Here is a 72,089-nt window from a genome sequence, read left to right on the forward strand (position 1 = left end):
ATGACCATATAGACTGCATGGCCACATGAAATCTGAGATCCACATAGAACGGTGCAGTCTATGGTATGACTGGATACACCAAGAAAGACAGAACTTAGAACAGACAGACAGTCAAAATATATATTTGGAAAATATAATGTATGCTTGTTGATGTGATGTATTTAGTCAATAATTTACGACTATGAATTGAAAATGGTGGACCCCTATGTATGTATGTATGTATGTATGTATGTATTAAGTCTTAATTCAAAGTCTTGTGCTTTTCATGGTTTTGTCCACAAAGTATAGCAGTTTTTGTATTGTCTTACGTGCTTTCGTTTGAAATGTACCCATTCTACATTCGGTGAAATTCAAATGTTCAATGTTCAATTGATGTTCAATCAATCAATTTGTGTGCGTGTGTGTGTGTGTGTGTGTGTTTGTCAATATGGAGCTGACCTGTTCTGACATTCCATATGTTGATCCTTCCCCATCCATCCTTCCTATTCCATGTCTCCCTTTTGACTGATCTGATACCTGTCCATTTAAACTCTAGACGGGCCTGTTGACTGATACCTGTCCATTTAAACTCTAGACGGGCCTGTTGACTGATACCTGTCCATTTAAACTCTAGACGGGCCTGTTGACTGATACCTGTCCATTTAAACTCTAGACGGGCCTGTTGACTGATACCTGTCCATTTAAACTCTAGACGGGCCTGTTGACTGATAGGCTACCTGTCCATTTAAACTCTAGACGGGCCTGTTGACTGATAGGCTACCTGTCCATTTAAACTCTAGACGGGCCTGTTGACTGATAGGCTACCTGTCCATTTAAACTCTAGATGGGCCTGTTGACTGATAGGCTACCTGTCCATTTAAACTCTAGACGGGCCTATGTTGACCGGCCGAATAATCTCTGGACTGATTTTTACGAATACGTCCTGTTTACCGCAGACGTCATCACCAATTACCAGGGAAACACAAAAGTTTGGGTCACACAATTGGCAGGTGGTGTGATTAACTACCCAGCACCTATCACAAGGCAAAAAGTAAGTACGACCGTTCTATATGGCTCTTGGTAAATGGTGCATTTATATAGCGCCTTTATCCAAGGCGCTTTACATAGATTGTGTATTACATTCACCCATTCATACACCGATTGCGGCAGAAGCCATGCAAGGTACCAACCAGCACATCGGGAGCAATTTGGGGTTCAGTGCCGGGATTCGAACCGCCGACCCATGGATCATTGGACGACCTGCTCTACCTCCTGAGCCACAGTCGCCCCATGTATGCTCTTGTATGTGAAATACTGTACATACTGTATATGAAACAACAAGAGCCGTTCTAGGGCTAGTAGTTAGTAGGCTTATAATTGGCTTGTTTAATCTGAATCCACCATATATAAAACATATATTTAAAAAATAATATTTTTTGTTGAATTTCAGAAAACAGAAATTTGCAAAGATTTTTATTTTTATTTGTATTAATGTTTTGGTTTGTGAACTGAAAACGCATGAGAAGAATCACAAACATGGTAGGCTATAGGCACAATTAGTATAATTATGTTGGTTTAATTTGAAACCAGCAAAAACATAAATGTATGCCTATAGATACATATCACTATAACATTTTAAAACTATTATAAACAATATCAAATGTTAAAAGTTGAGTCATATAGGCCTATACTTCAATGCGGCCAGATAACATCAGTCAGTCAATACAAAAAAATATGAAAAAAATAAATAGACTGTGTGTGTGTGTGTGTGTCACAATACGTTTCCATACGTGTCGTATACAACTCCCATTGAATCTAGGCTTCTTACTTATATCTCAATGTCATCATACTGTTTGTGTAATGCAATCACATCTGTGGCCCTTTTAACTGGAGTCAGATTTAACAGTTTGTTCATGTATAGCCTACTATTAGATATTTGCGCCCAAAACGACTGGTCAGCATTGTAATGGCATTGTCATAATTCTGGTCTGATAAAGCCAAAAAACGACTTATAAATCCTAAAGCCTTGTTTATACTTCACTGTGCAAAATGAAAAGTGCCCTTATCTGGGCACAGCTAAGGTCTCCACCAGGAGGATAGGAGAGTGTGTGATGTTTGGCAAAATGTTTAGGAGTAATTTTGTTTGTGTGTGTGTGTGTGTGTGTGTGTGTGTGTGTGTGTGTGTGTGTGTGTGTGTGTGTGTGTGTGTGTGTGTGTGTGTGTGTGTGTGTGTGTGTGTGTGAGACGCAACTTGGCCTGTTGTAGCGCCACCATGAGGCTGATTTGAAAACTGTCAAGTGGCATTTCTTCCTCAGCCTATAGTGGGAATAGGCATGCACGGCTTGCAGGGATACACTGCCATGTCTTCCTTCTCAGAAGAATTCATTTCTTTCATGTGGATTCCAAGGGATTCGATTTCCCAAAAGTTGCGTAACTGATCTGACATTGCCTGTTTAATTCCTCTCCGACGCTGATGTGCATCACTTCAATGTCCACAACTTCAGTTATGATATTTAGCGTGGTGACTTGCAGCAGCCATCCTTCATTCAGTCTCTCCATTTTTCCTGTGTGCGTGCGTGCGTGCGCGCCTTTGCAGTGGGGCTGGGGCCTGGAGGTGGGGCTGGGAGCAGTCAGTGGGAGGGGAGGTTGAGCTGCGGTGGGATCCATAATAACGCACGTGCATCGGTGCATGTATTTAAGTCATCAGGTCGTGCGCGGCGCACGCCACCTCTTGGTCACACACCACCGCACCGCCACACACACGCACACGCACACGCAGAGTCACTGATGCACTGACGCTCAACAAGCTACGCTGCTAGTGTTTGTTACAACAAACAACAAGTCGTTTGTTTTTTACCAGGCTGTGAAAAACTAAACGAAAAACAGCTTCTACAACAAGCTGATCAAACTCAGGTGAGTGTTTGCAGGTGTAGCTCATAGAGTATATATATATACTCTAAAGGCCTAGGCCTATTCATAGTCTGGATTTTCGGTGATGAGGTGACCACCACTCCGGTGGTGAGCTGACCACCGGAGCTGAAATAACATTGAGCGGTGGTGAGTAAAAACAGAGAGAAGGGCTGGAGCGGTGGCGGTGGTTTGCTCTTCACCGTGGCTTGTGACGTCATGTTGTAGTTCGGCGGTCACCTCACCACCGAAAATCCAGACTATGTATGAGCCTTATAGCCGAGTAAATCTATGAAACTGTTTTTTTGTAGTATTAGGTGTCCCTAATAACATACTAAAAGTTTACCAAAGTTTGATCACCCGAAAGGTGTTATTTTCAAGATGGCGTCCAAGATCGCCAAAAAATCATTAAAATAGCTTAACTCCTTCATTATTTATCGTAGACAAATATGTTTTGTGTCTAACCCTATGTTTTTGGGGCCTGTGAATCCAGTGGACTTGTCCAAATGGCAGAGATACAATTAGATCATTGTGAAATCCAATATCATGTGTGTGACTCTATTAAAACCCTCTGAAATGGACACCCGTTTTCAGGTAGTCCCCCAAATGTGATGTTGTAGGGGAGTGGCATGAACCACATTCAATATATTTTTAGGAAGGCTTTCTTTCTTTCTTTCTTTTTCTTTCTTTTTCTTTCTCACCTTTATTCATACTCGGAATACAGGCTAGCAGTGCCAGTGTGCTCACAGGGGCTGACAGTCATTTCAGCTAGTGGCAAAGCATACTAAAATGGTAGCCTGACCATGAGTGCTGGAGAAACTTGCAAAATTTGCCATGAAGCATTAAGAGATGCTTCTGATGTGGTTGAAGTCCGTCAGAAGGGAGCTGATGGAATCAACAGTGCAAGTGTGCGAAGAGGGGATGACATAGTCATTTCAGCTGGTGAAAAAGTACACTCAAAATGTCGACAGCAGTACATAAATCCCAAAAACATTATACTCCAACAAAAAACTAAAGTTGATGAGCCACCAAAGAGAAGTGCCAGATCAGCAGATAGTCCTTTCAACAGCAAAACAGACTGTCTATTCTGTGGGACTACAGTACTTACTCAGTACTCACATGATCATCAAAGTGCAGCCTTTAGATATGTACATATGTAAATATGATACATTTGTGGAGTCCATTCTTGAGTGTTGTGACAATCACTCAGATGAATTGGCCTTCACCGTCAAAGGCAGAATTGAATATTATGGTCGTGATCTACATGCTGCGGACGGTATTTACCATCAAACTTGTAGTGTAAATTTCCGTACTGGGCGTCCCTTACCAATACAATTCCAGAATGCTCCAGAGGCAAAATGTTGAAAGTCTGGCCGGCCCAAAAATGAAGATCAGGAGCAGGCATTCATGAAGGTTTGCTCCTACCTTGAGAATAATGACGAGGAACAGTTGACAGTTACACATTTGTATGATAAAATGAAGGAATTTCTGACAAATACAGATTCCGAACCAATTGTAAAGGCCTACCTTAAGACAAAGCTAAAATAAAAGTATGGGGACAGTGTACATTTTTCTGAAGGGGAAGGCCTCAAAGACATAGTGACAATGAGGGAAAGGACTTCACAAATACTGAGATCTTATTTTAACGCACAAGCAAAGGATGAAGAAACACAAAGACAAGTGATCATTGAAACAGCAGCAAGATTGATTAAAAGTGATATCAAGTCCAATGTCCCCAATGTTACCAATCAGTATCCAAGTGCAAAGTCACTTGAGCTTGATTCTGCCCTTTCATTTGTTCCTGGCACTTTGCAGACATTGTTAAATTGTCTTTTTGTGGGTAAGGAGACAAGCCGGAAGGTTGCAGCAATTGGACAGGCAATTGTCCAAGCAGTACGACCACGTGCCGTTGTAGCTCCCTTACAAGTTGGTCTTGCAGTGCAGGCACATCATTTCTATCGATCACGATTCCTTGTGGACACTCTTAATGGGATGGGATTTAGTTCATCGTATGCAGAAGTCTTGCGTTTTGAAAAGAATGCAGCTTCAATTGCCCCAGATATGTTAGCGGATGACATAGATTTGCCAGACATAGCTCTTCTTTTTGCTGGTGACAATGTTGACCACAATATTCTTACTATCGATGGCCGGGGGACCTTCCACGGAATGGGTATCATAGCAGCACTCACACCAGGGCGAAAGAAGGATTGTGTAATTCCAAGGAAACAGATTACCACCCTGAATTTTTCAATGCAGAGTAAAATCCCAATCATCGAACATCGCTTTGCAAAACATGTGCGTCAAAACATTGTGTTCAAAGAACTCCCGGCATTGATCAACTGTGATAGGACAGTTGATGTACTGTGGGAGCTCTCACTAAATTTCAAGCAAGAAACCCCTGGGTTGCAGGGAATGATGCATACCATTCACCAAGGATTAGAACATCCAGGGCAATCATCTGTTGTGTTCTTACCTATGATTGACTTGTATTCTGGAGACAAGACATGCATTCTGTCTACACTGAATTTCATTTGTGATCTTGCCATCAAACATAATGTTCCACCTATTATTACGTTTGATCAGCCACTGTATTGGAAAGCTGCAGAGATCATCATGGATGCGCCACAGAGTAGCCAGCTGAAAAGCATTGTGTTGATGCTTGGAGGTTTCCATACATTTATGAACCTACTTGGTGCCATAGGAACACTGATGGAAGGCTCAGGACTCAGGAACATTCTTGAAGGTGTATATGGCTCAAATGCCGTCCAACATATGATGACTGGAAAATCTGTACAAAGAGCTTTCCGTGGACATCTGCTGGTGGACAGATGTATCAATCACCTAGTAGTGTCAGATCTGTTGGAGGATAACCCACAGTTTGAGTCATTGATGGGTGAGGCAGAAGAAATGTACTCATCCTTGGTAGCAAAAGAGACAACTTTGGAGAGTGCAGTAGCATCGGAATGTGTTGAGAGAAGTCAAAGACAAAATGGACACTAAGAAGGCAGAACTCAGCACAAGGTCAAAAACCAGTCGGCTGTGGTTGAACTATCAGAAAATGTTGCAGTCGGCAAGAGCACTGTTCAAAGCAGATCGCACAGGATCCTGGACGATGCACTTGCGTGCAATGTTGGACTGCCTGCCAGTATTTGCTGCTGCTGGGCACTACAATTACCTAAAATCAGTTTTTTTCTATGTCCAAGAAATGTGCCAACTAGAAGCCAGACATCCAGATGTCTATGTCAAATTTGCCAGGGGTTTCCATGTGATCCGCCGTAGCAACCACTACTGGGCAGGCCTTAGCTCTGACCTTGTCATTGAGCAGACCTTGATGCGGTCCTTGAAGAGTAGTGGAAGTTTGACTCATGGAAGTGGAATGACCGAAGAAATGCGTGCGTTGTGGACCATGTCCATACCCATCACATCCGAGTACAATAACGCCATGCAGGAATTCAATGATCTCATCTACACGACCAGTGAGCAACACAGAGAATCAACAGTTCCCAGGATGAAACGAGATCATGCTGACCTGGAAAAGATCAAAGAAAAACTTAGCACTTTCAAACCATTCTCTCTAGATCCATCTCTGAGAAACATTGTGACTGGTGTAGTCGCCAAAGAAGACGTGAATGTTCATGAGTTTGAGACTGTTGGCAATGAGATCATTGAAAAAATGGTTGGAAACCCCGTTTTTGGGATCTCATTCAAACGAAAAGACCGGGTAAAAACCCTTGCAGATGAGTCTAGCGTCAAAGTTCCCCATGACCGAACGATAGATCCTGCCCTGTTGTTCCAGCGATTTATCATTATGTCACAAACCGGAGACCTTTCACTGGAAGATGTAATGACCTATGAGCTCAGCCCATTCCCTGCAGCCCTGTTTGAAGCCAAAGGAATATTGCGTAAGGCTGATAAACCCCAATTAGCACAGGCAGTAGCTGAACTGTCAAGCAAGAAATCAAACAAAACTATACTGGATTCGATCCCACCAACTGAACAGTATGTCCTTGACGGTGGCTCCCTGATTCATCGCTTGCCATGGAAAAGCAGTGACAGTTATGGTGCTATTGCGCAGTCCTATGCTGACTTTACCATATACCATTATGGTAAAGCAGCTGTGGTTTTTGATGGTTATAGTGACACTCCTTCCATCAAAGACAATACGCATCAGCGACGTGGGCAAAGCACCCACCCAGTCGTTAGCTTCACTGCACAAACTGAGTTTGTGGGAAGAAAGGATGACTTCCTCTCCAGATCTTCTAACAAACAAGGACTTATTAAGCTTGTCACTGAGGAACTGCAGAAGAAGGGCTGCACTGTTATCAATGCACCAGGGGATGCAGACGTGGACATTGTCATGGTTGCAATCAAGGCGTCACAACATCAGTCCACAACCTTGATAGGGGAAGATACAGATTTGCTCGTTCTTCTTCTCTATCATGCTGAGACGAACAATAGAGGCCTCTATTTCCGTTCGGACAAATCCAAGGTTCCAAAAGTGTATGACATCAGCGAGATGAAACAAGTCCTGGGTAGAGACTTGTGTTCTCAGATGCTGTTTGTTCATGCTTACACAGGATGTGAATCAACCATTCAGACCTGTGCGAATGGGTTTCTGCTCCCAAATCAAGCAAACAATGTCATAGAAGACCTTGGGAGAAAGGCAATGGCAGTTATGTTTGGTGGCAAGAATACAGATTCTCTTGCGTCTTTGCGCTACAAACTTCTAAACAAGAAAATTGTGTCTGCCAAATCATTTGTCAAACCAGAACATCTCCCTCCTACAGAGTCCTCGACTAAATATCACTGCCAAAGAGTTTATTACCAGATCATGGTGTGGACTCAAATGGAGATTGGCCTGAATCCGGTGGATTGGGGATGGAAATTGGAGGACAATCAATTTGTGCCAGTTATGACCAATATAACTGCTGCCCCAGAAAGCCTACTGCATATGGTCCACTGTAATTGCAAAACCGCCTGCCGAACACAACGGTGTAGTTGCAGACGATACGGATTGCCATGCATGCCTGCTTGTGGACCATGTCAAGTCGATAATTGTGAGAATCCGCATAATCAACCTTTATGGGAGGAAGAGTGTGATGACTAATTGTCAATCTGGTGTGGATAAAAAAATATATATAAAAAAAATAAAATAAAATAAAAAATACTATAGGGGTTAGCGGTACTGAGCCTTCGCGTGGCGGCCCTGTTTTGACTAATTTCACAGTACCACATGGTAATAATGCATGTATTCCCAAAATAAATCGTTGAAAACTTCAACAACAACAAAATCACCAATGCTGGGCATTATGGCACATGGAAAAAGGAAAAAAATCAATTTATATTGGAAAACGTTAATAATTGTTAACACAAATACACGTATAACCCTATTATATAGACAACTGTTATTATAATCACTTCACTATAATTTTATTTATAATTTATATAAGCTAATTGGATTATTAGATAACCAAAATATAGGTTTAGACACCAAAATTACTTGTCTAGGATGAATAATCGATGAGTAATGGTATATTTAAGAACTGGCGGCGGCCATCTTGAAAATAACACCTTTCGGGTAATCAAACTTTGGTAAACTTTTAGTATGTTATTAAGGACACCTAATACTACAAAAAAAAGTTGAGAAACCTTTTGTTGCAATTTTTTTAGGGTCAAACCATATTTTTACCCGCCTATTAAGGTGTAGCTCAGCTCAGTGGTTTTCAACCTTTTTTTTATATCAAGGCCCATTTATTTATTTATTGGGCATTTGAGCCCACGGACCACCATTTGATGACATTTAGCCTCTCAGACCCATTTGAGCCACATTTAACCTCATTGACAATTATTTTACCGGCCCGGCGCCAGGATGAAATGACTGAGGGGGCAAAAAAACTTTTATTTTTTAATGTCAATAATAAAATATAAAACGACGAAAAATCATATTGCGTTGTTAAATCAAGCAGGCAGTATCAGTTGTATGACTCAGGCGGTCCTATGCAAGATTAGAATGATAGCCCCCCTGGGCTCCAGAGATTATTTTTTTTGCAATGAAAATGCTTAAATCTGGTGCACTTTGAGATAAAAATGAAGAGGCTAGATCTCTAAAGAACTACACACATCAAATGCTGCAACTTATCAATCAATGGCACTGCCAAAATTGCCAAATATAAAACCAATCCAGAACACAAAGTAAAATTATATTTTGTTATTGACATTTGTACAAACAAATAAATAGGCTAGTTACAATAGCTAAGCTGCCCACTTTTTCTTTTTTTTTCTTTTTTTTTTTTTTTTTGCGGCTTACGCCTTTTATTGATTTTTGAAGGGACAGACAGTAGGCTGACAGGAAACGGGAGAGAGATGGTGGGATGACATGCAGTAAAGGCCGTGTCGGGTCCGGGAGTCGAACCCGCGGCACACTGCGACTGGATTACCAGTCCGGTGCCCAGACCGTTACGCCACGGCCTGGGCCTAAGCTGCCCACTTAATAAGAACCCTGACCACACCCAGCACAATGACATTAGCACCCCTCCCCATCATCATTGACATTTTTACAAACAAATAAATAGGCTAGTTACAGTAGCTGCCCACTTAAGCACCCTGACCACTGCAACAATGACATTGACATTAGCACCCATCCCCACCCCAAGCATGGCCTATAGGTGAGGAATGTTGTTTTTCCAGATCTAGATGGGAGATCATTAAGATGCTGCTGCATCCTGTATTAAGATGCTCCTTACTTCCCTCCTTTCAAGCAATGGCATTTAATTGAATGCCTGGAAATGTACCATTGTTTTGTCTGTAACTGCCTGTGATCTAATGGGGCAAAGAGGTTGATTTAAGGGGGCAAACAGCCCCTTTGCCCCCCCCCCCCCCCCCCGTGGCGCCAGGCCTGGAGCCTCCAGCCCTTCTCTCTGTTTTTACTCACCACCGCTCAACGTTATTTCAGCTCCGGTGGTCAGCTCACCACCGCTCAACGTTATTTCAGCTCCGGTGGTCAGCTCACCACCGCTCAACGTTATTTCAGCTCCGGTGGTCAGCTTACCACCGAAAATCCAGACTATGAATAGAACTATGAACATTACACCTAGCTACATGTTTAAGCATTTATTTCATATTTACATGTCTTCTGTGGTCTCTAACATTACACACATAGCTACATGTTTAACCCATTTAGACCTGAGGACAATTCTACAAATGTCTTCTAAATCCTGGCAGTTTTCTGAAAAACCCTATGTTTCTAATTCTATGTCAGTCATTCTCAAACATTTTCATGTCAAAGACCCCCAAAAATATATGTAATTGCCTACCGACCCCTAGCCCCTTTCGGGACCCTACATAAAGCTTTTCTGAAATTTTGTTGAGTTTTATGTTGGGTCCCTGGTCACTACTATATTTTCGTATGTGAATTCCAGAACGCGGAAGTAGACATTCTCTCTAAAATATAATTGCGCCATGTGACGGCATTTTTTTGATTGAGTTATTCTGAATTCGGTAACTTTAAGTACCTATACATCCCGCTGCGAATATCTCCTGTGGCGCGGAAGCCGTTAAGTATTTTTAATCTTTGTTTGACCGATTTGGTCGCTTTATTTCTTCTTGTTTGTTTACCGTTTATTGTACCGCCTCCCGGTGTGCGGTTGGCTTGTGCGGCTACGTCCCTGCCTCTGATCTGCTGTGTCATAGCTATAGCGCCACTAGCTAGCCAGATAGGCGGTACAATGAGGTGTCAATAAACAAGGAAGGAAGAGAAGAATCCAAGCGTCCAAATCGGGCAAACATATATTAAAAATACTTAACGGCTTCCGCGCCACAGGAGATATTCGCAGAGGGATGTATGGGTACTTATACTTTACATATTCAGAAAGCCTCACACTGAAAAATATCGTCACAGAGCGCGGAGAGGCGCTAAACATGTTGTTTATGTTTAAGAATGGGTGCGTAGTAGTGCAACAGGACCCAATGCTATCTGGGTCGTCAAAATGTCAGAAACTTCAGTAGCATTTGGGTTCTGCTTGGAGGGCTAACCGACCCCCAACTAAAAATATGTTGTTTCAGGGAAGATTTGAGTTGAAAGCGTTCATCCTGGAATATTATATTCAAAGATTTGCGCCACATTTTCACGATAAAAAATAATAATAGCAGACCCACAAGTTCGTATGAGCTTGTAGATCTGCGATTTTTCAACAGCTAAAGTATAAAATATATGCTTAAATCACCAAAAGGGTTCCCACTTCCCGCCCAAAATGGGTTCATGGACAATAGAATATTTTGTCTCAAGTATTTTCAATCTGGAAATTGTAGGCAAGACACACAGGCAACTGTGATTTGGACCTGTTCATTATAAAACAAAACCTATGGCACTGGTTGTGGTACTTCTGGTTTACCAGAACGGGGTTCAACTCTCTGCGGTGCCCTGCTCAATTTGTTGTTACATGGTTCATTTTCAGCTCATTGTGCCTTTTTTTTTTTTTTTTGCGGCTTACGCCTTTTATTGATTTTTTTTTTTTTAAGGGACAGACAGTAGGCTGACAGGAAACGGGAGAGAGATGGGGGGATGACATGCAGTAAAGGCCGTGTCGGGTTCGGGAGTCGAACCCGCGGCACACTGCGACTGGATTACCAGTCCGGTGCCCAGACCGTTACGCCACGGCCTGGGCCCCATTGTGCCTTTTCATAGATGATAACCCCCAGTTATTTTTCAGGATTCCAATAAAAAAAACATTTCCAATTTTTTTCAGGATTTCAATTCAAATATAGCAAATAGCTGATCTACAAGATCGGCTATTTTTGCTACGACAGTAATACATGCAATATGGCCCTCTGGAGTGAGTGTGGAAATATAATATAGTGGTCCTCTGGAGTGAGTGTGGAAATATAGTGGCCCTCTGGAGTGAGTGTGGAAATATAGTGTCCCTCTGGAGTGAGTGTGGAACTATAGTGGCCCTCTGGAGTGAGTGTGGAAATATAGTGTCGCTCTGGAGTGAGTGTGGAAATATAGTAGCCCTCTGGAGTGAGTGTGGAACTATAGTGGTCCTCTGGAGTGAGTGTGGAACTATAGTGGCCCTCTGGAGTGAGAATCACACCGCATACCTCAAAAGAAAGCTTAACTTATCCTACTCCAATTTTTTTAAAGTATTTTGATTTTACCATCTTCCATTCTGGAGATATTTACCTTTTTGTAACACCTGCTTTTGTTTGAAAGTGATGTTCTTGAACAGAAAGCTAGCTATGGACCGTTTATGGTCACAGACATTGACAGGCAGATATAAAAATGAACACACACAATATCCTATACATACTATACACCGAATGAAAGGAACTGTATCGCTTCCCAGTTCACTTAGCACTTTGCAGCACTTTATGAGAACGAAAAAAATAAAAGCTATTTTCTTAGTTTATGTCTGAGGAGATTTCCTTAACCCATTCAGACCTGAGGACGATTCTATAAAAGTCGTCTAAATCGTGACAGTTTGTCTGAAAAACCTGTTTCTATATCGGTTGTTCTCAAACATTTTCATGTCAAGGACCCCCAAACATATTTGTATTTCGCTCGCCGACCCCCATCTGAAAATATGTTGTTCCAGGGACCCCCCAGAAGCAAAGATTTGAGTTAAAAACGTTCGCTCTGAAAGAATGTATATTCAAAGATTTGCGCCACATTTACACGATTTTTCAAAAATAGCAGACCTACAAGCTCGTAGCGCGGCACTCGGTGCCGCATTATGAGCTTGTAGATCTATAAGAAAGAATGCTTAAAATACCAAAAGATTTTCCCACCCAGAATGGGTTAAGGTATTTGTGGAGTGAATATTCCGGTTTTCAATTGTATAAAGACAAATTGAGTGTCTAGGCTATTAAGGACTTTTTCATCAAATGATCGTGCCGTGGGAGGTCGGCAAGACACACAGGCAACTGTGATTTGGACCTGTAGGCCTACATTATAAAACGAAACCTATGGCACTGGTTGTGGTACTTCTGGTTTACCAGAACGGGGTTCAACTCTCTGCGGTGCCCTGCTCAATTTGCTGTTACATGGTTCATTTTCTGCTCATTGTGTTGCCTTTTCATAGATGATATATCTATTCTTCTTTACTGATTGTACCCTATAGTATGTATTAATAGAGACGGCACCCGGAGGAAACCCTGAGGCCAAATGGACATGGTGGCCGAATTTGTTTTGGGGCCAGAGCTGGTCCGTTGACTATCATTGCTCATGTTCATGATGACACGTGAACGCTGTTTCATACGTGAACGCGTGCAACGATAGTCAGTTATATATATATATATATATATTTATATATATATATATATTACAATGATAGTCAACGGCAGCGCGTTCACGATGTGGCCCAATCCATCCCAGAATGCACTCTGTTCCTACCCGGAAAGAGGAGTGAAATCACCTCGTGCTTTTGAGCAACTTAATGCTGAAGTGGATGGGAGGAGAAACCCGGTGCCGTCTCTATTCATATATATACTCTAAGCCAAAGGTTTGTAAGCTACTCCCTACAGTTGGGTTACAAGTCTATTTAGGGACCAAGCCCGAAGGGACTCTTGGTCGCTTTTTCGCTTCTCCTTCGCGAAACTTGGCAATATAGTAGCCCTCTACTTTTTTCTTGAAATAAACGATGGGTTATAGCCCATCAGACCGTTTTTCATCATTTTTGAGGATTTGAAAAAAAAAAAACATGGGTTATAGCCCATCGTTTTTTGAAATGTTGAAAAAAAAATTAACCTCGTTTTTCATCATTTTTTAACATGGGCTATAGCCCCTACCGTACGGCATACTATAGCACGCAGTTTTTCATCATTTTTGAGGATTTGAAAAAATATCTAAATTTCAAAAAACATGGGTTATAGCCCATCGTTTTTTGAAATTTTGAAAAAAAAGAATTAACCTCATTTTTCATCATTTGTGAACATGGGCTATAGCCCCTACCGTACGGCATACTATAGCACGCCGTTTTTCATCATTTTTGAGGATTTGAAAAAAAAAAAAAAAAATCAAAAACATGGGTTATAGCCCATCGTTTTTTTAAATTTTGAAAAAAATCTTTAACCTCGTTTTTCAGCATTTTTGAACATGGGCTATAGCCCCTACCGTACGGCATACCATAGCACGCCGTTTTTCATCATTTTTGAGGATTTGAAAAAAATTAAAAATTTCAAAAAACATGGGTTATAGCCCATCGTTTTTTGAAATTTTGAAAAAAAAAAATTACCTCATTTTTCATCATTTTTGAACATGGGCTATAGCCCCTACCGTACGGCATACTATAGCACGCAGTTTTTCATCATTTTTGAGGATTTGAAAAAAATTCAAAATTTCAAAAAACATGGGTTATAGCCCATCGTTTTTTGAAATTTTGAAAAAAAAAAATAACCTCGTTTTTCATCATTTTTGAACATGGGCTATAGCCCCTACCGTACGGCATACTATAGCACGCCGTTTTTCATCATTTTTGAGGATTTGAAAAAAATTCAAAATTTCAAAAAACATGGGTTATAGCCCATCGTTTTTTGAAATTTTGAAATTTTGTTTTAACCTCGTTTTTCATCATTTTTGAACATGGGCTATAGCCCCTACCGTATGGCATACTATAGCACGCCGTTTTTCATCATTTTTGAGGATTTGAAAAAAAATCACAATTTAAAAAAACATGGGTTATAGCCTATCGTTTTTTGAAATTTTGAAATGTCTTTAACCTCGTTTTTCATCATCTTTGAACATGGGCTATAGCCCCTACCGTACGGCATACTATAGCACGCCGTTTTTCATCATTTTTGAGGATTTGAAAAAAATTCAAAATTTCAAAAAACATGGGTTATAGCCCATCGTTTTTTGAAAATTTGAAAAAAAAAATTAACCTCGTTTTTCATCATTTTTGAACATGGGCTATAGCCCCTACTGTAAGGCATACTATAGCACGCCGTTTTTCATCATTTTTGAGGATTTGAAAAAAATTCAAAATTTCAAAAAACATGGGTTATAGCCCATCGTTTTTTGAAAATTTGAAAAAAAAGATTAACCTAGTTTTTCATCATTTTTGAACATGGGCTATAGCCCCTACCGTACGGCATACTATAGCACGCAGTTTTTCATCATTTTTGAGGATTTGAAAAAAATTCAAAATTTCAAAAAACATGGGTTATAGCCCATCGTTTTTAGAAATTTTGATTTTTTTTTTAACCTCGTTTTTCATCATTTTTGAACATGGGCTATAGCCCCTACCGTACGGCTTACTATAGCACGCAGTTTTTCATCATTTTTGAGGATTTGAAAAAAAATCAAAATTTCAAAAAACATGGGTTATAGCCCATCGTTTTTTGAATTTTTGAATTTTTTTTTAACCTCGTTTTTCATCATTTTTGAACATGGGCTAGAGCCCCTACCGTACGGCATACTATAGCACGCCGTTTTTCATCATTTTTGAGGATTTGAACAAAATTCAACATTTCAAAAAACATGGGTTATAGCCCATCGTTTTTTGATTTTTTTTTTTTTTTTTTAACCTCTATTTTTCATCATTTTTGAACATGGGCTATATAGCCCCTACCGTACGGCATACTATAGCACGCCGTTTTTCATCATTTTTGAGGATTTGAAAAAAATTCAAAATTTCAAAAAACATGGGTTATAGCCCATCGTTTTTTGAAATTTTGAAAAAAAAAAATAACCTCGTTTTTCATCATTTTTGAACATGGGCTATAGCCCCTACCGTACGGCATACTATAGCACGCAGTTTTTCATCATTTTTGAGGATTTGAAAAAAAATCAAAATTTCAAAAAACATGGGTTATAGCCCATCGTTTTTTGAAATTTTGAAAGAAAAATTAACCTCATTTTTCATCATTTTTGAACATGGGCTATAGCCCCTACCTTACGGCATACTATAGCACGCCGTTTTTCATCATTTTTGAGGATTTGAAAAAAATTCAAAATTTCAAAAAACATGGGTTATAGCCCATCGTTTTTTGAAATTTTGAAATTTTGTTTTAACCTCGTTTTTCATCATTTTTGAACATGGGCTATAGCCCCTACCGTATGGCATACTATAGCACGCCGTTTTTCATCATTTTTGAGGATTTGAAAAAAAATCACAATTTAAAAAAACATGGGTTATAGCCCATCGTTTTTTGAAATTTTGAAATGTCTTTAACCTCGTTTTTCATCATCTTTGAACATGGGCTATAGCCCCTACCGTACGGCATACTATAGCACGCCGTTTTTCATCATTTTTGAGGATTTGAAAAAAATTCAAAATTTCAAAAAACATGGGTTATAGCCCATCGTTTTTTGAAAATTTGAAAAAAAAAATTAACCTCGTTTTTCATCATTTTTGAACATGGGCTATAGCCCCTACTGTAAGGCATACTATAGCACGCCGTTTTTCATCATTTTTGAGGATTTGAAAAAAATTCAAAATTTCAAAAAACATGGGTTATAGCCCATCGTTTTTTGAAAATTTGAAAAAAAAGATTAACCTAGTTTTTCATCATTTTTGAACATGGGCTATAGCCCCTACCGTACGGCATACTATAGCACGCAGTTTTTCATCATTTTTGAGGATTTGAAAAAAATTCAAAATTTCAAAAAACATGGGTTATAGCCCATCGTTTTTAGAAATTTTGATTTTTTTTTTAACCTCGTTTTTCATCATTTTTGAACATGGGCTATAGCCCCTACCGTACGGCTTACTATAGCACGCAGTTTTTCATCATTTTTGAGGATTTGAAAAAAAATCAAAATTTCAAAAAACATGGGTTATAGCCCATCGTTTTTTGAATTTTTGAATTTTTTTTTAACCTCGTTTTTCATCATTTTTGAACATGGGCTAGAGCCCCTACCGTACGGCATACTATAGCACGCCGTTTTTCATCATTTTTGAGGATTTGAACAAAATTCAACATTTCAAAAAACATGGGTTATAGCCCATCGTTTTTTGAATTTTTTTTTTTTTTTTTAACCTCTATTTTTCATCATTTTTGAACATGGGCTATATAGCCCCTACCGTACGGCATACTATAGCACGCCGTTTTTCATCATTTTTGAGGATTTGAAAAAAATTCAAAATTTCAAAAAACATGGGTTATAGCCCATCGTTTTTTGAAATTTTGAAAAAAAAAATTAACCTCGTTTTTCATCATTTTTGAACATGGGCTATAGCCCCTACCGTACGGCATACTATAGCACGCAGTTTTTCATCATTTTTGAGGATTTGAAAAAAAATCAAAATTTCAAAAAACATGGGTTATAGCCCATCGTTTTTTGAAATTTTGAAAGAAAAATTAACCTCATTTTTCATCATTTTTGAACATGGGCTATAGCCCCTACCTTACGGCATACTATAGCACGCCGTTTTTCATCATTTTTGAGGATTTGAAAAAATTTCAAAATTTCAAAAAACATGGGTTATATATAGCCCATCGTTTTTTGAAATTTTGAAATTTAGTTTTAACCTCGTTTTTCATCATTTTTGAACATGGGCTATAGCCCCTACCGTATGGCATACTATAGCACACCGTTTTTCTTCATTTTTGAGGATTTGAAAAAAAAAAAAAAAAAAAAAAACATGGGTTATAGCCCATCGTTTTTTGAAAAAATAATAATAAAATTAACCCCTTTCTTCATCATTTTTGAACATGGGCTATAGCCCCTACCGTACGGCATACTATAGCACGCCGTTTTTCATCATTTTTGAGGATTCGAAAAAATTCCAAAATTAAAAAAAACATGGGTTATAGCCCATTGTTTTTTGAAATTTTGAAAAAAAAATTAACCTCGTTTTTCATCATTTTTGAACATGGGCTATAGCCCCTACCGTACGGCATACTATAGCACGCAGTTTTTCATCATTTTTGAGGATTTGAAAAAAAATCAAAATTTCAAAAACATGGGTTATAGCTAGTGATGCACCGAATATTCGGCCGCAGAAAATATTCGGCAGAAAATGGCTAAAAATGCATTTTCGGCCTATTCGGTTTCGGCCTGAATAGGCAGAAAATATATCACCGAATAGTGTATGCAATGAATGCGTTCAAAAGAGCTGAATAAATGTTTTAGGACTCATAATAGTGATTATTATTATAGTTAAGTTTTGCCATAACCATTTATTTTGCCATAAATCAGGTAGCTTTAAGGTACGGCCATTACAACAATGGTAGGAAAAAAGATATATAATATTCATCATATTCGGATATTCGGTATTCGGTTTTCGGCCAACTGTTTCCTATATTCGGTATTCGGTTTCGGCCAAGAATTTCCCTTTCGGTGCATCCCTAGTTATAGCCCATCGTTTTTTGAAATTTTGAAAATTCTTTAACCTCGTTTTTCATCATCTTTGAACATGGGCTATAGCCCCTACCGTACGGCATACTATAGCACGCCGTTTTTCATCATTTTTGAGGATTTGAAAAAAAATCAAAATTTCAAAAAACATGGGTTATAGCCCATCGTTTTTTTAAATTTTGAAAAAAAGAGAATAACCTCGTTTTTCATCATTTTTGAACATGGGCTATAGCCCCTACTGTAAGGCATACTATAGCACGCCGTTTTTTAACATTTTTGAGGATTTGAAAAAAATTCAAAATTTCAAAAAACATGGGTTATAGCCCATCGTTTTTTGAAATTAAAAAAAAAAAGATTAACCTAGTTTTTCATCATTTTTGAACATGGGCTATAGCCCCTACCGTACGGCATACTATAGCACGCAGTTTTTCATCATTTTTGAGGATTTGAAAAAAATTCAAAATTTCAAAAAACATGGGTTATAGCCCATCGTTTTTTAAAATTTTGATTTTTTTTTAACCTCGTTTTTCATCATTTTTGAACATGGGCTATAGCCCCTACCGTACGGCTTACTATAGCACGCAGTTTTTCATCATTTTTGAGGATTTGAAAAAACATTCAAAATTTCAAAAAACATGGGTTATAGCCCATCGTTTTTTGAATTTTTGATTTTTTTTTTTTACCTCGTTTTTCATCATTTTTGAACATGGGCTAGAGCCCCTACCGTACGGCATACTATAGCACGCCGTTTTTCATCATTTTTGAGGATTTGAAAAAAATTCAACATTTCAAAAACATGGGTTATAGCCTATCGTTTTTTGAAATTAAAAAAAAAAAATTAACCTCGTTTTTCATCATTTTTGAACATGGGCTATAGCCCCTACCGTACGGCATACTATAGCACGCAGTTTTTCATCATTTTTGAGGATTTGAAAAAAAATCAAAATTTCAAAAAACATGGGTTATAGCCCATCGTTTTTTGAAATTTTGAAAAAAAAAAATAACCTCGTTTTTCATCATTTTTTAACATGGGCTATAGCCCCTACCGTACGGCATACTATAGCACGCCGTTTTTCATCATTTTTGAGGATTTGAAAAAAAATCAAAAAAAAAAAAAAACATGGGTTATAGCCCATGTTTTTTGAAATTTTGAAAAAAAAAATTAACCTCGTTTTTCATCATTTTTGAACATGGGCTATAGCCCCTACCGTACGGCATACTATATATAGCACGCCGTTTTTCATCATTTTTGAGGATTTGAAAAAAAAATCAAAATTTCAAAAAACATGGGTTATAGCCCATCGTTTTTTTAAATTTTGAAAAAAAAGAATAACCTCGTTTTTCATCATTTTTGAACATGGGCTATAGCCCCTACTGTAAGGCATACTATAGCACGCCGTTTTTCATCATTTTTGAGGATTTGAAAAAAATTCAAAATTTCAAAAAACATGGGTTATAGCCCATCGTTTTTTGAAATTTTGGAAAAAAAAATTAACCTCGTTTTTCATCATTTTTGAACATGGGCTATAGCCCCTACCGTACGGCATACTATAGCACGCAGTTTTTCATCATTTTTGAGGATTTGAAAAAAAATCAAAATTTCAAAAAACATGGGTTATAGCCCATCGTTTTTTGAAATTTTGAAAAAAAAAAAAACCCTCGTTTTTCATCATTTTTTAACATGGGCTATAGCCCCTACCGTACGGCATACTATAGCACGCCGTTTTTCATCATTTTTGAGGATTTGAAAAAAAATCAAAATAAAACAAAAACATGGGTTATAGCCCATGTTTTTTGAAATTTTGAAAAAAAAAATTAACCTCGTTTTTCATCATCTTTGAACATGGGCTATAGCCCCTACCGTACGGCATACTATAGCACGCCGTTTTTCATCATTTTTGAGGATTTGAAAAAAAATCAAAATTTCAAAAAACATGGGTTATAGCCCATCGTTTTTTGAAATTTTGATTTTTTTTTAACCTCGTTTTTCATCATTTTTGAACATGGGCTATAGCCCCTACCGTACGGCTTACTATAGCACGCAGTTTTTCATCATTTTTGAGGATTTGAAAAAATTTCAAAATTTCAAAAAACATGGGTTATAGCCCATCGTTTTTTGAGGATTTGAAAAAAAAAAAAAAAAAAAAAAAACATGGGTTATAGCCCATCGTTTTTTTTTTTTAAATAAATAAAATTAACCCCTTTCTTCATCATTTTTGAACATGGGCTATAGCCCCTACCGTACGGCATACTATAGCACGCCGTTTTTCATCATTTTTGAGGATTCGAAAAAATTCCAAAATTTAAAAAAACATGGGTTATAGCCCATTGTTTTTTGAAATTTTGAAAAAAAAATTAACCTCGTTTTTCATCATTTTTGAACATGGGCTATAGCCCCTACCGTACGGCATACTATAGCACGCAGTTTTTCATCATTTTTGAGGATTTGAAAAAAAATCAAAATTTCAAAAACATGGGTTATAGCCCATCGTTTTTTGAAATTTTGAAAATTCTTTAACCTCGTTTTTCATCATCTTTGAACATGGGCTATAGCCCCTACCGTACGGCATACTATAGCACGCCGTTTTTCATCATTTTTGAGGATTTGAAAAAAAATCTAAATTTAAAAAAACATGGGTTATAGCCCATCGTTTTTTTAAATTTTGAAAAAAAAGAATAACCTCGTTTTTCATCATTTTTGAACATGGGCTATAGCCCCTACTGTAAGGCATACTATAGCACGCCGTTTTTTAACATTTTTGAGGATTTGAAAAAAATTCAAAATTTCAAAAAACATGGGTTATAGCCCATCGTTTTTTGAAATTAAAAAAAAAAAGATTAACCTAGTTTTTCATCATTTTTGAACATGGGCTATAGCCCCTACCGTACGGCATACTATAGCACGCAGTTTTTCATCATTTTTGAGGATTTGAAAAAATTTCAAAATTTCAAAAAACATGGGTTATAGCCCATCGTTTTTTGAAATTTTGATTTTTTTTTTAACCTCGTTTTTCATCATTTTTGAACATGGGCTATAGCCCCTACCGTACGGCTTACTATAGCACGCAGTTTTTCATCATTTTTGAGGATTTGAAAAAAATTCAAAATTTCAAAAAACATGGGTTATAGCCCATCGTTTTTTGAAAATTTAAAAAAAAAATTAACCTCGTTTTTCATCATTTTTGAACATGGGCTATATAGCCCCTACCGTACGGCATACTATAGCACGCCGTTTTTCATCATTTTTGAGGATTTGAAAAAAAATCAAAATTTCAAAAAACATGGGTTATAGCCCATCGTTTTTTGAAATTTTGAAAAAAAAATTAACCTCGTTTTTCATCATTTTTGAACATGGGCTATAGCCCCTACCGTACGGCATACTATAGCACGCAGTTTTTCATCATTTTTGAGGATTTGAAAAAAAATCAAAATTTCAAAAAACATGGGTTATAGCCCATCGTTTTTTGAAATTTTGAAAAAAAAAATAACCTCGTTTTTCATCATTTTTTAACATGGGCTATAGCCCCTACCGTACGGCATACTATAGCACGCCGTTTTTCATCATTTTTGAGGATTTGAAAAAAAAAAAAACATGGGTTATAGCCCATGTTTTTTGAAATTTTGAAAAAAGAAATTAACCTCGTTTTTCATCATTTTTGAACATGGGCTATAGCCCCTACCGTACGGCATACTATAGCACGCCGTTTTTCATCATTTTTGAGGATTTGAAAAAAAATCTAAATTTCAAAAAACATGGGTTATAGCCCATCGTTTTTTTAAATTTTGAAAAAAAAGAATAACCTCGTTTTTCATCATTTTTGAACATGGGCTATAGCCCCTACTGTAAGGCATACTATAGCACGCCGTTTTTTAACATTTTTGAGGATTTGAAAAAAATTCAAAATTTCAAAAAACATGGGTTATAGCCCATCGTTTTTTGAAATTAAAAAAAAAAAGATTAACCTAGTTTTTCATCATTTTTGAACATGGGCTATAGCCCCTACCGTACGGCATACTATAGCACGCAGTTTTTCATCATTTTTGAGGATTTGAAAAAAATTCAAAATTTCAAAAAACATGGGTAGCCCATCGTTTTTTGAAATTTTTATTTTTTTTTAACCTCGTTTTTCATCATTTTTGAACATGGGCTATAGCCCCTACCGTACGGCTTACTATAGCACGCAGTTTTTCATCATTTTTGAGGATTTGAAAAAAATTCAAAATTTCAAAAAACATGGGTTATAGCCCATCGTTTTTTGAATTTTTGAATTTTTTTTTTACCTCGTTTTTCATCATTTTTGAACATGGGCTAGAGCCCCTACCGTACGGCATACTATAGCACGCCGTTTTTCATCATTTTTGAGGATTTGAAAAAAATTCAACATTTCAAAAACATGGGTTATAGCCTATCGTTTTTTGAAATTAAAAAAAACAAATTAACCTCGTTTTTCATCATTTTTGAACATGGGCTATAGCCCCTACCGTACGGCATACTATAGCACGCAGTTTTTCATCATTTTTGAGGATTTGAAAAAAATTAAAAATTTCAAAAAACATGGGTTATAGCCCATCGTTTTTTGAAATTTTGATTTTTTTTTTAACCTCGTTTTTCATCATTTTTGAACATGGGCTATAGCCCCTACCGTACGGCTTACTATAGCACGCAGTTTTTCATCATTTTTGAGGATTTGAAAAAAATTCAAAATTTCAAAAAACATGGGTTATAGCCCATCGTTTTTTGAAAATTAAAAAAAAAAATTAACCTCGTTTTTCATCATTTTTGAACATGGGCTATATAGCCCCTACCGTACGGCATACTATAGCACGCCGTTTTTCATCATTTTTGAGGATTTGAAAAAAAATCAAAATTTCAAAAAACATGGGTTATAGCCCATCGTTTTTTGAAATTTTGAAAAAAAAATTAACCTCGTTTTTCATCATTTTTGAACATGGGCTATAGCCCCTACCGTACGGCATACTATAGCACGCAGTTTTTCATCATTTTTGAGGATTTGAAAAAAAATCAAAATTTCAAAAAACATGGGTTATAGCCCATCGTTTTTTGAAATTTTGAAAAAAAAAATAACCTCGTTTTTCATCATTTTTTAACATGGGCTATAGCCCCTACCGTACGGCATACTATAGCACGCCGTTTTTCATCATTTTTGAGGATTTGAAAAAAAAAAAAAAAAAAAAAAAAACATGGGTTATAGCCCATGTTTTTTGAAATTTTGAAAAAAGAAATTAACCTCGTTTTTCATCATTTTTGAACATGGGCTATAGCCCCTACCGTACGGCATACTATAGCACGCCGTTTTTCATCATTTTTGAGGATTTGAAAAAAAATCAAAATTTCAAAAAACATGGGTTATAGCCCATCGTTTTTTTAAATTTTGAAAAAAAAGAATAACCTCGTTTTTCATCATTTTTGAACATGGGCTATAGCCCCTACCGTACGGCATACTATAGCACGCCGTTTTTCATCATTTTTGAGGATTTGAAAAAAAATCAAAATTTCAAAAAACATGGGTTATAGCCCATCGTTTTTTGAAATTTTGAAAAAAAAATTAACCTCGTTTTTCATCATTTTTGAACATGGGCTATAGCCCCTACCGTACGGCATACTATAGCACGCAGTTTTTCATCATTTTTGAGGATTTGAAAAAAAATCAAAATTTCAAAAAACATGGGTTATAGCCCATCGTTTTTTGAAATTTTGAAAAAAAAAATTAACCTCGTTTTTCATCATTTTTGAACATGGGCTATAGCCCCTACCGTACGGCATACTATAGCACGCCGTTTTTCATCATTTTTGAGGATTTGAAAAAAAATCAAAATTTCAAAAAACATGGGTTATAGCCCATCGTTTTTTGAAATTTTGAAAAAAAAAATTAACCTCGTTTTTCATCATTTTTGAACATGGGCTATAGCCCCTACCGTACGGCATACTATAGCACGCCGTTTTTCATCATTTTTGAGGATTTGAAAAAAATCAAAATTTCAAAAAACATGGGTTATAGCCCATCGTTTTTTTTAATTTTGAAAAAAAAGAATAACCTCGTTTTTCATCATTTTTGAACATGGGCTATAGCCCCTACTGTAAGGCATACTATAGCACGCCGTTTTTCATCATTTTTGAGGATTTGAAAAAAAATTCAAAATTTCAAAAAACATGGGTTATAGCCCATCGTTTTTTGAAATTTTGAAAAAAAAATTAACCTCGTTTTTCATCATTTTTGAACATGGGCTATAGCCCCTACCGTACGGCATACTATAGCACGCAGTTTTTCATCATTTTTGAGGATTTGAAAAAAAAATCAAAATTTCAAAAAACATGGGTTATAGCCCATCGTTTTTTGAAATTTTGAAAAAAAAAAAAATAACCTCGTTTTCATCATTTTTTAACATGGGCTATAGCCCCTACCGTACGGCATACTATAGCACGCCGTTTTTCATCATTTTTGAGGATTTGAAAAAAAATCAAAATTTCAAAAAACATGGTTATAGCCCATCGTTTTTTGAAATTTTGAAAAAAAAAAATTAACCTCGTTTTTCATCATTTTTGAACATGGTCTATAGCCCCTACCGTACGGCATACTATAGCACGCAGTTTTTCATCATTTTTGAGGATTTGAAAAAAAATCAAAATTTCAAAAACATGGGTTATAGCCCATCGTTTTTTGAAATGTTGGAAAAAAAAATAACCTCGTTTTTCATCATTTTTAACATGGGCTATAGCCCCTACCGTACGGCATACTATAGCACGCCGTTTTTTCATCATTTTTGAGGATTTGAAAAAAAATCAAAATTTCAAAAAACATGGGTTATAGCCCATCGTTTTTTTACAATTTTGAAAAAAAAGAATAACTCGTTTTTCATCATTTTTGAACATGGGCTATAGCCCCTACCGTACGGCATACTATAGCACGCCGTTTTTCATCATTTTTGAGGATTTGAAAAAAAATCAAAATTTCAAAAAACATGGGTTATAGCCCATCGTTTTTTGAAATTTTGAAAAAAAAAATTAACCTCGTTTTTCATCATTTTTGAACATGGGCTATAGCCCCTACCGTACGGCATACTATAGCACGCAGTTTTTCATCATTTTTGAGGATTTGAAAAAAAATCAAAATTTCAAAAAACATGGGTTATAGCCCATCGTTTTTTGAAATTTTGAAAAAAAAAATTAACCTCGTTTTTCATCATTTTTGAACATGGGCTATAGCCCCTACCGTACGGCATACTATAGCACGCCGTTTTTCATCATTTTTGAGGATTTGAAAAAAAATCAAAATTTCAAAAAACATGGGTTATAGCCCATCGTTTTTTGAAATTTTGAAAAAAAAAATTAACCTCGTTTTTCATCATTTTTGAACATGGGCTATAGCCCCTACCGTACGGCATACTATAGCACGCCGTTTTTCATCATTTTTGAGGATTTGAAAAAAAATCAAAATTTCAAAAAACATGGGTTATAGCCCATCGTTTTTTTTAATTTTGAAAAAAAAGAATAACCTCGTTTTTCATCATTTTTGAACATGGGCTATAGCCCCTACTGTAAGGCATACTATAGCACGCCGTTTTTCATCATTTTTGAGGATTTGAAAAAAATTCAAAATTTCAAAAAACATGGGTTATAGCCCATCGTTTTTTGAAATTTTGAAAAAAAAATTAACCTCGTTTTTCATCATTTTTGAACATGGGCTATAGCCCCTACCGTACGGCATACTATAGCACGCAGTTTTTCATCATTTTTGAGGATTTGAAAAAAAATCAAAATTTCAAAAAACATGGGTTATAGCCCATCGTTTTTTGAAATTTTGAAAAAAAAAAATAACCTCGTTTTTCATCATTTTTTAACATGGGCTATAGCCCCTACCGTACGGCATACTATAGCACGCCGTTTTTCATCATTTTTGAGGATTTGAAAAAAAATCAAAATTTCAAAAAACATGGGTTATAGCCCATCGTTTTTTGAAATTTTGAAAAAAAAAATTAACCTCGTTTTTCATCATTTTTGAACATGGTCTATAGCCCCTACCGTACGGCATACTATAGCACGCAGTTTTTCATCATTTTTGAGGATTTGAAAAAAAATCAAAATTTCAAAAAACATGGGTTATAGCCCATCGTTTTTTGAAATGTTGGAAAAAAAAATAACCTCGTTTTTCATCATTTTTTAACATGGGCTATAGCCCCTACCGTACGGCATACTATAGCACGCCGTTTTTCATCATTTTTGAGGATTTGAAAAAAAATCAAAATCAAAAATAAACATGGGTTATAGCCCATGTTTTTTGAAATTTTGAAAAAAAAAATTAACCTCGTTTTTCATCATTTTTGAACATGGGCTATAGCCCCTACCGTACGGCATACTATAGCACGCCGTTTTTCATCATTTTTGAGGATTTGAAAAAAAATCAAAATTTCAAAAAACATGGGTTATAGCCCAACTTTTATTTTAAATTTTGAAAAAAAAGAATAACCTCGTTTTTCATCATTTTTGAACATGGGCTATAGCCCCTACTGTAAGGCATACTATAGCACGCCGTTTTTCATCATTTTTGAGGATTTGAAAAAAATTCAAAATTTAAAAAAACATGGGTTATAGCCCATCGTTTTTTTAAATTTTGAAAATTCTTTAACCTCGTTTTTCATCATCTTTGAACATGGGCTATAGCCCCTACCGTACGGCATACTATAGCACGCCGTTTTTCATCATTTTTGAGGATTTGAAAAAAAATCTAAATAAAAAAAAACATGGGTTATAGCCCATCGTTTTTTTAAATTTTGAAAAAAAAGAATAACCTCGTTTTTCATCATTTTTGAACATGGGCTATAGCCCCTACTGTAAGGCATACTATAGCACGCCGTTTTTTAACATTTTTGAGGATTTGAAAAAAATTCAAAATTTCAAAAAACATGGGTTATAGCCCATCGTTTTTTGAAAAAAAAAAAAAAAAGATTAACCTAGTTTTTCATCATTTTTGAACATGGGCTATAGCCCCTACCGTACGGCATACTATAGCACGCAGTTTTTCATCATTTTTGAGGATTTGAAAAAATTTCAAAATTTCAAAAAACATGGGTTATAGCCCATCGTTTTTTGAAATTTTGATTTTTTTTTTAACCTCGTTTTTCATCATTTTTGAACATGGGCTATAGCCCCTACCGTACGGCTTACTATAGCACGCAGTTTTTCATCATTTTTGAGGATTTGAAAAAAATTCAAAATTTCAAAAAACATGGGTTATAGCCCATCGTTTTTTGAAAATTTAAAAAAAAATTTAACCTCGTTTTTCATCATTTTTGAACATGGGCTATATAGCCCCTACCGTACGGCATACTATAGCACGCCGTTTTTCATCATTTTTGAGGATTTGAAAAAAAATCAAAATTTCAAAAAACATGGGTTATAGCCCATCGTTTTTTGAAATTTTGAAAAAAAAATTAACCTCGTTTTTCATCATTTTTGAACATGGGCTATAGCCCCTACCGTACGGCATACTATAGCACGCAGTTTTTCATCATTTTTGAGGATTTGAAAAAAAATCAAAATTTCAAAAAACATGGGTTATAGCCCATCGTTTTTTGAAATTTTGAAAAAAAAAATAACCTCGTTTTTCATCATTTTTTAACATGGGCTATAGCCCCTACCGTACGGCATACTATAGCACGCCGTTTTTCATCATTTTTGAGGATTTGAAAAAAAAAAAAACAAAAAAAAAAACATGGGTTATAGCCCATGTTTTTTGAAATTTTGAAAAAAGAAATTAACCTCGTTTTTCATCATTTTTGAACATGGGCTATAGCCCCTACCGTACGGCATACTATAGCACGCCGTTTTTCATCATTTTTGAGGATTTGAAAAAAAATCTAAATTTAAAAAAACATGGGTTATAGCCCATCGTTTTTTTAAATTTTGAAAAAAAAGAATAACCTCGTTTTTCATCATTTTTGAACATGGGCTATAGCCCCTACTGTAAGGCATACTATAGCACGCCGTTTTTTAACATTTTTGAGGATTTGAAAAAAATTCAAAATTTCAAAAAACATGGGTTATAGCCCATCGTCTTTTGAAATTAAAAAAAAAAAGATTAACCTAGTTTTTCATCATTTTTGAACATGGGCTATAGCCCCTACCGTACGGCATACTATAGCACGCAGTTTTTCATCATTTTTGAGGATTTGAAAAAAATTCAAAATTTCAAAAAACATGGGTAGCCCATCGTTTTTTGAAATTTTTATTTTTTTTTAACCTCGTTTTTCATCATTTTTGAACATGGGCTATAGCCCCTACCGTACGGCTTACTATAGCACGCAGTTTTTCATCATTTTTGAGGATTTGAAAAAAATTCAAAATTTCAAAAAACATGGGTTATAGCCCATCGTTTTTTGAATTTTTGAATTTTTTTTTTACCTCGTTTTTCATCATTTTTGAACATGGGCTAGAGCCCCTACCGTACGGCATACTATAGCACGCCGTTTTTCATCATTTTTGAGGATTTGAAAAAAATTCAACATTTCAAAAACATGGGTTATAGCCTATCGTTTTTTGAAATTAAAAAAAACAAATTAACCTCGTTTTTCATCATTTTTGAACATGGGCTATAGCCCCTACCGTACGGCATACTATAGCACGCAGTTTTTCATCATTTTTGAGGATTTGAAAAAAATTCAAAATTTCAAAAAACATGGGTTATAGCCCATCGTTTTTTGAAATTTTGATTTTTTTTTTAACCTCGTTTTTCATCATTTTTGAACATGGGCTATAGCCCCTACCGTACGGCTTACTATAGCACGCAGTTTTTCATCATTTTTGAGGATTTGAAAAAATTTCAAAATTTCAAAAAACATGGGTTATAGCCCATCGTTTTTTGAAAATTTAAAAAAAAAAATAACCTCGTTTTTCATCATTTTTGAACATGGGCTATATAGCCCCTACCGTACGGCATACTATAGCACGCCGTTTTTCATCATTTTTGAGGATTTGAAAAAAAATCAAAATTTCAAAAAACATGGGTTATAGCCCATCGTTTTTTGAAATTTTGAAAAAAAAATTTACCTCGTTTTTCATCATTTTTGAACATGGGCTATAGCCCCTACCGTACGGCATACTATAGCACGCAGTTTTTCATCATTTTTGAGGATTTGAAAAAAAATCAAAATTTCAAAAAACATGGGTTATAGCCCATCGTTTTTTGAAATTTTGAAAAAAAAAATAACCTCGTTTTTCATCATTTTTTAACATGGGCTATAGCCCCTACCGTACGGCATACTATAGCACGCCGTTTTTCATCATTTTTGAGGATTTGAAAAAAAAAAAAAAAAAAAAAAAAACATGGGTTATAGCCCATGTTTTTTGAAATTTTGAAAAAAGAAATTAACCTCGTTTTTCATCATTTTTGAACATGGGCTATAGCCCCTACCGTACGGCATACTATAGCACGCCGTTTTTCATCATTTTTGAGGATTTGAAAAAAAATCAAAATTTCAAAAAACATGGGTTATAGCCCATCGTTTTTTTAAATTTTGAAAAAAAAGAATAACCTCGTTTTTCATCATTTTTGAACATGGGCTATAGCCCCTACCGTACGGCATACTATAGCACGCCGTTTTTCATCATTTTTGAGGATTTGAAAAAAAATCAAAATTTCAAAAAACATGGGTTATAGCCCATCGTTTTTTGAAATTTTGAAAAAAAAAATTAACCTCGTTTTTCATCATTTTTGAACATGGGCTATAGCCCCTACCGTACGGCATACTATAGCACGCAGTTTTTCATCATTTTTGAGGATTTGAAAAAATTTCAAAATTTCAAAAAACATGGGTTATAGCCCATCGTTTTTTGAAATTTTTTTTTTTTTTTTAACCTCGTTTTTCATCATTTTTGAACATGGGCTATAGCCCCTACCGTACGGCTTACTATAGCACGCAGTTTTTCATCATTTTTGAGGATTTGAAAAAAATTCAAAATTTCAAAAAACATGGGTTATAGCCCATCGTTTTTTGAAAATTTAAAAAAAAATTAACCTCGTTTTTCATCATTTTTGAACATGGGCTATATAGCCCCTACCGTACGGCATACTATAGCACGCCGTTTTTCATCATTTTTGAGGATTTGAAAAAAAATCAAAATTTCAAAAAACATGGGTTATAGCCCATCGTTTTTTGAAATTTTGAAAAAAAATTAACCTCGTTTTTCATCATTTTTGAACATGGGCTATAGCCCCTACCGTACGGCATACTATAGCACGCAGTTTTTCATCATTTTGAGGATTTGAAAAAAAATCAAAATTTCAAAAAACATGGGTTATAGCCCATCGTTTTTTGAAATTTTGAAAAAAAAAATAACCTCGTTTTTCATCATTTTTTAACATGGGCTATAGCCCCTACCGTACGGCATACTATAGCACGCCGTTTTTCATCATTTTTGAGGATTTGAAAAAAAAAAAAACAAAAAAAAAAACATGGGTTATAGCCCATCGTTTTTTGAAATTTTTATTTTTTTTTAACCTCGTTTTTCATCATTTTTGAACATGGGCTATAGCCCCTACCGTACGGCTTACTATAGCACGCAGTTTTTCATCATTTTTGAGGATTTGAAAAAAATTCAAAATTTCAAAAAACATGGGTTATAGCCCATCGTTTTTTGAATTTTTGAATTTTTTTTTTTACCTCGTTTTTCATCATTTTTGAACATGGGCTAGAGCCCCTACCGTACGGCATACTATAGCACGCCGTTTTTCATCATTTTTGAGGATTTGAAAAAAATTCAACATTTCAAAAACATGGGTTATAGCCTATCGTTTTTTGAAATTAAAAAAAACAAATTAACCTCGTTTTTCATCATTTTTGAACATGGGCTATAGCCCCTACCGTACGGCATACTATAGCACGCAGTTTTTCATCATTTTTGAGGATTTGAAAAAAATTCAAAATTTCAAAAAACATGGGTTATAGCCCATCGTTTTTTGAAATTTTGATTTTTTTTTTAACCTCGTTTTTCATCATTTTTGAACATGGGCTATAGCCCCTACCGTACGGCTTACTATAGCACGCAGTTTTTCATCATTTTTGAGGATTTGAAAAAATTTCAAAATTTCAAAAAACATGGGTTATAGCCCATCGTTTTTTGAAAATTTAAAAAAAAAAATAACCTCGTTTTTCATCATTTTTGAACATGGGCTATATAGCCCCTACCGTACGGCATACTATAGCACGCCGTTTTTCATCATTTTTGAGGATTTGAAAAAAAATCAAAATTTCAAAAAACATGGGTTATAGCCCATCGTTTTTTGAAATTTTGAAAAAAAAATTAACCTCGTTTTTCATCATTTTTGAACATGGGCTATAGCCCCTACCGTACGGCATACTATAGCACGCAGTTTTTCATCATTTTTGAGGATTTGAAAAAAAATCAAAATTTCAAAAAACATGGGTTATAGCCCATCGTTTTTTGAAATTTTGAAAAAAAAAATAACCTCGTTTTTCATCATTTTTTAACATGGGCTATAGCCCCTACCGTACGGCATACTATAGCACGCCGTTTTTCATCATTTTTGAGGATTTGAAAAAAAAAAAAAAAAAAAAAAAACATGGGTTATAGCCCATGTTTTTTGAAATTTTGAAAAAAGAAATTAACCTCGTTTTTCATCATTTTTGAACATGGGCTATAGCCCCTACCGTACGGCATACTATAGCACGCCGTTTTTCATCATTTTTGAGGATTTGAAAAAAAATCAAAATTTCAAAAAACATGGGTTATAGCCCATCGTTTTTTTAAATTTTGAAAAAAAAGAATAACCTCGTTTTTCATCATTTTTGAACATGGGCTATAGCCCCTACCGTACGGCATACTATAGCACGCCGTTTTTCATCATTTTTGAGGATTTGAAAAAAAATCAAAATTTCAAAAAACATGGGTTATAGCCCATCGTTTTTTGAAATTTTGAAAAAAAAAATTAACCTCGTTTTTCATCATTTTTGAACATGGGCTATAGCCCCTACCGTACGGCATACTATAGCACGCAGTTTTTCATCATTTTTGAGGATTTGAAAAAAATTCAAAATTTCAAAAAACATGGGTTATAGCCCATCGTTTTTTGAATTTTTTTTTTTTTTTTTAACCTCGTTTTTCATCATTTTTGAACATGGGCTATAGCCCCTACCGTACGGCTTACTATAGCACGCAGTTTTTCATCATTTTTGAGGATTTGAAAAAAATTCAAAATTTCAAAAAACATGGGTTATAGCCCATCGTTTTTTGAAAATTTAAAAAAAAATTTAACCTCGTTTTTCATCATTTTTGAACATGGGCTATATAGCCCCTACCGTACGGCATACTATAGCACGCCGTTTTTCATCATTTTTGAGGATTTGAAAAAAAATCAAAATTTCAAAAAACATGGGTTATAGCCCATCGTTTTTTGAAATTTTGAAAAAAAAATTAACCTCGTTTTTCATCATTTTTGAACATGGGCTATAGCCCCTACCGTACGGCATACTATAGCACGCAGTTTTTCATCATTTTTGAGGATTTGAAAAAAAATCAAAATTTCAAAAAACATGGGTTATAGCCCATCGTTTTTTGAAATTTTGAAAAAAAAAATAACCTCGTTTTTCATCATTTTTTAACATGGGCTATAGCCCCTACCGTACGGCATACTATAGCACGCCGTTTTTCATCATTTTTGAGGATTTGAAAAAAAAAAAAACAAAAAAAAAAACATGGGTTATAGCCCATGTTTTTTGAAATTTTGAAAAAAGAAATTAACCTCGTTTTTCATCATTTTTGAACATGGGCTATAGCCCCTACCGTACGGCATACTATAGCACGCCGTTTTTCATCATTTTTGAGGATTTGAAAAAAAATCAAAATTTCAAAAAACATGGGTTATAGCCCATCGTTTTTTTAAATTTTGAAAAAAAAGAATAACCTCGTTTTTCATCATTTTTGAACATGGGCTATAGCCCCTACCGTACGGCATACTATAGCACGCCGTTTTTCATCATTTTTGAGGATTTGAAAAAAAATCAAAATTTCAAAAAACATGGGTTATAGCCCATCGTTTTTTGAAATTTTGAAAAAAAAAATTAACCTCGTTTTTCATCATTTTTGAACATGGGCTATAGCCCCTACCGTACGGCATACTATAGCACGCAGTTTTTCATCATTTTTGAGGATTTGAAAAAAAATCAAAATTTCAAAAAACATGGGTTATAGCCCATCGTTTTTTGAAATTTTGAAAAAAAAAATTAACCTCGTTTTTCATCATTTTTGAACATGGGCTATAGCCCCTACCGTACGGCATACTATAGCACGCCGTTTTTCATCATTTTTGAGGATTTGAAAAAAAATCAAAATTTCAAAAAACATGGGTTATAGCCCATCGTTTTTTGAAATTTTGAAAAAAAAAATTAACCTCGTTTTTCATCATTTTTGAACATGGGCTATAGCCCCTACCGTACGGCATACTATAGCACGCCGTTTTTCATCATTTTTGAGGATTTGAAAAAAAATCAAAATTTCAAAAAACATGGGTTATAGCCCATCGTTTTTTTAATTTTGAAAAAAAAGAATAACCTCGTTTTTCATCATTTTTGAACATGGGCTATAGCCCCTACTGTAAGGCATACTATAGCACGCCGTTTTTCATCATTTTTGAGGATTTGAAAAAAATTCAAAATTTCAAAAAACATGGGTTATAGCCCATCGTTTTTTGAAATTTTGAAAAAAAAATTAACCTCGTTTTTCATCATTTTTGAACATGGGCTATAGCCCCTACCGTACGGCATACTATAGCACGCAGTTTTTCATCATTTTTGAGGATTTGAAAAAAAATCAAAATTTCAAAAAACATGGGTTATAGCCCATCGTTTTTTGAAATTTTGAAAAAAAAAAATAACCTCGTTTTTCATCATTTTTTAACATGGGCTATAGCCCCTACCGTACGGCATACTATAGCACGCCGTTTTTCATCATTTTTGAGGATTTGAAAAAAAATCTAAATTTCAAAAAACATGGGTTATAGCCCATCGTTTTTTGAAATTTTGAAAAAAAAAATTAACCTCGTTTTTCATCATTTTTGAACATGGTCTATAGCCCCTACCGTACGGCATACTATAGCACGCAGTTTTTCATCATTTTTGAGGATTTGAAAAAAAATCAAAATTTCAAAAAACATGGGTTATAGCCCATCGTTTTTTGAAATGTTGGAAAAAAAAATAACCTCGTTTTTCATCATTTTTTAACATGGGCTATAGCCCCTACCGTACGGCATACTATAGCACGCCGTTTTTCATCATTTTTGAGGATTTGAAAAAAAATCAAAATAAAAAATAAACATGGGTTATAGCCCATGTTTTTTGAAATTTTGAAAAAAAAAAATTAACCTCGTTTTTCATCATTTTTGAACATGGGCTATAGCCCCTACCGTACGGCATACTATAGCACGCCGTTTTTCATCATTTTTGAGGATTTGAAAAAAAATCAAAATTTCAAAAAACATGGGTTATAGCCCAACTTTTATTTTAAATTTTGAAAAAAAAGAATAACCTCGTTTTTCATCATTTTTGAACATGGGCTATAGCCCCTACTGTAAGGCATACTATAGCACGCCGTTTTTCATCATTTTTGAGGATTTGAAAAAAATTCAAAATTTAAAAAAACATGGGTTATAGCCCATCGTTTTTTTAAATTTTGAAAATTCTTTAACCTCGTTTTTCATCATCTTTGAACATGGGCTATAGCCCCTACCGTACGGCATACTATAGCACGCCGTTTTTCATCATTTTTGAGGATTTGAAAAAAAATCTAAATTAAAAAAAACATGGGTTATAGCCCATCGTTTTTTTAAATTTTGAAAAAAAAGAATAACCTCGTTTTTCATCATTTTTGAACATGGGCTATAGCCCCTACTGTAAGGCATACTATAGCACGCCGTTTTTTAACATTTTTGAGGATTTGAAAAAAATTCAAAATTTCAAAAAACATGGGTTATAGCCCATCGTTTTTTGAAAAAAAAAAAAAAAAGATTAACCTAGTTTTTCATCATTTTTGAACATGGGCTATAGCCCCTACCGTACGGCATACTATAGCACGCAGTTTTTCATCATTTTTGAGGATTTGAAAAAATTTCAAAATTTCAAAAAACATGGGTTATAGCCCATCGTTTTTTGAAATTTTGATTTTTTTTTTAACCTCGTTTTTCATCATTTTTGAACATGGGCTATAGCCCCTACCGTACGGCTTACTATAGCACGCAGTTTTTCATCATTTTTGAGGATTTGAAAAAAATTCAAAATTTCAAAAAACATGGGTTATAGCCCATCGTTTTTTGAAAATTTAAAAAAAAATTTAACCTCGTTTTTCATCATTTTTGAACATGGGCTATATAGCCCCTACCGTACGGCATACTATAGCACGCCGTTTTTCATCATTTTTGAGGATTTGAAAAAAAATCAAAATTTCAAAAAACATGGGTTATAGCCCATCGTTTTTTGAAATTTTGAAAAAAAAATTAACCTCGTTTTTCATCATTTTTGAACATGGGCTATAGCCCCTACCGTACGGCATACTATAGCACGCAGTTTTTCATCATTTTTGAGGATTTGAAAAAAAATCAAAATTTCAAAAAACATGGGTTATAGCCCATCGTTTTTTGAAATTTTGAAAAAAAAAATAACCTCGTTTTTCATCATTTTTTAACATGGGCTATAGCCCCTACCGTACGGCATACTATAGCACGCCGTTTTTCATCATTTTTGAGGATTTGAAAAAAAAAAAAAACATGGGTTATAGCCCATGTTTTTTGAAATTTTGAAAAAAGAAATTAACCTCGTTTTTCATCATTTTTGAACATGGGCTATAGCCCCTACCGTACGGCATACTATAGCACGCCGTTTTTCATCATTTTTGAGGATTTGAAAAAAAATCTAAATTTCAAAAAACATGGGTTATAGCCCATCGTTTTTTTAAATTTTGAAAAAAAAGAATAACCTCGTTTTTCATCATTTTTGAACATGGGCTATAGCCCCTACTGTAAGGCATACTATAGCACGCCGTTTTTTAACATTTTTGAGGATTTGAAAAAAATTCAAAATTTCAAAAAACATGGGTTATAGCCCATCGTCTTTTGAAATTAAAAAAAAAAGATTAACCTAGTTTTTCATCATTTTTGAACATGGGCTATAGCCCCTACCGTACGGCATACTATAGCACGCAGTTTTTCATCATTTTTGAGGATTTGAAAAAAATTCAACATTTCAAAAACATGGGTTATAGCCTATCGTTTTTTGAAATTTTTATTTTTTTTAACCTCGTTTTTCATCATTTTTGAACATGGGCTATAGCCCCTACCATACGGCTTACTATAGCACGCAGTTTTTCATCATTTTTGAGGATTTGAAAAAAATTCAAAATTTCAAAAAACATGGGTTATAGCCCATCGTTTTTTGAATTTTTGAATTTTTTTTTTTACCTCGTTTTTCATCATTTTTGAACATGGGCTAGAGCCCCTACCGTACGGCATACTATAGCACGCCGTTTTTCATCATTTTTGAGGATTTGAAAAAAATTCAACATTTCAAAAACATGGGTTATAGCCTATCGTTTTTTGAAATTAAAAAAAACAAATTAACCTCGTTTTTCATCATTTTTGAACATGGGCTATAGCCCCTACCGTACGGCATACTATAGCACGCAGTTTTTCATCATTTTTGAGGATTTGAAAAAAATTCAAAATTTCAAAAAACATGGGTTATAGCCCATCGTTTTTTGAAATTTTGATTTTTTTTTTAACCTCGTTTTTCATCATTTTTGAACATGGGCTATAGCCCCTACCGTACGGCTTACTATAGCACGCAGTTTTTCATCATTTTTGAGGATTTGAAAAAAATTCAAAATTTCAAAAAACATGGGTTATAGCCCATCGTTTTTTGAAAATTTAAAAAAAAAAATAACCTCGTTTTTCATCATTTTTGAACATGGGCTATATAGCCCCTACCGTACGGCATACTATAGCACGCCGTTTTTCATCATTTTTGAGGATTTGAAAAAAAATCAAAATTTCAAAAAACATGGGTTATAGCCCATCGTTTTTTGAAATTTTGAAAAAAAAATTAACCTCGTTTTTCATCATTTTTGAACATGGGCTATAGCCCCTACCGTACGGCATACTATAGCACGCAGTTTTTCATCATTTTTGAGGATTTGAAAAAAAATCAAAATTTCAAAAAACATGGGTTATAGCCCATCGTTTTTTGAAATTTTGAAAAAAAAAATAACCTCGTTTTTCATCATTTTTTAACATGGGCTATAGCCCCTACCGTACGGCATACTATAGCACGCCGTTTTTCATCATTTTTGAGGATTTGAAAAAAAAAAAAAAAAAAAAAAAAACATGGGTTATAGCCCATGTTTTTTGAAATTTTGAAAAAAGAAATTAACCTCGTTTTTCATCATTTTTGAACATGGGCTATAGCCCCTACCGTACGGCATACTATAGCACGCCGTTTTTCATCATTTTTGAGGATTTGAAAAAAAATCAAAATTTCAAAAAACATGGGTTATAGCCCATCGTTTTTTTAAATTTTGAAAAAAAAGAATAACCTCGTTTTTCATCATTTTTGAACATGGGCTATAGCCCCTACCGTACGGCATACTATAGCACGCCGTTTTTCATCATTTTTGAGGATTTGAAAAAAAATCAAAATTTCAAAAAACATGGGTTATAGCCCATCGTTTTTTGAAATTTTGAAAAAAAAAATTAACCTCGTTTTTCATCATTTTTGAACATGGGCTATAGCCCCTACCGTACGGCATACTATAGCACGCAGTTTTTCATCATTTTTGAGGATTTGAAAAAAAATCAAAATTTCAAAAAACATGGGTTATAGCCCATCGTTTTTTGAAATTTTGAAAAAAAAAATTAACCTCGTTTTTCATCATTTTTGAACATGGGCTATAGCCCCTACCGTACGGCATACTATAGCACGCCGTTTTTCATCATTTTTGAGGATTTGAAAAAAAATCAAAATTTCAAAAAACATGGGTTATAGCCCATCGTTTTTTTTAATTTTGAAAAAAAAGAATAACCTCGTTTTTCATCATTTTTGAACATGGGCTATAGCCCCTACTGTAAGGCATACTATAGCACGCCGTTTTTCATCATTTTTGAGGATTTGAAAAAAATTCAAAATTTCAAAAAACATGGGTTATAGCCCATCGTTTTTTGAAATTTTGAAAAAAAAATTAACCTCGTTTTTCATCATTTTTGAACATGGGCTATAGCCCCTACCGTACGGCATACTATAGCACGCAGTTTTTCATCATTTTTGAGGATTTGAAAAAAAATCAAAATTTCAAAAAACATGGGTTATAGCCCATCGTTTTTTGAAATTTTGAAAAAAAAAAATAACCTCGTTTTTCATCATTTTTTAACATGGGCTATAGCCCCTACCGTACGGCATACTATAGCACGCCGTTTTTCATCATTTTTGAGGATTTGAAAAAAAATCAAAATTTCAAAAAACATGGGTTATAGCCCATCGTTTTTTGAAATTTTGAAAAAAAAAATTAACCTCGTTTTTCATCATTTTTGAACATGGTCTATAGCCCCTACCGTACGGCATACTATAGCACGCAGTTTTTCATCATTTTTGAGGATTTGAAAAAAAATCAAAATTTCAAAAAACATGGGTTATAGCCCATCGTTTTTTGAAATGTTGGAAAAAAAATAACCTCGTTTTTCATCATTTTTTAACATGGGCTATAGCCCCTACCGTACGGCATACTATAGCACGCCGTTTTTCATCATTTTTGAGGATTTGAAAAAAAATCAAAATAAAAAATAAACATGGGTTATAGCCCATGTTTTTTGAAATTTTGAAAAAAAAAATTAACCTAGTTTTTCATCATTTTTGAACATGGGCTATAGCCCCTACCGTACGGCATACTATAGCACGCCGTTTTTCATCATTTTTGAGGATTTGAAAAAAAATCAAAATTTCAAAAAACATGGGTTATAGCCCAACTTTTATTTTAAATTTTGAAAAAAAAGAATAACCTCGTTTTTCATCATTTTTGAACATGGGCTATAGCCCCTACCGTACGGCATACTATAGCACGCCGTTTTTCATCATTTTTGAGGATTTGAAAAAAAATCAAAATTTCAAAAAACATGGGTTATAGCCCATCGTTTTTTGAAATTTTGAAAAAAAAAATTAACCTCGTTTTTCATCATTTTTGAACATGGGCTATAGCCCCTACCGTACGGCATACTATAGCACGCAGTTTTTCATCATTTTTGAGGATTTGAAAAAAAATCAAAATTTCAAAAAACATGGGTTATAGCCCATCGTTTTTTGAAATTTTGAAAAAAAAAATTAACCTCGTTTTTCATCATTTTTGAACATGGGCTATAGCCCCTACCGTACGGCATACTATAGCACGCCGTTTTTCATCATTTTTGAGGATTTGAAAAAAAATCAAAATTTCAAAAAACATGGGTTATAGCCCATCGTTTTTTTTAATTTTGAAAAAAAAGAATAACCTCGTTTTTCATCATTTTTGAACATGGGCTATAGCCCCTACTGTAAGGCATACTATAGCACGCCGTTTTTCATCATTTTTGAGGATTTGAAAAAAATTCAAAATTTCAAAAAACATGGGTTATAGCCCATCGTTTTTTGAAATTTTGAAAAAAAAATTAACCTCGTTTTTCATCATTTTTGAACATGGGCTATAGCCCCTACGGTACGGCATACTATAGCACGCAGTTTTTCATCATTTTTGAGGATTTGAAAAAAAATCAAAATTTCAAAAAACATGGGTTATAGCCCATCGTTTTTTGAAATTTTGAAAAAAAAAAATAACCTCGTTTTTCATCATTTTTTAACATGGGCTATAGCCCCTACCGTACGGCATACTATAGCACGCCGTTTTTCATCATTTTTGAGGATTTGAAAAAAAATCAAAATTTCAAAAAACATGGGTTATAGCCCATCGTTTTTTGAAATTTTGAAAAAAAAAATTAACCTCGTTTTTCATCATTTTTGAACATGGTCTATAGCCCCTACCGTACGGCATACTATAGCACGCAGTTTTTCATCATTTTTGAGGATTTGAAAAAAAATCAAAATTTCAAAAAACATGGGTTATAGCCCATCGTTTTTTGAAATGTTGGAAAAAAAAATAACCTCGTTTTTCATCATTTTTTAACATGGGCTATAGCCCCTACCGTACGGCATACTATAGCACGCCGTTTTTCATCATTTTTGAGGATTTGAAAAAAAATCAAAATAAAAAATAAACATGGGTTATAGCCCATGTTTTTTGAAATTTTGAAAAAAAAAATTAACCTCGTTTTTCATCATTTTTGAACATGGGCTATAGCCCCTACCGTACGGCATACTATAGCACGCCGTTTTTCATCATTTTTGAGGATTTGAAAAAAAATCAAAATTTCAAAAAACATGGGTTATAGCCCAACTTTTATTTTAAATTTTGAAAAAAAAGAATAACCTCGTTTTTCATCATTTTTGAACATGGGCTATAGCCCCTACTGTAAGGCATACTATAGCACGCCGTTTTTCATCATTTTTGAGGATTTGAAAAAAATTCAAAATTTCAAAAAACATGGGTTATAGCCCATCGTTTTTTGAAATTTTGAAAAAAAAAATTAACCTCGTTTTTCATCATTTTTGAACATGGGCTATAGCCCCTACCGTACGGCATACTATAGCACGCAGTTTTTCATCATTTTTGAGGATTTGAAAAAAAAAAATCAAAATTTCAAAAAACATGGGTTATAGCCCATCGTTTTTTGAAATTTTGAAAAAAAAAAATAACCTCGTTTTTCATCATTTTTTAACATGGGCTATAGCCCCTACCGTACGGCATACTATAGCACGCCGTTTTTCATCATTTTTGAGGATTTGAAAAAAAATCAAAATAAAAAAAAAACATGGGTTATAGCCCATGTTTTTTGAAATTTTGAAAAAAAAAATTAACCTCGTTTTTCATCATTTTTGAACATGGGCTATAGCCCCTACCGTACGGCATACTATAGCACGCCGTTTTTCATCATTTTTGAGGATTTGAAAAAAAATCAAAATTTCAAAAAACATGGGTTATAGCCCATCGTTTTTTTAAATTTTGAAAAAAAAGAATAACCTCGTTTTTCATCATTTTTGAACATGGGCTATAGCCCCTACTGTAAGGCATACTATAGCACGCCGTTTTTCATCATTTTTGAGGATTTGAAAAAAATTCAAAATTTCAAAAAACATGGGTTATAGCCCATCGTTTTTTGAAATCTAAAAAAAAAAGATTAACCTAGTTTTTCATCATTTTTGAACATGGGCTATAGCCCCTACCGTACGGCATACTATAGCACGCAGTTTTTCATCATTTTTGAGGATTTGAAAAAAATTCAAAATTTCAAAAAACATGGGTTATAGCCCATCGTTTTTTGAAATTTTCATTTTTTTTTAACCTCGTTTTTCATCATTTTTGAACATGGGCTATAGCCCCTACCGTACGGCTTACTATAGCACGCAGTTTTTCATCATTTTTGAGGATTTGAAAAAAATTCAAAATTTCAAAAAACATGGGTTATAGCCCATCGTTTTTTGAATTTTTGAAAAAAAAAATTTACCTCATTTTTCATCATTTTTGAACATGGGCTAGAGCCCCTACCGTACGGCATACTATAGCACGCCGTTTTTCATCATTTTTGAGGATTTGAAAAAAATTCAACATTTCAAAAACATGGGTTATAGCCTATCGTTTTTTGAAATAAAAAAAAAAAAATTAACCTCGTTTTTCATCATTTTTGAACATGGGCTATAGCCCCTACCGTACGGCATACTATAGCACGCAGTTTTTCATCATTTTTGAGGATTTGAAAAAAATTCAAAATTTCAAAAAACATGGGTTATAGCCCATCGTTTTTTGAAATTTTGATTTTTTTTTTAACCTCGTTTTTCATCATTTTTGAACATGGGCTATAGCCCCTACCGTACGGCTTACTATAGCACGCAGTTTTTCATCATTTTTGAGGATTTGAAAAAAATTCAAAATTTCAAAAAACATGGGTTATAGCCCATCGTTTTTTGAAAATTAAAAAAAAAAATTAACCTCGTTTTTCATCATTTTTGAACATGGGCTATATAGCCCCTACCGTACGGCATACTATAGCACGCCGTTTTTCATCATTTTTGAGGATTTGAAAAAAAATCAAAATTTCAAAAAACATGGGTTATAGCCCATCGTTTTTTGAAATTTTGAAAAAAAAAATTAACCTCGTTTTTCATCATTTTTGAACATGGGCTATATAGCCCCTACCGTATGGCATACTATAGCACGCCGTTTTTCATCATTTTTGAGGATTTGAAAAAAAATCAAAATTTCAAAAAACATGGGTTATAGCCCATCGTTTTTTGAAATTTTGAAAAAAAAAATTAACCTCGTTTTTCATCATTTTTGAACATGGGCTATAGCCCCTACCGTACGGCATACTATAGCACGCAGTTTTTCATCATTTTTGAGGATTTGAAAAAAAATCAAAATTTCAAAAAACATGGGTTATAGCCCATCGTTTTTTGAAATTAAAAAAAAAAAAATTAACCTCGTTTTTCATCATTTTTTAACATGGGCTATAGCCCCTACCGTACGGCATACTATAGCACGCCGTTTTTCATCATTTTTGAGGATTTGAAAAAAAATCAAAATAAAAAAAAACATGGGTTATAGCCCATGTTTTTTGAAATTAAAAAAAAAAAATTAACCTCGTTTTTCATCATTTTTGAACATGGGCTATAGCCCCTACCGTACGGCATACTATAGCACGCAGTTTTTCATCATTTTTGAGGATTTGAAAAAAAATTAACATTTCAAAAAACATGGGTTATGGCCCATCGTTTTTTGAATTTTATTTTTTATTTTTTAACCTCGTTTTTTATCATTTTTGAACATGGGCTATATAGCCCCTACCGTACGGCATACTATAACACGCCGTTTTTCATCATTTTTGAGGATTCGAAAAAAATTAAAAATTTCAAAAAACATGGGTTATAGCCCATCGTTTTTTGAAATTTTGAAAAAAAAAAATAACATCGTTTTTCATCATTTTTGAACATGGGCTATAGCCCCTACCGTACGGCATACTATAGCACGCAGTTTTTCATCATTTTTGAGGATTTGAAAAAAATTCAAAATTTCAAAAAACATGGGTTATAGCCCATCGTTTTTTTAAATTTTGAAAAAAAAATTAACCTCGTTTTTCATCATTTTTGAACATGGGCTATAGCCCCTACCGTACGGCATACTATAGCACGCCGTTTTTCATCATTTTTGAGGATTTGAAAAAAATTCTAAATTTCAAAAAACATGGGTTATAGCCCATCGTTTTTTGAAATTTTGAAATTTTGTTTTAACCTCGTTTTTCATCATTTTTGAACATGGGCTATAGCCCCTACCATATGGCATACTATAGCACGCCGTTTTTCATCATTTTTGAGGATTTGAAAAAAATTAAAAATTAAAAAAAACATGGGTTATAGCCCATCGTTTTTTGAAAAAAAAAAAAAATTAACCTCGTTTTTCATCATTTTTGAACATGGGCTATAGCCCCTACCGTACGGCATACTATAGCACGCAGTTTTTCATCATTTTTGAGGATTTGAAAAAAAATCAAAATTTCAAAAAACATGGGTTATAGCCCATCGTTTTTTGAAATTTTGAAAAAAAAAATTAACCTCGTTTTTCATCATTTTTGAACATGGGCTATAGCCCCTACCGTACGGCATACTATAGCACGCAGTTTTTCATCATTTTTGAGGATTTGAAAAAAAATCAAAATTTCAAAAAACATGGGTTATAGCCCATCGTTTTTTGAAATTAAAAAAAAAAAAATTAACCTCGTTTTTCATCATTTTTTAACATGGGCTATAGCCCCTACCGTACGGCATACTATAGCACGCCGTTTTTCATCATTTTTGAGGATTTGAAAAAAAATCAAAATAAAAAAAAACATGGGTTATAGCCCATGTTTTTTGAAATTAAAAAAAAAAAAATTAACCTCGTTTTTCATCATTTTTGAACATGGGCTATAGCCCCTACCGTACGGCATACTATAGCACGCAGTTTTTCATCATTTTTGAGGATTTGAAAAAAAATTAACATTTCAAAAAACATGGGTTATGGCCCATCGTTTTTTGAATTTTATTTTTTATTTTTTAACCTCGTTTTTTATCATTTTGAACATGGGCTATATAGCCCCTACCGTACGGCATACTATAACACGCCGTTTTTCATCATTTTTGAGGATTCGAAAAAAATTAAAAATTTCAAAAAACATGGGTTATAGCCCATCGTTTTTTGAAATTTTGAAAAAAAAAATAACATCGTTTTTCATCATTTTTGAACATGGGCTATAGCCCCTACCGTACGGCATACTATAGCACGCAGTTTTTCATCATTTTTGAGGATTTGAAAAAAATTCAAAATTTCAAAAAACATGGGTTATAGCCCATCGTTTTTTTAAATTTTGAAAAAAAAATTAACCTCGTTTTTCATCATTTTTGAACATGGGCTATAGCCCCTACCGTACGGCATACTATAGCACGCCGTTTTTCATCATTTTTGAGGATTTGAAAAAAATTCTAAATTTAAAAAAACATGGGTTATAGCCCATCGTTTTTTGAAATTTAGAAATTTTGTTTTAACCTCGTTTTTCATCATTTTTGAACATGGGCTATAGCCCCTACCATATGGCATACTATAGCACGCCGTTTTTCATCATTTTTGAGGATTTGAAAAAAATTAAAAATTAAAAAAAACATGGGTTATAGCCCATCGTTTTTTGAAAAAAAAAAAAATTAACCTCGTTTTTCATCATTTTTGAACATGGGCTATAGCCCCTACCGTACGGCATACTATAGCACGCAGTTTTTCATCATTTTTGAGGATTTGAAAAAAATTCAAAATTTCAAAAAACATGGGTTATAGCCCATCGTTTTTTGAAATTTTGATTTTTTTTTTAACCTCGTTTTTCATCATTTTTGAACATGGGCTATAGCCCCTACCGTACGGCTTACTATAGCACGCAGTTTTTCATCATTTTTGAGGATTTGAAAAAAATTCAAAATTTCAAAAAACATGGGTTATAGCCCATCGTTTTTTGAAAATTAAAAAAAAAAATTAACCTCGTTTTTCATCATTTTTGAACATGGGCTATATAGCCCCTACCGTACGGCATACTATAGCACGCCGTTTTTCATCATTTTTGAGGATTTGAAAAAAAATCAAAATTTCAAAAAACATGGGTTATAGCCCATCGTTTTTTGAAATTTTGAAAAAAAAAATTAACCTCGTTTTTCATCATTTTTGAACATGGGCTATATAGCCCCTACCGTATGGCATACTATAGCACGCCGTTTTTCATCATTTTTGAGGATTTGAAAAAAAATCAAAATTTCAAAAAACATGGGTTATAGCCCATCGTTTTTTGAAATTTTGAAAAAAAAAATTAACCTCGTTTTTCATCATTTTTGAACATGGGCTATAGCCCCTACCGTACGGCATACTATAGCACGCAGTTTTTCATCATTTTTGAGGATTTGAAAAAAAATCAAAATTTCAAAAAACATGGGTTATAGCCCATCGTTTTTTGAAATTAAAAAAAAAAAAATTAACCTCGTTTTTCATCATTTTTTAACATGGGCTATAGCCCCTACCGTACGGCATACTATAGCACGCCGTTTTTCATCATTTTTGAGGATTTGAAAAAAAATCAAAATAAAAAAAAACATGGGTTATAGCCCATGTTTTTTTAAATTAAAAAAAAAAAATTAACCTCGTTTTTCATCATTTTTGAACATGGGCTATATAGCCCCTACCGTACGGCATACTATAACACGCCGTTTTTCATCATTTTTGAGGATTCGAAAAAAATTAAAAATTTCAAAAAACATGGGTTATAGCCCATCGTTTTTTGAAATTTTGAAAAAAAAAAATAACATCGTTTTTCATCATTTTTGAACATGGGCTATAGCCCCTACCGTACGGCATACTATAGCACGCAGTTTTTCATCATTTTTGAGGATTTGAAAAAATTTCAAAAAACATGGGTTATAGCCCATCGTTTTTTTAAATTTTGAAAAAAAAAATTAACCTCGTTTTTCATCATTTTTGAACATGGGCTATAGCCCCTACCGTACGGCATACTATAGCACGCCGTTTTTCATCATTTTTGAGGATTTGAAAAAAATTCTAAATTTCAAAAAACATGGGTTATAGCCCAACTTTTATTTGAAATTTTGAAAAAAAAAATTAACATCGTTTTTCATCATTTTTGAACATGGGCTATAGCCCCTACCGTACGGCATACTATAGCACGCAGTTTTTCATCATTTTTGAGGATTTGAAAAAAATTCAAAATTTCAAAAAACATGGGTTATAGCCCATCGTTTTTTTAAATTTTGAAAAAAAAAATTAACCTCGTTTTTCATCATTTTTGAACATGGGCTATAGCCCCTACCGTACGGCATACTATAGCACGCCGTTTTTCATCATTTTTGAGGATTTGAAAAAAATTCTAAATTTCAAAAAACATGGGTTATAGCCCATCGTTTTTTGAAATTTTGAAATTTTGTTTTAACCTCGTTTTTCATCATTTTTGAACATGGGCTATAGCCCATACCGTACGGCATACTATAGCACGCCGTTTTTCATCATTTTTGAGGATTTGAAAAAAAATCAAAATTTCAAAAAACATGGGTTATAGCCCATCATTTTTTTAAATTTTGATTTTTTTTTAACCTCGTTTTTCATCATTTTTGAACATGGGCTATAGCCCCTACCGTACGGCATACTATAGCACGCCGTTTTTCATCATTTTTGAGGATTCGAAAAAATTCCAAAATTAAAAAAAACATGGGTTATAGCCCATTGTTTTTTGAAATTTTGAAAAAAAAATTAACCTCGTTTTTCATTATTTTTGAACATGGGCTATAGCCCCTACCGTACGGCATACTATAGCACGCCGTTTTTCATCATTTTTGAGGATTTGAAAAAATTTCAAAATTTCAAAAAACATGGGTTATAAGCCCATCGTTTTTTGAAATTTTGGAAAAAAAAAATATCCTCGTTTTTCATCATTTTTGAACATGGGCTATAGCCCCTACCGTACGGCATACTATAGCACGCCGTTTTTCATCATTTTTGAGGATTTGAAAAAATTTCAAAATTTCAAAAAACATGGGTTATAAGCCCATCGTTTTTTGAAATTTTGAAAAAAAAAATTATCCTCGTTTTTCATCATTTTTGAACATGGGCTATAGCCCCTACCGTACGGCATACTATAGCACGCAGTTTTTCATCATTTTTGAGGATTTGAAAAAAAATAAAAATTGCAAAAACATGGGTTATAGCCCATCGTTTTTTGAAATTTTGAAAAAAAAATGTAACCTCATTTTTCATCATTTGTGAACATGGGCTATAGCCCCTACCGTACGGCATACTATAGCACGCCGTTTTTCATCATTTTTGAGGATTTGAAAAAAATTCAAAATTTCAAAAACATGGGTTATAGCCCATCGTTTTTTTGAAATTTTGAAAAAAATCTTTAACCTCGTTTTTCATCATTTTTGAACATGGGCTATAGCCCCTACCGTACGGCATACCATAGCATGCCGTTTTTCATCATTTTTGAGGATTTGAAAAAAATTCAAAATTTCAAAAAACATGGGTTATAGCCCATCGTTTTTTGAAATTTTGGAAAAACAAATTACCTAGTTTTTCATCATTTTTGAACATGGGCTATAGCCCCTACCGTACGGCATACTATAGCACGCCGTTTTTCATCATTTCTGAGGATTTGAAAAAAAATCAAAATAAAAAAAAACATGGGTTATAGCCCATCGTTTTTTGAAATTAAAAAAAAAAAATTAACCTTGTTTTTCATCATTTTTGAACATGGGCTATAGCCCCTACCGTACAGCATACTATAGCACGCAGTTTTTCATCATTTTTGAGGATTTGAAAAAAAATCACAATTTCAAAAAACATGGGTTATAGCCCATCGTTTTTTGAAATTTTGAAATTTCTTTAACCTCGTTTTTCATCATCTTTGAACATGGGCTATAGCCCCTACCGTACGGCATACTATAGCACGCCGTTTTTCATCATTTTTGAGGATTTGAAAAAAAATCAAAATTTCAAAAAACATGGGTTATAGCCCATCATTTTTTTAAATTTTGATTTTTTTTTTAACCTCGTTTTTCATCATTTTTGAACATGGGCTATAGCCCCTACCGTACGGCATACTATAGCACGCCGTTTTTCATCATTTTTGAGGATGTGAAAAAAAATCAAAATTTAAAAAAACATGGGTTATAGCCCATCGTTTTTTGAAAATTTGAAATTTTGTTTTAACCTCATTTTTCATCATTTTTGAACATGGGCTATAGCCCCTACCGTATGGCATACTATAGCACGCCGTTTTTCATCATTTTTGAGGATTTGAAAAAAATTCACAATTTCAAAAAACATGGGTTATAGCCCATCGTTTTTTGAAATTTTGAAATTTCTTTAACCTCGTTTTTCATCATCTTTGAACATGGGCTATAGCCCCTACCGTACGGCATACTATAGCACGCAGTTTTTCATCATTTTTGAGGATTTGAAAAAAAATCAAAATTTCAAAAAACATGGGTTATAGCCCATCGTTTTTTGAAAATTTGAAAAAAAAAATTAACCTCATTTTTCATCATTTGTGAACATGGGCTATAGCCCCTACCGTACGGCATACTATAGCACGCCGTTTTTCATCATTTTTGAGGATTTGAAAAAAATTCTAAATTTCAAAAACATGGGTTATAGCCCATCGTTTTTTTAAATTTAGATTTTTTTTTTAACCTCGTTTTTCATCATTTTTGAACATGGGCTATAGCCCCTACCGTACGGCATACTATAGCACGCCGTTTTTCATCATTTTTGAGGATTTGAAAAAAATTCAACATTTCAAAAAACATGGGTTATAGCCCATCGTTTTTCATCATTTTTGAACATGGGCTATAGCCCCTACCGTACGGCATACTATAGCACGCCGTTTTTCATCATTTTTGAGGATTTGAAAAAAATTCAAAATTTCAAAAAACATGGGTTATAGCCCATCGTTTTTTGAAATTTTGAAATTTTGTTTTAACCTCGTTTTTCATCATTTTTGAACATGGGCTATAGCCCCTACCGTATGGCATACTATAGCACGCCGTTTTTCATCATTTCTGAGGATTTGAAATAAAATAAAATAAAAAAAAACATGGGTTATAGCCCATCGTTTTTTGAAAAAAAAAAAAAAATTACCTCGTTTTTCATCATTTTTGAACATGGGTTATAGCCCATCGTTTTTTGAAATTTAGATTTTTTTTTTTAACCTCGTTTTTCATCATTTTTGAACATGGGCTATAGCCCCTACCGTACGGCTTACTATAGCACGCAGTTTTTCATCATTTTTGAGGATTTGAAAAAAATTCAAAATTTCAAAAAACATGGGTTATAGCCCATCGTTTTTTGAAATTAAAAAAAAAAAATTAACCTCGTTTTTCATCATTTTTGAACATGGGCTAGAGCCCCTACCGTACGGCATACTATAGCACGCCGTTTTTCATCATTTTTGAGGATTTGAAAAAAATTCAACATTTCAAAAAACATGGGTTATAGCCCATCGTTTTTTGAAATTTTGAAAAAAAAAATTAACCTCGTTTTTCATCATTTTTGAACATGGGCTCTAGCCCCTACCGTACGGCTTACAATAGCACGCAGTTTTTCATCATTTTTGAGGATTTGAAAAAAATTCAAAATTTCAAAAAACATGGGTTATAGCCCATCGTTTTTTGAATTAAAAAAAAAAATTAACCTCGTTTTTCATCATTTTTGAACATGGGCTAGAGCCCCTACCGTACGGCATACTATAGCACGCCGTTTTTCATCATTTTTGAGGATTTGAAAAAAATTCAACATTTCAAAAAACATGGGTTATAGCCCATCGTTTTTTGAAATTTTGAAAAAAAAAATTAACCTCGTTTTTCATCATTTTTGAACATGGGCTATAGCCCCTACCGTACGGCATACGATAGCACGCCGTTTTTCATCATTTTTGAGGATTTGAAAAAAATTCAAAATTTCAAAAAACATTGGTTATAGCCCATCGTTTTTTGAAATTTTGAAATTTTGTTTTAACCTCGTTTTTCATCATTTTTGAACATGGGCTATAGCCCCTACCATATGGCATACTATAGCACGCCGTTTTTCATCATTTTTGAGGATTTGAAAAAAATTTAAAAAAAAAAAAAACATGGGTTATAGCCCATCGTTAAAAAAAATAAAATAAAAAAATAACCTCGTTTTTCATAATTTTTGAACATGGGCTATAGCCCCTACCGTACGGCATACTATAGCACGCAGTTTTTCATCATTTTTGAGGATTCGAAAAAATTCCAAAATTAAAAAAAACATGGGTTATAGCCCATTGTTTTTTGAAATTTTGAAAAAAGAATTACCTCGTTTTTCATCATTTTTGAACATGGGCTATAGCCCCTACCGTACGGCATACTATAGCACGCCGTTTTTCATCATTTTTGAGGATTTGAAAAAAATTCAAAATTTCAAAAAACATGGGTTATAAGCCCATCGTTTTTTGAAATTTTGAAAAAAAAAATTACCTCGTTTTTCATCATTTTTGAACATGGGCTATAGCCCCTACCGTACGGCATACTATAGCACGCCGTTTTTCATCATTTTTGAGGATTTGAAAAAAATTCAAAATTTCAAAAACATGGGTTATAGCCCATCGTTTTTTTGAAAATTTGAAAAAAATCTTTAACCTCGTTTTTCATCATTTTTGAACATGGGCTATAGCCCCTACCGTACGGCATACCATAGCATGCCGTTTTTCATCATTTTTGAGGATTTGAAAAAAATTCAAAATTTCAAAAAACATTGGTTATAGCCCATCGTTTTTTGAAATTTTGGAAAAACAAATTACCTCGTTTTTCATCATTTTTGAACATGGGCTATAGCCCCTACCGTACGGCATACTATAGCACGCCGTTTTTCATCATTTCTGAGGATTTGAAAAAAAATAAAAATAAAAAAAAACATGGGTTATAGCCCATCGTTTTTTGAAATTTTGAAAAAAAAAATTAACCTTGTTTTTCATCATTTTTGAACATGGGCTATAGCCCCTAACGTACAGCATACTATAGCACGCAGTTTTTCATCATTTTTGAGGATTTGAAAAAAAATCACAATTTCAAAAAACATGGGTTATAGCCCATCGTTTTTTGAAATTTTGAAATTTCTTTAACCTCGTTTTTCATCATCTTTGTACATGGGCTATAGCCCCTACTGTAAGGCATACTATAGCACGCAGTTTTTCATCATTTTTGAGGATTTGAAAAAAAATCAAAATTTCAAAAAACATGGGTTATAGCCTATCGTTTTTTTAAATTAAAAAAAAAATGTAACCTCGTTTTTCATCATTTTTGAACATGGGCTATATAGCCCCTACCGTACGGCATACTATAGCACGCCGTTTTTCATCATTTTTGAGGATTTGAAAAAAATTCAAAATGTCAAAAAACATGGGTTATAGCCCATCGTTTTTTGAAATTTTGATTTTTTTTTAACCTCGTTTTTCATCATTTTTGAACATGGGCTATAGCTCCTACCGTACGGCATACTATAGCACGCCGTTTTTCATCATTTTTGAGGATTTGAAAAAAAATCAAAATTTCAAAAAACATGGGTTATAGCCCATCGTTTTTTGAAATTTTGAAATTTCTTTAACCTCGTTTTTCATCATCTTTGAACATGGGCTATAGCCCCTACCGTACGGCATACTATAGCATGCAGTTTTTCATCATTTTTGAGGATTTGAAAAAATTTCAAAATTTCAAAAACATGGGTTATAGCCCATCGTTTTTTTGAAAATTTGAAAAAAATCTTTAACCTCGTTTTTCATCATTTTTGAACATGGGCTATAGCCCCTACCGTACGGCATACCATAGCATGCCGTTTTTCATCATTTTTGAGGATTTGAAAAAAATTCAAAATTTCAAAAAACATTGGTTATAGCCCATCGTTTTTTGAAATTTTGGAAAAACAAATTACCTCGTTTTTCATCATTTTTGAACATGGGCTATAGCCCCTACCGTACGGCATACTATAGCACGCCGTTTTTCATCATTTCTGAGGATTTGAAAAAAAATAAAAATAAAAAAAAACATGGGTTATAGCCCATCGTTTTTTGAAATTTTGAAAAAAAAAATTAACCTTGTTTTTCATCATTTTTGAACATGGGCTATAGCCCCTAACGTACAGCATACTATAGCACGCAGTTTTTCATCATTTTTGAGGATTTGAAAAAAAATCACAATTTCAAAAAACATGGGTTATAGCCCATCGTTTTTTGAAATTTTGAAATTTCTTTAACCTCGTTTTTCATCATCTTTGAACATGGGCTATAGCCCCTACTGTAAGGCATACTATAGCACGCAGTTTTTCATCATTTTTGAGGATTTGAAAAAAAATCAAAATTTCAAAAAACATGGGTTATAGCCTATCGTTTTTTTAAATTAAAAAAAAAATGTAACCTCGTTTTTCATCATTTTTGAACATGGGCTATATAGCCCCTACCGTACGGCATACTATAGCACGCCGTTTTTCATCATTTTTGAGGATTTGAAAAAAATTCAAAATGTCAAAAAACATGGGTTATAGCCCATCGTTTTTTGAAATTTTGATTTTTTTTTAACCTCGTTTTTCATCATTTTTGAACATGGGCTATAGCTCCTACCGTACGGCATACTATAGCACGCCGTTTTTCATCATTTTTGAGGATTTGAAAAAAAATCAAAATTTCAAAAAACATGGGTTATAGCCCATCGTTTTTTGAAATTTTGAAATTTCTTTAACCTCGTTTTTCATCATCTTTGAACATGGGCTATAGCCCCTACCGTACGGCATACTATAGCATGCAGTTTTTCATCATTTTTGAGGATTTGAAAAAATTTCAAAATTTCAAAAACATGGGTTATAGCCCATCGTTTTTTGAAATTTTGAAAAATAAAATTAACCTCATTTTTCATCATTTGTGAACATGGGCTATAGCCCCTACCGTACGGCATACTATAGCACGCCGTTTTTCATCATTTTTGAGGATTTGAAAAAATTTCTAAATTTCAAAAACATGGGTTATAGCCCATCGTTTTTTGAAATTTTGAAAAATAAAATTAACCTCATTTTTCATCATTTGTGAACATGGGCTATAGCCCCTACCGTACGGCATACTATAGCACGCCGTTTTTCATCATTTTTGAGGATTTGAAAAAAATTCAACATTTCAAAAACATGGGTTATAGCCCATCGTTTTTTGAATTTTTGAATTTTTTTTTTAACCTCGTTTTTCATCATTTTTGAACATGGGCTATAGCCCCTACCGTACGGCATACTATAGCACGCCGTTTTTCATCATTTTTGAGGATTTGAAAAAAATTCAACATTTCAAAAAACATGGGTTATAGCCCATCGTTTTTTGAAAATTAAAAAAAAAAATTAACCTCGTTTTTCATCATTTTTGAACATGGGCTATATAGCCCCTACCGTACGGCATACTATAGCACGCCGTTTTTCATCATTTTTGAGGATTTGAAAAAAATTCAAAATTTCAAAAAACATGGGTTATAGCCCATCGTTTTTTGAAATTTTGAAAAAAACAATTTACCTCGTTTTTCATCATTTTTGAACATGGGCTATAGCCCCTACCGTACGGCATACTATAGCACGCCGTTTTTCATCATTTTTGAGGATTTGAAAAAATTTCAAAAATTCAAAAAACATGGGTTATAGCCCATCGTTTTTTGAAATTTTGATTTTTTTTTTAACCTCGTTTTTCATCATTTTTGAACATGGGCTATAGCCCCTACCGTACGGCATACTATAGCACGCCGTTTTTCATCATTTTTGAGGATTTGAAAAAAAATCAAAATTTCAAAAAACATGGGTTATAGCCCATCGTTTTTTGAAATTTTGAAATTTTGTTTTAACCTCGTTTTTCATCATTTTTGAACATGGGCTATAGCCCCTACCGTATGGCATACTATAGCACGCCGTTTTTCATCATTTTTGAGGATTTGAAAAAAATAAAAAATAAAAAAAACATGGGTTATAGCCCATCGTTTTTTGAAAAAAAAAAAACAATTAACCTCGTTTTTCATCATTTTTGAACATGGGCTATAGCCCCTACCGTACGGCATACTATAGCACGCCGTTTTTCATCATTTTTGAGGATTTGAAAAAATTCCAAAATTAAAAAAAACATGGGTTATAGCCCATTGTTTTTTTTAATTTTGAAAAAAAAATTAACCTCGTTTTTCATCATTTTTGAACATGGGCTATAGCCCCTACCGTACGGCATACTATAGCACGCCGTTTTTCATCATTTTTGAGGATTTGAAAAAAATTCTAATTTTCAAAAAACATGGGTTATAGCCCATCGTTTTTTGAAATTTTGAAAAAAAGATTAACCTCGTTTTTCATCATTTTTGAACATGGGCTATAGCCCCTACCGTACGGCATACTATAGCACGCAGTTTTTCATCATTTTTGAGGATTTGAAAAAAAATCAAAATTTCAAAAAACATGGGTTATAGCCCATCGTTTTTTGAAATTTTGAAAAAAAAATGTAACCTCATTTTTCATCATTTGTGAACATGGGCTATAGCCCCTACCGTACGGCATACTATAGCACGCCGTTTTTCATCATTTTTGAGGATTCAAAAAAATTCCAAAATTTAAAAAAACATGGGTTATAGCCCATTGTTTTTTGAAATTTTGAAAAAAAAATTAACCTCGTTTTTCATCATTTTTTAACATGGGCTATAGCCCCTACCGTACGGCATACTATAGCACGCCGTTTTTCATAATTTTTGAGGATTTGAAAAAAATTCAAAATTTCAAAAAACATGGGTTATAGCCCATCGTTTTTTGAAAATTTGAAAAAAAAATTAACCTCGTTTTTCATCATTTTTGAACATGGGCTATAGCCCCTACCGTACGGCATACTATAGCACGCAGTTTTTCATCATTTTTGAGGATTTGAAAAAAAATCAAAATTTCAAAAAACATGGGTTATAGCCCATCGTTTTTTGAAATTTTGAAAAAAAAATTTAACCTCATTTTTCATCATTTGTGAACATGGGCTATAGCCCCTACCGTACGGCATACTATAGCACGCCGTTTTTCATCATTTTTGAGGATTTGAAAAAAAATCAAAATTTCAAAAACATGGGTTATAGCCCATCGTTTTTTGAAATTTTGAAAAAATCTTTAACCTCGTTTTTCATCATTTTTGAACATGGGCTATAGCCCCTACCGTACGGCATACCATAGCACGCCGTTTTTCATCATTTTTGAGGATTTGAAAAAAATTAAAAATTTCAAAAAACATGGGTTATAGCCCATCGTTTTTTGAAATTTTGAAAAAATCTTTAACCTCGTTTTTCATCATTTTTGAACATGGGCTATAGCCCCTACCGTACGGCATACCATAGCACGCCGTTTTTCATCATTTTTGAGGATTTGAAAAAAATTCAAAATTTCAAAAAACATGGGTTATAGCCCATCGTTTTTTGAAATTTTGAAAAGAAAAATAACCTCGTTTTTCATCATTTTTGAACATGGGCTATAGCCCCTACCGTACGGCATACTATAGCACGCCGTTTTTCATCATTTTTGAGGATTTGAAAAAAATTCAAAATTTCAAAAACATGGGTTATAGCCCATCGTTTTTTGAAATTTTGAAAAAAATCTATAACCTCGTTTTTCATCATTTTTGAACATGGGCTATAGCCCCTACCGTACGGCATACCATAGCACGCCGTTTTCCATCATTTTTGAGGATTTGAAAAAAATTAAAAATTTCAAAAAACATGGGTTATAGCCCATCGTTTTTTGAAATTTTGAAAAAAAAATTACCTCGTTTTTCATCATTTTTGAACATGGGCTATAGCCCCTACCGTACGGCATACTATAGCACGCAGTTTTTCATCATTTTTGAGGATTTGAAAAAAATTCAAAATTTCAAAAAACATGGGTTATAGCCCATCGTTTTTTGAAATTTTGAACAAAAAAAATAACCTCGTTTTTAATCATTTTTGAACATGGGCTATAGCCCCTACCGTACGGCATACTATAGCACGCCGTTTTTCATCATTTTTGAGGATTTGAAAAAAATTCAAAATTTCAAAAACATGGGTTATAGCCCATCGTTTTTTGAAATTTTGAAAAAATCTTTAACCTCGTTTTTCATCATTTTTGAACATGGGCTATAGCCCCTACCGTACGGCATACCATAGCACGCCGTTTTTCATCATTTTTGAGGATTTGAAAAAAAAATTAAATTTCAAAAAACATGCGTTATAGCCCATCGTTTTTTGAAATTTTGAAAAAATCTTTAACCTCGTTTTTCATCATTTTTGAACATGGGCTATAGCCCCTACCGTACGGCATACCATAGCACGCCGTTTTTCATCATTTTTGAGGATTTGAAAAAAAATCCAAAATTTAAAAAAACATGGGTTATAGCCCATCGTTTTTTGAAATTTTGAAAAAAAAAATAACCTCGTTTTTCATCATTTTTGAACATGGGCTATAGCCCCTACCGTACGGCATACTATAGCACGCCGTTTTTCATCATTTTTGAGGATTTGAAAAAAATTCAAAATTTCAAAAACATGGGTTATAGCCCATCGTTTTTTGAAATTTTGAAAAAAATCTATAACCTCGTTTTTCATCATTTTTGAACATGGGCTATAGCCCCTACCGTACGGCATACCATAGCACGCCGTTTTTCATCATTTTTGAGGATTTGAAAAAAATTAAAAATTAAAAAAACATGGGTTATAGCCCATCGTTTTTTGAAATTTTGAACAAAAAAAATAACCTCGTTTTTAATCATTTTTGAACATGGGCTATAGCCCCTACCATACGGCATACTATAGCACGCCGTTTTTCATCATTTTTGACGATTTGAAAAAAATTCTAATTTTCAAAAAACATGGGTTATAGCCCATCGTTTTTTGAAATTTTGAAAAAAAGATTAACCTCGTTTTTCATCATTTTTGAACATGGGCTATAGCCCCTACCGTACGGCATACTATAGCACGCAGTTTTTCATCATTTTTGAGGATTTGAAAAAAAATCAAAATTTCAAAAAACATGGGTTATAGCCCATCGTTTTTTGAAATTTTGAAAAAAAAATGTAACCTCATTTTTCATCATTTGTGAACATGGGCTATAGCCCCTACCGTACGGCATACTATAGCACGCCGTTTTTCATCATTTTTGAGGATTCAAAAAAATTCCAAAATTTAAAAAAACATGGGTTATAGCCCATTGTTTTTTGAAATTTTGAAAAAAAAATTAACCTCGTTTTTCATCATTTTTTAACATGGGCTATAGCCCCTACCGTACGGCATACTATAGCACGCCGTTTTTCATAATTTTTGAGGATTTGAAAAAAATTCAAAATTTCAAAAAACATGGGTTATAGCCCATCGTTTTTTGAAAATTTGAAAAAAAAATTAACCTCGTTTTTCATCATTTTTGAACATGGGCTATAGCCCCTACCGTACGGCATACTATAGCACGCAGTTTTTCATCATTTTTGAGGATTTGAAAAAAAATCAAAATTTCAAAAAACATGGGTTATAGCCCATCGTTTTTTGAAATTTTGAAAAAAAAAATTAACCTCATTTTTCATCATTTGTGAACATGGGCTATAGCCCCTACCGTACGGCATACTATAGCACGCCGTTTTTCATCATTTTTGAGGATTTGAAAAAAAATCAAAATTTCAAAAACATGGGTTATAGCCCATCGTTTTTTGAAATTTTGAAAAAATCTTTAACCTCGTTTTTCATCATTTTTGAACATGGGCTATAGCCCCTACCGTACGGCATACCATAGCACGCCGTTTTTCATCATTTTTGAGGATTTGAAAAAAATTAAAAATTTCAAAAAACATGGGTTATAGCCCATCGTTTTTTGAAATTTTGAAAAAATCTTTAACCTCGTTTTTCATCATTTTTGAACATGGGCTATAGCCCCTACCGTACGGCATACCATAGCACGCCGTTTTTCATCATTTTTGAGGATTTGAAAAAAATTCCAAAATTTAAAAAAACATGGGTTATAGCCCATCGTTTTTTGAAATTTTGAAAAAAAAAATAACCTCGTTTTTCATCATTTTTGAACATGGGCTATAGCCCCTACCGTACGGCATACTATAGCACGCCGTTTTTCATCATTTTTGAGGATTTGAAAAAAATTCAAAATTTCAAAAACATGGGTTATAGCCCATCGTTTTTTGAAATTTTGAAAAAAATCTATAACCTCGTTTTTCATCATTTTTGAACATGGGCTATAGCCCCTACCGTACGGCATACCATAGCACGCCGTTTTTCATCATTTTTGAGGATTTGAAAAAAATTAAAAATTTCAAAAAACATGGGTTATAGCCCATCGTTTTTTGAAATTTTGAAAAAAAAAATTACCTCGTTTTTCATCATTTTTGAACATGGGCTATAGCCCCTACCGTACGGCATACTATAGCACGCAGTTTTTCATCATTTTTGAGGATTTGAAAAAAATTCAAAATTTCAAAAAACATGGGTTATAGCCCATCGTTTTTTGAAATTTTGAACAAAAAAAATAACCTCGTTTTTAATCATTTTTGAACATGGGCTATAGCCCCTACCGTACGGCATACTATAGCACGCCGTTTTTCATCATTTTTGAGGATTTGAAAAAAATTCAAAATTTCAAAAACATGGGTTATAGCCCATCGTTTTTTGAAATTTTGAAAAAATCTTTAACCTCGTTTTTCATCATTTTTGAACATGGGCTATAGCCCCTACCGTACGGCATACCATAGCACGCCGTTTTTCATCATTTTTGAGGATTTGAAAAAAAATTAAAATTTCAAAAAACATGCGTTATAGCCCATCGTTTTTTGAAATTTTGAAAAAATCTTTAACCTCGTTTTTCATCATTTTTGAACATGGGCTATAGCCCCTACCGTACGGCATACCATAGCACGCCGTTTTTCATCATTTTTGAGGATTTGAAAAAAAATCCAAAATTTAAAAAAACATGGGTTATAGCCCATCGTTTTTTGAAATTATGAAAAAAAAAATAACCTCGTTTTTCATCATTTTTGAACATGGGCTATAGCCCCTACCGTACGGCATACTATAGCACGCCGTTTTTCATCATTTTTGAGGATTTGAAAAAAATTCAAAATTTCAAAAACATGGGTTATAGCCCATCGTTTTTTGAAATTTTGAAAAAAATCTATAACCTCGTTTTTCATCATTTTTGAACATGGGCTATAGCCCCTACCGTACGGCATACCATAGCACGCCGTTTTTCATCATTTTTGAGGATTTGAAAAAAATAAAAAAATTAAAAAAACATGGGTTATAGCCCATCGTTTTTTGAAATTTTGAACAAAAAAAATAACCTCGTTTTTAATCATTTTTGAACATGGGCTATAGCCCCTACCGTACGGCATACTATAGCACGCCGTTTTTCATCATTTTTGACGATTTGAAAAAAAATCAAAATTTCTAAAAACATGGGTTATAGCCCATCGTTTTTTGAAATTTTGAAATTTTGTTTTAACCTCGTTTTTCATCATTTTTGAACATGGGCTATAGCCCCTACCGTATGGCATACTATAGCACGCCGTTTTTCATCATTTTTGAGGATTTGAAAAAAATTCAACATTTCAAAAAACATGGGTTATAGCCCATCGTTTTTTGAAATTTTGAAAAAAAAAAATTAACCTCGTTTTTCATCATTTTTGAACATGGGCTATAGCCCCTACCGTACGGCATACCATAGCACGCCGTTTTTCATCATTTTTGAGGATTTGAAAAAAAATCCAAAATTTAAAAAAACATGGGTTATAGCCCATCGTTTTTTTTAAATTTTGAAAAAAAAAATAACCTCGTTTTTCATCATTTTTGAACATGGGCTATAGCCCCTACCGTACGGCATACTATAGCACGCCGTTTTTCATCATTTTTGAGGATTTGAAAAAAATTCAAAATTTCAAAAACATGGGTTATAGCCCATCGTTTTTTGAAATTTTGAAAAAAATCTATAACCTCGTTTTTCATCATTTTTGAACATGGGCTATAGCCCCTACCGTACGGCATACTATAGCACGCAGTTTTTCATCATTTTTGAGGATTTGAAAAAAATTCAAAATTTCAAAAAACATGGGTTATAGCCCATCGTTTTTTGAAATTTTGAAAAAAAAAATTAACCTCGTTTTTCATCATTTTGAACATGGGCTATATCCCCTACCGTACGGCATACTATAGCACGCCGTTTTTCATCATTTTTGAGGATTTGAAAGAATTTAAAAATTTCAAAAAACATGGGTTATAGCCCATCGTTTTTTTTTAATTTGAAAAAAAAGATTAACCTAGTTTTTCATCATTTTTGAACATGGGCTATAGCCCCTACCGTACGGCATACTATAGCACGCAGTTTTTCATCATTTTTGAGGATTTGAAAAAAATTCAAATTTTCAAAAAACATGGGTTATAGCCCATCGTTTTTTGAAATTTTGATTTTTTTTTTACCTCGTTTTTCATCATTTTTGAACATGGGCTATAGCCCCTACCGTACGGCATACTATAGCACGCCGTTTTTCATCATTTTTGAGGATTTGAAAAAAAAATCAAAATTTCAAAAAACATGGGTTATAGCCCATCGTTTTTTGAAATTTTGAAAAAAAAAAATTACCTCGTTTTTCATCATTTTTGAACATGGGCTATAGCCCCTACCGTACGGCATACTATAGCACGCCGTTTTTCATCATTTTTGAGGATTTGAAAAAAATTCTAAATTTCAAAAAACATGGGTTATAGCCCATCGTTTTTTGAAATTTTGAAAAAAAAAATTAACCTCGTTTTTCATCATTTTTGAACATGGGCTATATCCCCTACCGTACGGCATACTATAGCACGCCGTTTTTCATCATTTTTGAGGATTTGAAAGAATTTAAAAATTTCAAAAAACATGGGTTATAGCCCATCGTTTTTTGAAATTTTGAAAAAAAAAAATTACCTCGTTTTTCATCATTTTTGAACATGGGCTATAGCCCCTACTGTAAGGCATACTATAGCACGCCGTTTTTCATCATTTTTGAGGATTTGAAAAAATTTCAAAATTTCAAAAACCATGGGTTATAGCCCATCGTTTTTTGAAATTTTGAAATTTCTTTAACCTCGTTTTTCATCATCTTTGAACATGGGCTATAGCCCCTACCGTACGGCATACTATAGCACGCCGTTTTTCATCATTTTTGAGGATTTGAAAAAAAATCAAAATTTCAAAAAACATGGGTTATAGCCAATCGTTTTTAGAAAATTTGAATTTTTTTTAACCTCGTTTTTCATCATTTTTGAACATGGGCTATAGCCCCTACCGTACGGCATACTATAGCACGCAGTTTTTCATCATTTTTGAGGATTTGAAAAAAATTCAAAATTAAAAAAACATGGGTTATAGCCCATCGTTTTTTGAAATTTTGAAAAAAAAGATTTAACCTCGTTTTTCATCATTTTTGAACATGGGCTATAGCCCCTACCGTACGGCATACTATAGCACGCAGTTTTTCATCATTTTTGAGGATTTGAAAAAAATTCAAAATTTCAAAAACATGGGTTATAGCCCATCGTTTTTTGAAATTTTGCAAAAAATCTTTAACCTCGTTTTTCATCATTTTTGAACATGGGCTATAGCCCCTACCGTACGGCATACCATAGCACGCCGTTTTTCATCATTTTTGAGGATTTGAAAAAAAATTAAAATTTCAAAAAACATGCGTTATAGCCCATCGTTTTTTGAAATTTTGAAAAAATCTTTAACCTCGTTTTTCATCATTTTTGAACATGGGCTATAGCCCCTACCGTACGGCATACCATAGCACGCCGTTTTTCATCATTTTTGAGGATTTGAAAAAAAATCCAAAATTTAAAAAAACATGGGTTATAGCCCATCGTTTTTTGAAATTATGAAAAAAAAAATAACCTCGTTTTTCATCATTTTTGAACATGGGCTATAGCCCCTACCGTACGGCATACTATAGCACGCCGTTTTTCATCATTTTTGAGGATTTGAAAAAAATTCAAAATTTCAAAAACATGGGTTATAGCCCATCGTTTTTTGAAATTTTGAAAAAAATCTATAACCTCGTTTTTCATCATTTTTGAACATGGGCTATAGCCCCTACCGTACGGCATACCATAGCACGCCGTTTTTCATCATTTTTGAGGATTTGAAAAAAATAAAAAAATTAAAAAAACATGGGTTATAGCCCATCGTTTTTTGAAATTTTGAACAAAAAAAATAACCTCGTTTTTAATCATTTTTGAACATGGGCTATAGCCCCTACCGTACGGCATACTATAGCACGCCGTTTTTCATCATTTTTGACGATTTGAAAAAAAATCAAAATTTCTAAAAACATGGGTTATAGCCCATCGTTTTTTGAAATTTTGAAATTTTGTTTTAACCTCGTTTTTCATCATTTTTGAACATGGGCTATAGCCCCTACCGTATGGCATACTATAGCACGCCGTTTTTCATCATTTTTGAGGATTTGAAAAAAATTCAACATTTCAAAAAACATGGGTTATAGCCCATCGTTTTTTGAAATTTTGAAAAAAAAAAATTAACCTCGTTTTTCATCATTTTTGAACATGGGCTATAGCCCCTACCGTACGGCATACCATAGCACGCCGTTTTTCATCATTTTTGAGGATTTGAAAAAAAATCCAAAATTTAAAAAAACATGGGTTATAGCCCATCGTTTTTTTAAATTTTGAAAAAAAAAATAACCTCGTTTTTCATCATTTTTGAACATGGGCTATAGCCCCTACCGTACGGCATACTATAGCACGCCGTTTTTCATCATTTTTGAGGATTTGAAAAAAATTCAAAATTTCAAAAACATGGGTTATAGCCCATCGTTTTTTGAAATTTTGAAAAAAATCTATAACCTCGTTTTTCATCATTTTTGAACATGGGCTATAGCCCCTACCGTACGGCATACTATAGCACGCAGTTTTTCATCATTTTTGAGGATTTGAAAAAAATTCAAAATTTCAAAAAACATGGGTTATAGCCCATCGTTTTTTGAAATTTTGAAAAAAAAATTAACCTCGTTTTTCATCATTTTGAACATGGGCTATATCCCCTACCGTACGGCATACTATAGCACGCCGTTTTTCATCATTTTTGAGGATTTGAAAGAATTTAAAAATTTCAAAAAACATGGGTTATAGCCCATCGTTTTTTTTTAATTTGAAAAAAAAGATTAACCTAGTTTTTCATCATTTTTGAACATGGGCTATAGCCCCTACCGTACGGCATACTATAGCACGCAGTTTTTCATCATTTTTGAGGATTTGAAAAAAATTCAAATTTTCAAAAAACATGGGTTATAGCCCATCGTTTTTTGAAATTTTGATTTTTTTTTTACCTCGTTTTTCATCATTTTTGAACATGGGCTATAGCCCCTACCGTACGGCATACTATAGCACGCCGTTTTTCATCATTTTTGAGGATTTGAAAAAAAATCAAAATTTCAAAAAACATGGGTTATAGCCCATCGTTTTTTGAAATTTTGAAAAAAAAAATTTACCTCGTTTTTCATCATTTTTGAACATGGGCTATAGCCCCTACCGTACGGCATACTATAGCACGCCGTTTTTCATCATTTTTGAGGATTTGAAAAAAATTCTAAATTTCAAAAAACATGGGTTATAGCCCATCGTTTTTTGAAATTTTGAAAAAAAAAATTAACCTCGTTTTTCATCATTTTTGAACATGGGCTATATCCCCTACCGTACGGCATACTATAGCACGCCGTTTTTCATCATTTTTGAGGATTTGAAAGAATTTAAAAATTTCAAAAAACATGGGTTATAGCCCATCGTTTTTTGAAATTTTGAAAAAAAAAAATTACCTCGTTTTTCATCATTTTTGAACATGGGCTATAGCCCCTACTGTAAGGCATACTATAGCACGCCGTTTTTCATCATTTTTGAGGATTTGAAAAAATTTCAAAATTTCAAAAACCATGGGTTATAGCCCATCGTTTTTTGAAATTTTGAAATTTCTTTAACCTCGTTTTTCATCATCTTTGAACATGGGCTATAGCCCCTACCGTACGGCATACTATAGCACGCCGTTTTTCATCATTTTTGAGGATTTGAAAAAAAATCAAAATTTCAAAAAACATGGGTTATAGCCAATCGTTTTTAGAAAATTTGAATTTTTTTTAACCTCGTTTTTCATCATTTTTGAACATGGGCTATAGCCCCTACCGTACGGCATACTATAGCACGCAGTTTTTCATCATTTTTGAGGATTTGAAAAAAATTCAAAATTAAAAAAACATGGGTTATAGCCCATCGTTTTTTGAAATTTTGAAAAAAAAGATTTAACCTCGTTTTTCATCATTTTTGAACATGGGCTATAGCCCCTACCGTACGGCATACTATAGCACGCCGTTTTTCATAATTTTTGAGGATTTGAAAAAAATTCAACATTTCAAAAAACATGGGTTATAGCCCATCGTTTTATGAAATTTTGAAAAAAAAATTAACCTCGTTTTTCATAATTTTTGAACATGGGCTATAGCCCCTACCGTACGGCATACTATAGCACGCCGTTTTTCATCATTTTTGAGGTTTTGAAAAAAATTCAAAATTTCAAAAACATGGGTTATAGCCCATCGTTTTTTGAAATTTTGAAAAAAATCTATAACCTCGTTTTTCATCATTTTTGAACATGGGCTATAGCCCCTACCGTACGGCATACCATAGCACGCCGTTTTTCATCATTTTTGAGGATTTGAAAAAAATTAAAAATTTAAAAAAACATGGGTTATAGCCCATCGTTTTTTTAAATTTTGAAAAATAAAATTACCTCGTTTTTCATCATTTTTGAACATGGGCTATAGCCCCTACCGTACGGCATACTATAGCACGCAGTTTTTCATCATTTTTGAGGATTTGAAAAAAAATCAAAATTTCAAAAAACATGGGTTATAGCCCATCGTTTTTTTAAATTTTGAAAAAAAAAATAACCTCGTTTTTCATCATTTTTGAACATGGGCTATAGCCCCTACCGTACGGCATACTATAGCACGCCGTTTTTCATCATTTTTGAGGATTTGAAAAAAATTCAAAATTTCAAAAACATGGGTTATAGCCCATCGTTTTTTGAAATTTTGAAAAAAATCTATAACCTCGTTTTTCATCATTTTTGAACATGGGCTATAGCCCCTACCGTACGGCATACTATAGCACGCAGTTTTTCATCATTTTTGAGGATTTGAAAAAAAATCAAAATTTCAAAAAACATGGGTTATAGCCCATCGTTTTTTGAAATTTTGAAAAAAAAAATTAACCTCGTTTTTCATCATTTTGAACATGGGCTATATCCCCTACCGTACGGCATACTATAGCACGCCGTTTTTCATCATTTTTGAGGATTTGAAAGAATTTAAAAATTTCAAAAAACATGGGTTATAGCCCATCGTTTTTTTTTAATTTGAAAAAAAAGATTAACCTAGTTTTTCATCATTTTTGAACATGGGCTATAGCCCCTACCGTACGGCATACTATAGCACGCAGTTTTTCATCATTTTTGAGGATTTGAAAAAAATTCAAATTTTCAAAAAACATGGGTTATAGCCCATCGTTTTTTGAAATTTTGATTTTTTTTTTACCTCGTTTTTCATCATTTTTGAACATGGGCTATAGCCCCTACCGTACGGCATACTATAGCACGCCGTTTTTCATCATTTTTGAGGATTTGAAAAAAAATCAAAATTTCAAAAAACATGGGTTATAGCCCATCGTTTTTTGAAATTTTGAAAAAAAAAATTTACCTCGTTTTTCATCATTTTTGAACATGGGCTATAGCCCCTACCGTACGGCATACTATAGCACGCCGTTTTTCATCATTTTTGAGGATTTGAAAAAAATTCTAAATTTCAAAAAACATGGGTTATAGCCCATCGTTTTTTGAAATTTTGAAAAAAAAAATTAACCTCGTTTTTCATCATTTTTGAACATGGGCTATATCCCCTACCGTACGGCATACTATAGCACGCCGTTTTTCATCATTTTTGAGGATTTGAAAGAATTTAAAAATTTCAAAAAACATGGGTTATAGCCCATCGTTTTTTGAAATTTTGAAAAAAAAAAATTACCTCGTTTTTCATCATTTTTGAACATGGGCTATAGCCCCTACTGTAAGGCATACTATAGCACGCCGTTTTTCATCATTTTTGAGGATTTGAAAAAATTTCAAAATTTCAAAAACCATGGGTTATAGCCCATCGTTTTTTGAAATTTTGAAATTTCTTTAACCTCGTTTTTCATCATCTTTGAACATGGGCTATAGCCCCTACCGTACGGCATACTATAGCACGCCGTTTTTCATCATTTTTGAGGATTTGAAAAAAAATCAAAATTTCAAAAAACATGGGTTATAGCCAATCGTTTTTAGAAAATTTGAATTTTTTTTAACCTCGTTTTTCATCATTTTTGAACATGGGCTATAGCCCCTACCGTACGGCATACTATAGCACGCAGTTTTTCATCATTTTTGAGGATTTGAAAAAAATTCAAAATTAAAAAAACATGGGTTATAGCCCATCGTTTTTTGAAATTTTGAAAAAAAAGATTTAACCTCGTTTTTCATCATTTTTGAACATGGGCTATAGCCCCTACCGTACGGCATACTATAGCACGCAGTTTTTCATCATTTTTGAGGATTTGAAAAAAATTCAAAATTTCAAAAACATGGGTTATAGCCCATCGTTTTTTGAAATTTTGAAAAAATCTTTAACCTCGTTTTTCATCATTTTTGAACATGGGCTATAGCCCCTACCGTACGGCATACCATAGCACGCCGTTTTTCATCATTTTTGAGGATTTGAAAAAAAATTAAAATTTCAAAAAACATGCGTTATAGCCCATCGTTTTTTGAAATTTTGAAAAAATCTTTAACCTCGTTTTTCATCATTTTTGAACATGGGCTATAGCCCCTACCGTACGGCATACCATAGCACGCCGTTTTTCATCATTTTTGAGGATTTGAAAAAAAATCCAAAATTTAAAAAAACATGGGTTATAGCCCATCGTTTTTTGAAATTATGAAAAAAAAAATAACCTCGTTTTTCATCATTTTTGAACATGGGCTATAGCCCCTACCGTACGGCATACTATAGCACGCCGTTTTTCATCATTTTTGAGGATTTGAAAAAAATTCAAAATTTCAAAAACATGGGTTATAGCCCATCGTTTTTTGAAATTTTGAAAAAAATCTATAACCTCGTTTTTCATCATTTTTGAACATGGGCTATAGCCCCTACCGTACGGCATACCATAGCACGCCGTTTTTCATCATTTTTGAGGATTTGAAAAAAATAAAAAAATAAAAAAAACATGGGTTATAGCCCATCGTTTTTTGAAATTTTGAACAAAAAAAATAACCTCGTTTTTAATCATTTTTGAACATGGGCTATAGCCCCTACCGTACGGCATACTATAGCACGCCGTTTTTCATCATTTTTGACGATTTGAAAAAAAATCAAAATTTCTAAAAACATGGGTTATAGCCCATCGTTTTTTGAAATTTTGAAATTTTGTTTTAACCTCGTTTTTCATCATTTTTGAACATGGGCTATAGCCCCTACCGTATGGCATACTATAGCACGCCGTTTTTCATCATTTTTGAGGATTTGAAAAAAATTCAACATTTCAAAAAACATGGGTTATAGCCCATCGTTTTTTGAAATTTTGAAAAAAAAAAATTAACCTCGTTTTTCATCATTTTTGAACATGGGCTATAGCCCCTACCGTACGGCATACCATAGCACGCCGTTTTTCATCATTTTTGAGGATTTGAAAAAAAATCCAAAATTTAAAAAAACATGGGTTATAGCCCATCGTTTTTTTAAATTTTGAAAAAAAAAATAACCTCGTTTTTCATCATTTTTGAACATGGGCTATAGCCCCTACCGTACGGCATACTATAGCACGCCGTTTTTCATCATTTTTGAGGATTTGAAAAAAATTCAAAATTTCAAAAACATGGGTTATAGCCCATCGTTTTTTGAAATTTTGAAAAAAATCTATAACCTCGTTTTTCATCATTTTTGAACATGGGCTATAGCCCCTACCGTACGGCATACTATAGCACGCAGTTTTTCATCATTTTTGAGGATTTGAAAAAAATTCAAAATTTCAAAAAACATGGGTTATAGCCCATCGTTTTTTGAAATTTTGAAAAAAAAAATTAACCTCGTTTTTCATCATTTTGAACATGGGCTATATCCCCTACCGTACGGCATACTATAGCACGCCGTTTTTCATCATTTTTGAGGATTTGAAAGAATTTAAAAATTTCAAAAAACATGGGTTATAGCCCATCGTTTTTTTTTAATTTGAAAAAAAAGATTAACCTAGTTTTTCATCATTTTTGAACATGGGCTATAGCCCCTACCGTACGGCATACTATAGCACGCAGTTTTTCATCATTTTTGAGGATTTGAAAAAAATTCAAATTTTCAAAAAACATGGGTTATAGCCCATCGTTTTTTGAAATTTTGATTTTTTTTTTACCTCGTTTTTCATCATTTTTGAACATGGGCTATAGCCCCTACCGTACGGCATACTATAGCACGCCGTTTTTCATCATTTTTGAGGATTTGAAAAAAAATCAAAATTTCAAAAAACATGGGTTATAGCCCATCGTTTTTTGAAATTTTGAAAAAAAAAAATTACCTCGTTTTTCATCATTTTTGAACATGGGCTATAGCCCCTACCGTACGGCATACTATAGCACGCCGTTTTTCATCATTTTTGAGGATTTGAAAAAAATTCTAAATTTCAAAAAACATGGGTTATAGCCCATCGTTTTTTGAAATTTTGAAAAAAAAAATTAACCTCGTTTTTCATCATTTTTGAACATGGGCTATATCCCCTACCGTACGGCATACTATAGCACGCCGTTTTTCATCATTTTTGAGGATTTGAAAGAATTTAAAAATTTCAAAAAACATGGGTTATAGCCCATCGTTTTTTGAAATTTTGAAAAAAAAAAATTACCTCGTTTTTCATCATTTTTGAACATGGGCTATAGCCCCTACTGTAAGGCATACTATAGCACGCCGTTTTTCATCATTTTTGAGGATTTGAAAAAAATTCAAAATTTCAAAAACCATGGGTTATAGCCCATCGTTTTTTGAAATTTTGAAATTTCTTTAACCTCGTTTTTCATCATCTTTGAACATGGGCTATAGCCCCTACCGTACGGCATACTATAGCACGCCGTTTTTCATCATTTTTGAGGATTTGAAAAAAAATCAAAATTTCAAAAAACATGGGTTATAGCCAATCGTTTTTAGAAAATTTGAATTTTTTTTAACCTCGTTTTTCATCATTTTTGAACATGGGCTATAGCCCCTACCGTACGGCATACTATAGCACGCAGTTTTTCATCATTTTTGAGGATTTGAAAAAAATTCAAAATTAAAAAAACATGGGTTATAGCCCATCGTTTTTTGAAATTTTGAAAAAAAAGATTTAACCTCGTTTTTCATCATTTTTGAACATGGGCTATAGCCCCTACCGTACGGCATACTATAGCACGCCGTTTTTCATAATTTTTGAGGATTTGAAAAAAATTCAACATTTCAAAAAACATGGGTTATAGCCCATCGTTTTATGAAATTTTGAAAAAAAAAATAACCTCGTTTTTCATAATTTTTGAACATGGGCTATAGCCCCTACCGTACGGCATACTATAGCACGCCGTTTTTCATCATTTTTGAGGTTTTGAAAAAAATTCAAAATTTCAAAAACATGGGTTATAGCCCATCGTTTTTTGAAATTTTGAAAAAAATCTATAACCTCGTTTTTCATCATTTTTGAACATGGGCTATAGCCCCTACCGTACGGCATACCATAGCACGCCGTTTTTCATCATTTTTGAGGATTTGAAAAAAATTAAAAATTTAAAAAAACATGGGTTATAGCCCATCGTTTTTTTAAATTTTGAAAAAAAAAATTACCTCGTTTTTCATCATTTTTGAACATGGGCTATAGCCCCTACCGTACGGCATACTATAGCACGCAGTTTTTCATCATTTTTGAGGATTTGAAAAAAAATCAAAATTTCAAAAAACATGGGTTATAGCCCATCGTTTTTTGAAATTTTGAACAAAAAAAATAACCTCGTTTTTAATCATTTTTGAACATGGGCTATAGCCCCTACCGTACGGCATACTATAGCACGCCGTTTTTCATCATTTTTGACGATTTGAAAAAAAATCAAAATTTCTAAAAACATGGGTTATAGCCCATCGTTTTTTGAAATTTTGAAATTTTGTTTTAACCTCGTTTTTCATCATTTTTGAACATGGGCTATAGCCCCTACCGTATGGCATACTATAGCACGCCGTTTTTCATCATTTTTGAGGATTTGAAAAAAATTCAACATTTCAAAAAACATGGGTTATAGCCCATCGTTTTTTGAAATTTTGAAAAAAAAAAATTAACCTCGTTTTTCATCATTTTTGAACATGGGCTATAGCCCCTACCGTACGGCATACTATAGCACGCCGTTTTTCATCATTTTTGAGGATTTGAAAAAAATTCTAAATTTCAAAAAACATGGGTTATAGCCCATCGTTTTTTGAAATTTTGAAAAAAAAAATTAACCTCGTTTTTCATCATTTTGAACATGGGCTATATCCCCTACCGTACGGCATACTATAGCACGCCGTTTTTCATCATTTTTGAGGATTTGAAAGAATTTAAAAATTTCAAAAAACATGGGTTATAGCCCATCGTTTTTTTTTAATTTGAAAAAAAAGATTAACCTAGTTTTTCATCATTTTTGAACATGGGCTATAGCCCCTACCGTACGGCATACTATAGCACGCAGTTTTTCATCATTTTTGAGGATTTGAAAAAAATTCAAATTTTCAAAAAACATGGGTTATAGCCCATCGTTTTTTGAAATTTTGATTTTTTTTTAACCTTGTTTTTCATCATTTTTGAACATGGGCTATAGCCCCTACCGTACGGCATACTATAGCACGCCGTTTTTCATCATTTTTGAGGATTTGAAAAAAAATCAAAATTTCAAAAAACATGGGTTATAGCCCATCGTTTTTTGAAATTTTGAAAAAAAAATTTACCTCGTTTTTCATCATTTTTGAACATGGGCTATATCCCCTACCGTACGGCATACTATAGCACGCCGTTTTTCATCATTTTTGAGGATTTGAAAGAATTTAAAAATTTCAAAAAACATGGGTTATAGCCCATCGTTTTTTGAAATTTTGAAAAAAACAATTTACCTCGTTTTTCATCATTTTTGAACATGGGCTATAGCCCCTACTGTAAGGCATACTATAGCACGCCGTTTTTCATCATTTTTGAGGATTTGAAAAAAATTCAAAATTTCAAAAACATGGGTTATAGCCCATCGTTTTTTGAAATTTTGAAATAAATCTATAACCTCGTTTTTCATCATTTTTGAACATGGGCTATAGCCCCTACCGTACGGCATACCATAGCACGCCGTTTTTCATCATTTTTGAGGATTTGAAAAAAATTAAAAATTTAAAAAAACATGGGTTATAGCCCATCGTTTTTTGAAATTTTGAAAAAAAAAATTACCTCGTTTTTCACCATTTTTGAACATGGGCTATAGCCCCTACCGTACGGCATACTA

The sequence above is a fragment of the Protomyctophum parallelum genome, assembly GCF_964188405.1.
Source record: "Protomyctophum parallelum genome assembly, chromosome: 1".
Classification (NCBI taxonomy): domain Eukaryota; kingdom Metazoa; phylum Chordata; class Actinopteri; order Myctophiformes; family Myctophidae; genus Protomyctophum; species Protomyctophum parallelum.